The sequence below is a fragment of the Schistocerca serialis genome, chromosome 1, assembly GCF_023864345.2.
Source record: "Schistocerca serialis cubense isolate TAMUIC-IGC-003099 chromosome 1, iqSchSeri2.2, whole genome shotgun sequence".
NCBI classification, from domain to species: domain Eukaryota; kingdom Metazoa; phylum Arthropoda; class Insecta; order Orthoptera; family Acrididae; genus Schistocerca; species Schistocerca serialis.
In genome coordinates this window covers 622486916-622559004 of record NC_064638.1, presented here as the reverse complement: position 1 = coordinate 622559004, position 72089 = coordinate 622486916, and positions in this window count along the sequence as shown.

The following is a 72089-nucleotide window of genomic DNA, read 5'->3' as shown; positions in this document are numbered from 1 at the left end:
AATCTCGTCCGCATTAATCAGTAGTTTGCCACCAAATCTCCTGCTACTCACATATCTGCAAGAACACTGAAAATTCCGCATGGAGTTTTCGTCAGCAAAACTAAATCCGCCAATTCAAAACTCAGAAAGTACTCCTGCGCTAATTGCGCAAAACTGCCTGCCATTCAGCGTCCATCCGTAAGACTGGAAAAAAATGTTGGTCCAATGACGATTTGTGATGCTACATACTGCAGTCCAATCAACGCACTGATATTCTTCGCGTGCGGGAAACTGCGCATTCCACTGCGTCTACGTGACGTAAAAAAACGCCACAACACTCTCGGCCACCCAGTGTCCGGCCACCAGCGGTGTTTCCGCGAAATGTTTCCGCCGGTCAAGCTGATACCGATATTAGTGGAAACAGGAAATAATATTAGGGACCTGCCGCTCTCACATTCATATGCGACTCAGCGAAAGAGGTTGTGAGAACTGTTTTTCCTCTAGCTACATGGAAAACATGCCGTGGTCTGTGCTGCTGGCTCTCTGCTCACTGTGGCCAGTGACCCCTGTGGCTTGGACCGCGTCCTCTGTTGTGCAAAAGCACCGCCACAGCTGTCTTTCCCTTATCCTACGTGCCTCAATTTTCTCAGAACTGGTGCCATTAAGCCTCAACAGCTGCAGTCGTGGCTGCCCATCAAAACAAGCACTCATCTCCTCTAGCTACGGTTGAGTCCACCTTTACAGCCACTATCAGCCCTCTCTAATAATCTCATTGACCACAAAGCATGTGATTATCAGTTAGCCTTAGTAAATAACGTATAAGAAAGGCGGATCAATAATATAGAAGAAAGGCGGATCAGAGAGGACCTGCATTCTTTCACATATAGAAAAACAAGACGCATCACGAGTGATTATTGCATCTGAGCCGGTCTGGTGGGCGTCAAAGCTGTGCAAACTTTCCTTTTATTTGTAATTGAATGTGCCACTGTGAGATAAACAAGTGGGTGGATTTCACATTGGCAACTTGCGGCTCCGTGATGCCGACATGCCCTGCAGGTCGCAGCGAGGTGGTCGCTCTCTGACAGGGGGTAGTCCTCCACCGTATTGGAAAGAGCCGTCGCAGGGATCCTTGACTATCGTGCCTGGTGCGTTTCTCGGCTTGTGAGCTCTTCAAGGCACCTGCTGAAATGAAATTCGTCCATACGAAATCTAACAAGAGGGAGAAACTACGACGGTGTCCAAAATTAAAGCAAAAAACGAAAATATTGCATGGTTGCTTTTATTTTGCCACAAAACAGATAAACATATGATGTAAAGTAGAGACAATCCAAAGAATTCAGGACGTAAACAACTGCAACATGCATAACGGTAGACAAAAATTTTCTTCGTCTTTTCGAACTTAACGGGTTTGCACATACATTCCGACAATTGGTTAATGTGCTCAGTATGGGGTTTGGCCCCCTCTGGCAGCAGTACAGGCCTGACATAATGGGTCACGCTGTAAATGATGTCATCAGTTCCAATAACTCCCTTTCTTCATACAGGGCTGCTTGCAGTCTTGGAGAGTGGGTGATGGATGCTGACGTGATGCAAGCCATTTTCCTCGTGCATCCCAGACATGCTCAATGGGATTCAAAACGGGAGAGAGAGCAGGTCACAGCATGCATGCAATATATTTCGTTTCCAAGAAAACATCAAGCGTCCGTGCTCTATAAGGTCGAACATTATCGTCCATCAATACGAAGTCTCGCCCCATGGCACCTCGCAACTACCGCAAATGAGGTTCCAATATCTCGTCACGATACCTGGCAGCAGTTCAACCTCGCCGATTCACTCGTACAATTTCATAAGTAGGGGTTTGAGTGGTAAACATGATTTCTGTCCACGCCATTAAGGATCCTCCTCGATATCGGTCCACAAAGTTCCCTCCAGATATGAACCTATCTAGAATCACTCTCCAGACTAAATCGGGACTCATGTGTGAAAATAACATTGGCCCATTGTTCGACCGCCCAGGTGGAATGTTTATGACCCCACTCTAGACCTTCCCTTTTGTGAAGAAGCGTCAAAGGTAGACATTCAGCAGGTCTCCAACAATAGAGGCCACCCTAACGAAGCCTTCTGCATACTGTTTTCCTCGACACAACATGTCCAGTGGATGCTACGAGCTCACATGCCATTTGTCGTACTGTACTAAGGCGGTGCTGTCGTGCCCTTAAAGCCAAACGACGGTCCTCTCTTCTGAAATCAAATGTGGTCGGCCCTGCTCTGGTCTTCGAGGTACAGTTTCGGTCTCTATAAGCTGTCGGAACATCCGAGAAACAACAGAACGATTCACATAAAGCCATCGGCACACATCAATTTGCGACTGTTTTGCTTCCATTCTTTCTATGGCCCTCCACCGAAGAGAGTCTGGTAGGTATCTCCTCTGTTTCATATTGCACCATCTGTGACTGTGTACACAGCACTTGTATATGTTGGACTACCCAACAAACACTACCTCGTTTCATAGGTGCCGTGACATCATCGTTGGTGTGGTTGTCCGTTGACCGGAATGCCATCTTCCATGCAGAACAAGATTGTACGGACATCTGGTTGACAGTGTGTACGATTATATCATGAGACACAGGACTAGGATATAATGATTTGTTGCTATAATTGGGCACCAGTGTGCTTACTTTAAGTCTGATAAACTGTCTAACCTTTGCCTCACAGCTACAGTGGAACCGTACATGAGGTATTGTTAATTGATCTCTTGCACTTGTTTATCATTTACAAAGACCATTCTCATTGCAGCATAATATGAAACCAATCGGTCAGTTAATTTACAGCCTCTCATTGACAGACTAATTTCATATACTCTGACATTTTAAATGTCATACATATTTTTTGCAGAATCTGCCACATTATTAATCTGGAACTCGTCTAATAATGAGTTTAGGTTACCTCTAGGTTTTCTTTTTGCGCAGAGGTCTCATAAACTTTGCAGATCTAAGGCTGTTTGCAACTGATGTACAAAAGCTTGTTAGATGTTCTGTATTCTTAATTGTCCGGCGATGAACTGGATGAAATCCGCTGTTGATCTGCATTTCTTCCTCATGCCAACCTGTGCGTTAAAATAACCTAATAAGGTTTTCACACAATGTTTGGGGATCTTCCTGGTAATTTCCTGTAGTGTTTAGTCGCTAACTAAATCTAAAATCATTTTTCTTTCTGCAAAGGCGGTTCCAAGTGTTGATAAATCGCCTTTGAAGTTGGTTTACTTTTAAATATCCTGACTTTTTTTAAATTCGAAATGGTTTTCATCTTGCAAACGTGTTTCCTGGGTTGCTAGGACCTGAATGGCGAATTTGTCTTGAGTGTCAAGCAGCTGTTAAAGTTTGCCAGTTTTCACCAGGGTGTGGTTGTTAGTAGTGCTTAAGAAAAACCAGTTTTTGGTCGAAGAGATTTTAAGAAGCTCCGATTCTTCTCTGTACAATGTTTCCAATCCACCAGAATCCGATAATACGGAACAAGCGGACATGTGTCCTGTGCCTGGGATTGTTATGTTTGTTCCATCATGCCAATATTACAATTTGAAGTTATAAGTGTGGGTGAACTTTAGGATAAGACCACAAAATAACAACTAGATTGTTGAGATCGAGAAGCTCTTGTAGACTGTCTTCTCTGTGCGATACCAATGGAAATACTATCGATGACAGTGGTGCTAAAGCAGAGTTACAACACCGCCTTCCTATATTCCTTCACCAAAGAGACGAAGTAAATATTCCAGAATTCGAATCAAGAACAGGTACCAACACGAATAATTTTGAGATAGATATCCTTGAAGTAGTGAAGTCACTTAATGAAAGCAAGTCTTTCGGTCCAGACTGTGTACCAAATGGTTCAAATGGCTCTGAGCACTATGCGACTTAACATCTGAGGTCATCAGTCGCCTAGAACTGAGAAATAATTAAACCTAACTAACCTAAGGACATCACACACATCCATGCCCGAGGCAGGATTCGAACCTGCAGCCGTAGCGGTCGCTCGGCTCCAGACTGTAGCGCCTAGAACCGCACGGCCAATCCGGCCGGCACTGTGTACCAGTAATATCCCTTTCAGACTATGCTGATGCAAAAGCTCCATGCTTAACAATTGTACAGAACCACTCGCTCGACAAAAAATCCATATCCAAAGTCTGGAACGTTGCACAGGTCACACCTATATTCAAGAAAGGCAGTAGGAGTAATCCATTAAATTACAGGCCCATATCATTAACGTCGATTGCAGCAGGATTTTAGGACATATCATGTGTTCGAACATTATGAATTACCTCGAAGGGAACGGTATATTGACACATAGTCAACACGTATTTAGAAAACATCGTTCTTGTGAAACACAACTAACTCTTTACTCACACAAAGTGTTGAGTGCTATTGACGAGGGATTTCAAATTGATTCCGTATTTCTAGATTTCCAGAAAGCTTTTGACACTGTTCCTCACAAGCGGCTTTTAACCAAGTTGCGTGCTTATGGGATATCGTCTCTGTTATGCGACTAGATTCGTGATTTCTTGTCAAAGAGGATTCATCAAGTAAAACAGACGTGATTTCTGGCATTCCGCAGGGTAGTGTTACAGGCCCTCTGAGCAGTCGTCTTAGATTGTTTGCAGACGATGCTGTCGTTTATCATCAAGTAAACTCATTAGAAGATCAAAACCAATTGCAGAACGATTTAGATAAGGTATTTTTATGGTGAGAAAATTGGCAGTTGACCCTAAATAATGAAAATTGCGGTGTCATACTGCTAAAAGAAATCCGTTAAACTCCGGCCACACGAGAAATCAATCAAATTCCGTAAATTGGGCTAAACACCTAGGAATTACAATTGCGAACAACTTAAATTGGAAGGAACACGTAGAAAATGTTGTGCGGACTGCGTTTTACTGGCAGAACACTTTCAAGACACAACAGATCTGTTAACCCTAGGATGCATGGTGTCGAAAACACACATCAATGCATATGCAGGGCCTTCAAGACGCTGCCCTAATTTAAAATTTTCCTCTTTTCATATAATCATTCTTTGTAGTTAAATTTATTTCTGTCAAATTTATTGTCATATTGAAAGATTCCTAAGATACAGTAACAGGATATGATGGGCCTGATTAACATTTTATTAATTTTTTTAAAAAAACTCTAAGAGTGAATTTTTATTAGTTACATCCATTTACATACAACATATACAAATAATTTTATTAATTCACTTATAAGTTGCAGTTTACATTTTATAACATTTATTACAACCAATTTCTTCAATTAAAACACACTCATTATTCACAATATTGTGTATAATGGCAATATTTTGAGAAAAAGTTATTATCCATTGTTCACATAAAATTGCCTTTTTCTTAGTTTTCAACATGTGACAAACAAGAAGCACAAAGAACGCCGCTATGTTCCTTACAAATGTTGGTTTTACACTTAATGCACGTCATAGCACTTTTCCTGTGTTTATTATATGGACAATAATTGTATCTTCTTCTTTTTCCTGAAACAGGTAGTTGGTTCGGCAATATGACACCTTTTTGAACACCACATCTTTGCATGGCTTCAACGATTTTCTTTGGAAGATTAGGGATCTGAATACGAAGTTCCATTAGTGGTCTTACCATTTCCTCTGCTAAATCTCTTAGGAACAAACGCCTTTTATCACTTCTTCCACTATGGTATGTCAGATGTTGGACGGAAAATAAAATTTCACTGTTCATTGCTGCGACGTCCATCATATTCATCCATAATGCAAATGGCCATCTTCTTGTTTGTCTCTTGCGAGTGTAATAACGAATTTTCTGGTCCATTTGATCTACTCCATGCTTCGTAGAGTTATAGAACTTTATTATATCTGGTTTCTTTTTTGCATGAGTTTCGTCAATGTTTCTGTCATGAAGCATTGTGCTAATGAGAGCTACAGACTTTTTCTTTTTGGGAACATAACTCACCATTGTAATGGCACCTCTAAATGCAAACAAAGAGGAATGAATAGCTCTTGAGGCAGATGGTTTCATCTCATTAGGAATTTCTGGTTTATTTTGTTTGATTGTTCCCACCACTGTAATTTGCTTCTGAAGTATCTCTTCTGCCAGCTGCACTGTAGTAAAGAAGTTGTCAACAGTAATATTTTTTGATGATCCTTCAATGCTTTTAGCAAGATCTTTCACCACATTCAATCCAAGATTTTTCTGAATAGGTTCATGGTGCTACTGGATGAAGCTGCATCTTACACGGAATGGGACTACCTGTTCGTCAACTGTGAGCGAATCATTGGGAATCATTCTATTTCTACACTTGTCAAGAAATAGTTCACATACTTAGCGAGCAGCTGCAAGTTTGTCATCTGCTGATCGAGCTTCACGTGTACGCCTGTCATCAAATCTAATCATTCTCCTTATATCCTCGAATCTGTTTACTGACATGGTGGCCTTATATGTAGGATTTGCCTTTTCATCCAAGAATAATTCTCTAATAGGGACATCCCAACTCTTCTCAAGACCAGAAAGCAGTAAAAGACCAAGGAAACTCTCTATTTCAGCAAGCGAAACGTTTCTCCACGTTTTACCACGTAAAGCAGCCACTCTTCTGCCTTCAATATTTGTGCAGTTGATGATTTCCTCTAGTATTTCCTTGGAGATGAAATAGTCCCAGGCATCCTTAGGTTTACATGTTTTCAAATCACGGGCTGGACCAGGTGCCTTTTTTACGATATTATGGACAGGTGTACGAAAAGTTGCAGGAGGATCTAATTTCCAAATCGTTCCATTCCGACTAATGTTTGTGTGGTCTTCTATACCTTTTTGTGGTGGTTCTTCATTTTCAGACTCTGATGAGGTAATATTACCGGAAGGACTGTCATCTGCCTCAATATTCACATCTGCAGGTTCATTGGATGATTCTTCACTACTTGCATCTTCAAAAATATTTCCTTCCTCGCAAGAATCATCTTCTTCAAACCACTTAGCCACAACAATTTCAAAAGTAACTGCATTTGCACGTACTGACACTCTTGCTTTGCGTGTCGAAGCCATAGCAAAAGGCGTGTCTCTCGAACAGCAGCTTGAGCAGCACTAAACGAGTCATAGTCGTAACAATATGGGCCTTGCAGCAACAAACAAACTACAGTAACAATGAGGCTGACAAGAGCAGCACAGAATAAGAATACTATGCAATAATAAAACATTTGACAGCAAAAAGATCAATAATACACCGACATCGCCAATATGTGAAAGTAGTGTGTATCAGTTTTTAGTTATACTATCAATACTACAGCTACTGCTGCTGTTGGCACTGCTGTTGCTGGAAATACCACTACAGTTATTGTTGAATTAATAACTGCTCCCAAACAAATGTTGAAGACAATATAGGCGAAAGAACATTTATAAATGTGTAAGGGCTTTGAAGCCCTGCTTATGCATTCACGGTGTATGGGTAAACGTATTAATGATACAAAAAATTTAAAAAGGTATCTCGTTCAGACTTGATAGGAGGAATGTCACAGCGTTAGTGAAAGAGCACTGGAAAGCAGTTTGAAATCAAACAAGAAATTACAGAATTTTTTTTTAAAAATGAAGACATACAAGGGCCTCGGAGGCTCTGTATATGCATCCTAGGGTTAAAGAGACTGCCCACACGACGCTTGTCCTTCCTATTTTTGGAGTACTGTTGCGCGGTGTGGGATCCTTACCTGATAGGTTTAACGGAGTACACAGAGAAAGTTCAAAGAAGGCCAACACGTTTTATTTTATCGAAAAATAGATGAGAGTGTGTCACTGATACAATACGGGATTTGGGGTGGACATCATTAAAACAAAAGGCGTTTTTCCTTGCGGCGGAATCTTCTCACGAAATTCCAGTCACCAACTTTCTTCTTCGAATGCGGAAATATTTTGTTGACGCCAACCTACATAGGAAGAAACGATCGTCATAATAAAGTAAAGGAAATCAGAACTCGCATGGAAAGATTTAGATGTTCGTTTTCGCCGCGTACTGTTCGAGATTAGAATAATAGAGCATTGTTGTGAAGGTGATTCGATGAACCCTCTGCGAGGCACTGAAATGTGATTTGCAGAGTATCGATGTAGATGCAGATGTAGACGCTTGAGCCTTGCTGAGCAAAGCACTACAACCAGACAGTGGAGTGATTTCTCAGGTTTTCTTGGCATTATCGAGTCCAGGTTTTTCTGAGATGATGTTATCATTCTATGCACCTGAAGAGGACGACTGGGTCGGTCGTCGAAATATTGTGCATAAAATGGAAACAACAAATCGGCTGGACATCCAGAAGTACACCATTAAACATTGAAGTATCGTTAGCGTAGCAACGCTGTTTTATACCTGAATTCGACTCCCGTCACGCGCTATGACCTCCGACTCTCGTCACCCGCTATGACCCTACGCTTGGGATATCCAAACAAATTGAATGCCGGACGTCACGCCTTGTTTAAATTGAAACCTCCGACCTGGCTTATTATGTTTTCCAACATACACTGACGGAAAAAAAAATCGCTACACCAAGGAGGAGTTGTGCGACATAAACGAAAGTTGGTGGGCATCTTTCTACATCTGAAGGATTATGTCTGTTCCAGTTGCACGCCAGTCACACGTAGGGGTGGCGCCTCTGGTAGCGCCACTATGAGGATGCAAAACATGCTTTATTTACACACACGCTCTAACGCTCCTGAGCGTTAGTTACCTTTGAGATTGGACATGGTGTGTTGGTATTAGTTAAGAAGGCCTTTTAGGCGAGGTAACGAGAACGTACGTTTGCAAGAACACCGAGTTCCGCGCGGCCACATGGCACTACCGACAGGGAAGACCATGTGTTCGGCTTACGACTCTGCTGGATCGTACTGCATCTGCGGCAACAATATTAGCAGCAGTTGACATCACAGTGACACAGTAAACTGTTACAAATCGGTTACTTCAAAGGTAGCTCGGCGCTAGAAGTTCTGTGCCGTGCTTTCCACTGACCAAAAACTAGAGTCTTTTGCAACTTCATTGGTGTCAAGCGAGAACTCATTGAAGGCGGGGTGGAGGTTTGTTGTGTTTTCTCCTGAAAGCTGGTTTTGCCTCCGTGCCAGCGATGGCCGTGTGTTTGTTAGAAGGAGGCCAGTGGAGGGCCTGCAACCAATCTATTTAGACACACTGGACCTACACCTGGCTGGGGTGGGATTTCGTATGACAGCAGGAGCACTCTCGTGGTCATCCCCTGCACCATGACTGCAAATTTATACGCCAATCTGATGACTCGACCTGTTGTGCTGCGACTCATGAACAGCATTGTAGGGTTGTTTACCAGCTGGATAACGCTCGTCCACATACGACTGTTGTAACCCAACTTGCTCCACAGAGTGTGGACATGTTGACGTGGCCTGATCGATCACGAGATCTGTCTCCAGTGGAGCACCATACAGAACAACTTCGGACGACAACTCCAGCATCACCCACAAACGGCATTAACCGTTTCCATATTGACCAACCAAGTGCAACAGGCATGGAACTTCGTCTCACAGACTGACGCCGGCCGCTGTGGCCGGGCGGTTCTAGGCGCTTCAGTCCGGAACCGTGCTGCTGCTACGGTCGCAGGTTCGAATCCTGCCTTGGGCATGGATGTTTGTGATGTCCTTAGGTTAGTTAGGTTTAAGTAGTTCTAAGTCTACGGGACTGATGACCTCAGATGTTAAGTCCCATAGTCCCATAGCAATTGGAACCAGACTGACGTCCAGCATCTGTACGACACAATGCATTCACGTTTATATGTTTGCATTCAACATTCTGGCCGTTACACCCGTTATTAATGTACCAACATTTCGCATTTGCAGTTGTTTATCTCGCGCTCACATTAACCTGCGATGCAATGTTAATGGGTTAAATATGTTACCTAGACAACTGAATTCCCGAAATTTCAATACTGTACGTTAATTACTTTTTGGTCTTCCGTTTTTTTCCGTCAGTGTACCTTTTTAGACAGTTTCCTTCATTATTTCTATTATGAAACGAGATATATTTAAGTGACCGTCCTCCACACGAAAGCGGAATCGCTTGGATGAACATGGGAAATCCGAAAATACGCTGCCTGTTCTTCAGTGCCAGCGGCGTTAGCGCATCCTAGAGGCAAGTAATGAACGCGGGCATTTACTTCGTCCATCTGTATTGCTCTTCTTTGCAACTCTTGGAGAAAAATAATGTGTATTTCGAGAGGAGCGGGAATTACTCGGGAACACCGGTGTCCTTTGAAACCAGTATGAGGGAACAAAGACAGAAACGCGGCACTCTCTCGCCTTTGTGCCGACTCGCGTGCCCTACCGTCTCAGTGATAACGCGTTCTCGAGAAGAAGATTAGAGTTAAGGCGCGGCACAGCGATTTCCTGGAGTAAGCGAAAGCGGAAGCCGACACTGGGGCGACTGGCAGTGACGCAGGCTCCGGCCGCCGCCCCGGGCCCCGGCCACGGCCCCGCTTCATTACGCCTCCCCTTTCCCCGCTCTGCGCTATCGACCTGCAGCGCGGAGGCTGGGCGGGGACTGACTTCGCTGTCACCGCTCACTGGCTCACCCGCCCCGCTGCGCCTCCTGCACACCTGCTGCTCCCATTTACCGCGTGCGAAACACACTTTCTTTGTCCATTTCGCGTGCCGTCAACCCAGGCGCGCTTTGCACTCATACAGCAAAATAGAGATCAAAACAGATATCTTTGTCCTCGCACGAGCATTTGGAAAATGTGAGTACTTTTCCACGGTGTATTAGAGCCAGATATGAAACCTCGTCGTTTTCACTTTCGCCAGAGTCCCGTCTAGACAGTTCCACTTATCCATTATTTAAGACTGCCGACCAATCACCGGAAGGTATCTTATGCGGGAGCTTGTTTCCACAACGCTTTAAAGTCTATTACATTAACGTCACAGTGAGTAACGCAGAGAATCATTGTTTCCACAACGCTTTAAAGTCTATTACATAAACATCACAGTGAGTAACGCAGAGAATCATTGAAAGACTCGTCAGACTTCACGAAGGAAGTAGCTTAAAAAGCCGTCGTTCGACAATTACTTTAATATTGCCAGTCACTCGACTAATAGTTTAATGACGCTGTTTACTCTATGATCCACATCGGAGATGATTGATAGAGGAAGTAGAAAAGATCTAAAGAAGAGTAACGCGTTTCGTCACAGATTCGTTTCATAATTGCGAAATCGGTACGCAGTTGCCCATCCTACTACACTTGTACACGTTGCAAGAGAGGCGGATTGCATCACAGTGACGTTTACTATTTAAATTTCAAAAGGGTGCATTCCTAGAAGAGTCAACCAATATACTGCTTCTTCGTACATACGAAAGTCGTGGGATACCTCCTAGTATCGTGTCGGACCTCCTTTTATCCGGCGTAGTGCACGAACTCGGCGTGGCATGGGCTCAACAAGTCGTTGAAAGACCCGTACAGAAATAACGGGTCCTGCTGCCTCTTTTTTTAGCCGTCCGTAATGGCGAAAGTGTTGCCGGTGCAGGATTTTGTGCACTAACGACGTCCCGATTATGTCCCCTAATTGTTTGTTGTTGTTCATGTGGGGCATACTGAGTGGCCACACCAATCGCGAACAAATGTGGCCGGTGACATGGCACATTGTCCTCTATTAAAATTCTATCATTGTTTGGGAACATGAAGTACATGAACGGCTGCAAATAGTCTCCAAGTAGCCGAACACAACCACGTCCTGTCGGTGATCGTTTCAGTTGGACCAGAGGACCCAGTCCATTCACGTTATCACAACCATTATGGACCCACCACCAGCTTGCGTAGTACCTTGTTGACAATTTGAGTCCTTGGAGTCGGGACTCATCTAACCAGTCCACGATTTTCCGGTCGTTTAGAGTCGATCCGTTATGGTCACGAGCCCAGGAGGGGCACTGCAGACTATGCCGTGCTCTTAGCGAAGGCTGCCGTAGCCCATTAACGCCCAATTTCGCCGCACTGTCCTAACGGATACGATCGTCGTTACGTCCTACGTTAACTTCTGCGGTTATATCACGCAATATCGCTTATCAGCACTGTCAACTCTACGCAACCGCCCCTGTTCTAGGTCTGTGAGTGAAAGCCATCGGGCACTGCGTTGTCCATGGTGAGAGATAATGCCTGAAATTTGCTATTCTCGGCACATTCTTGATACTGTGGATCTCTGAATAATGAATTCCCTAACGATTTCCGAAATGGAATGTCCCATGCGTCTATCATTCCATTCTGCTAATTCCAATCGTGCGGCCATAATCACGTCGGAGACCTCTACACGTGAACCACCTGAGTACAAATGACAGCTCCTCCAATGCAGTGCTCTCTTATACCTTATGTTTTGATGTTAGCATCATGTGCATATCGTTGTCTCATGACTTTTGTCACCTCAATGTATTTCTCACGAAAATACCGTGAATATGAAAATTAAGGAGATCATGTTCACTCAGAGGCTTACCAACAACCCTTCTTTCCGCAGATAAGTGACACTAGTTCATAAAGCATCATACGCCAGACAGCATGAGACGGCTTGCGGAATGTAGATGTAGACGTAGATATAGCTGTAGATCACAGGTAAGTGCACGTCATTCGTATGCTACTTGCTTGAAACTGTTTACACGACTTGTGTTTCCCATACGAGCGCTTGTATAAAACATTGAAAAAATAGTTCGTACCGGAAGCTTTGTGATACCTAACAACTATTACAAAGGTTGCTCAAGTGGAAAAGGAAAAGAAAAGACAGTGTCTTATTTGGATGAAAGAGTAATTATTGAAGAAAAGATTGCGTTATCTGAAGTGATTCGAGCTTGAAACTCATTGTAGAAAGCGGATGTGTAATATTTTTCACACTTGCGTTATTCTGAGAGACGTTACCTTCCAAATCTATAGAGGAAATCGAATACAAGACGCTAGTGCGACCAGTGCTAGAATATTGTTCCTATGTTTGATATCCTTGTCAAGCAGTCGTTAGAAAAGACATGCAAGGGATTCTGAGATGTGCTGATAGGATAGTGACAAGTCGGTTAAGTCTATACGAAAATGTGAAGGAAATGCTTAGGAAACGTAAATAGGAATAATTGGCAGACAGGCGACGTAGCTCTCGCGAAACTTTGTTAGGTAAATTTGAAGAACCTGTAGTTGAAGAAGGGTGTGTCACCAGTTTGATGGCATCAACTTATTTTTCGGATAGGGATTATGCGGATAAGGTAATAGAGGTTAATGCACGTTCAGAGGTATATAAATTGTCTTTTTTCCATCTCTGCATCCGTGAAAATCGATAATATGGTAAGATGTACCCTCCGCCGTGCATAATACACTAGCTTGCAGAGTATATAATTATGTAGATGCTGATGTAAAGACTAGATAATTAAACTTTATTCTAGCTCTGGTCGATTATAGCTGCAGAGATTTCCAAGTATCACTAGCATTTCATTTATCGTTAACAAACGTAATGCAAGATAAATGTCAGGTTTCGAATGATTTGAAACATCTGAAATTCCGCATACTTAGTTCCCTCTCTCTAACATGTAGTCCCTAACCAGGGCGAATTGCAGGCACAGTCTTATTTTTCTTTTTCCCCCCAGTTGTTTAAGCTTTTGTCTAAGATTCTATTCACGTCAATTTCATCGATGTTCAAGCAAGTAGACTAGTTACATAACTGTTTAAGAACATTTCTGTAGAATGCCATAATACGTATTTCAATGTATCATTTCCTAATTAATTACTAATTCTTTGGGCATATTTTGGATTTGTACGTAAGTTCTGAGGGTTTTTCCGAAAGTTTAATAAACACCACAGATACACATACTAGGGACTTCATTAATCAATAATGCATTCTCCTTCACTATTTACAAGAGTCTAAAAATGGCTCTGAGCACTATGGGACTTAACTGCTGAGGTCATCAGTCCCCTAGAACTTAGAAGTACTTAAACCTAACTAACCTAAGGACATCACGCACATCCACGCCCGAGGCAGTATTCGAACCTGCGACCATAGCGGTCGCGGGGCTCCAGACGGAAGCGCCCTAAACCGCTCGGCCACTCCGGCCGGCTACAAGAGTCTACCAGCACTAGGGTAACTTTTCGATTTCGCGACTGTAGAAATCATCTGGTTTTCAGACGAAGAACTTGCCGAGCCATCTTCGGAGCGCATTTTCATCCGGAAAAGAAGTTCCTTGAACATTGTTCGATAGCGAGCGCTGAAGATAAAAATGTGAGCGCACAAGGTCAGATGAACAAGGAGGGCGCAGAAAGACTTTCCAACCCAACTCCTGTATAGTGCTTTTTGTCAGTATAGCAGAACGCGTTCGGGCGTTATCGTTGAGTACCATCATTTCACGCAGTCTTCCAAGTCGTTGTTCTTGGATTGCGTCGGCAAGATGTCTCAGTTGTTGGCAACAGATGTCAGCAGTGATGGTTACACAAAGAGAAGCAATTCGTAGTACACCACATCATCGCTGTCCACCTAAACCACTCCTTCCTTTCCCTACGTTAGCGCAAAGACACAATTTCTTGTCACCGGTAACGATATAGGATAGGAACGGTCTGTGCTGTTCACGAACCAGTTGATGACTAGCAGAGATGCACATATGGCCATCCGCTGATTTTTGTGATTTTGGCTTAGACCGTACGGTACGTGAAAACACCCGATTTTCTTCATTGTATTCAAATGTCGCACAGTGGTGTAATGATCACAGTTGATCGCATTTTCCAGTTCTCGAGCACACTAACATGAATCATTGTCGGTTAATGCATATAAACGATCTTCACTAAACCCCGAAGGTATTCATGAACGTGGAGAATCACTAGTGTGAAAACGATCCTTCTTAAAACGAGGAGCCCGCATCTCGTGGTCGTGCGGTAGCGTTCTCGCTTCCCACGCCCGGGTTCCCGGGTTCGATTCCCGGCGGGGTCAGGGATTTTCTCTGCCTCGTGATGGCTGGGTGTTGTGTGATGTCCTTAGGTTAGTTAGGTTTAAGTAGTTCTAAGTTCTAGGGGACTGATGACCTAAGATGTTAAGTTCCATAGTGCTCAGAGCCATTTGAATTTAAAACGAGGAAACCATTTCTCTGTTGTGCTCTGGCCATTGGCACTATCGCCATACACGGCTCAAACGTGTCTGGCTGCCTCCGCTGCCTCTCACTGTCAGTTGAACTCAAACAGGAGAATAGGTCAGAAATATTACGATTTCTCCGCCACTCCGTTTTATAGCGTCCACAGCTCCACTCACTATTTTCAAATGACAATATGTAAATTCAAATAGTAAGAGTGAACCACAAATAAAAAATTGTAATCGATAAATAAACCCATAGCAACCAGAATACCTACATGCAAAACAAAAATTATGTGAACTTATGCACCAACCTAGTAAATTTATGGCCTAATAATTTATGGCCTAGTTCTCTAGTAAAGTTCTTTTTTCCTATTTGTCGAGATTGTATAATAGTTAAATTCCTCTTTGATGTCTGTGAATACACATTCTGATTCTTTGTTGTCAGTTCTGTGGTAACAATCCTTATTCATCCGTTAAAAGTAACTGGGAACATGTTCATTCTGAATTAGCACTGTATTAGATGTCAAGCGATGGGAAAGATTGAGAGGATAAATTCACCTATTACACAATAGCGGTTCGTTGGTGGCAGAGATGTATTCAGCGTCGTCTTGTGATTACAAAATTGCCATGAAATGCAGACAGAATGACAGTCGCTCCCCAACGTGGGAAAATGTAATTTGAAACTCCTGAATGAGGAATGAGGTAGGTACTGTTCAGTCGCGGAGAAATTATTGAATCCAGACAACAGTCAAATATTTAGAAATATACAACCACGGCTATTTACTGGAACTGCTGCATAAATTAAGTATTGAAGAACATAGATGCGATGTTGTGTTCCATTGCAAGAATACTCAGAACAATCCGTCCAAGTACCTGTTCACTTACTAAGTTATCGTCTGGTAGATTTTTTCGTACCTTTCGTCAATCTTGGGACCTTTGAATTAACGAAAGAGTGAAGTCTAAGGGACACCCAACTTAACAATGTTTGACGACACTGGAAACTCTTCACGTAAAACACTTATTCTTAGAATTCCAAGAGTGTACTTTCCATGGTCATCAAAAATGTATTACTCTAGAGTCTCATCTTCCCTTTCCCCGACACACATCGGCACATCCTGCTTGATGATCAGGACTGTAAAATTAGAAGAAATTTAGGATTTTACTTGGGTCTGCCGACCACCTTTCTTCTCGCACAGTACGTGTGAATAGAACAGGAGAAAGAGAAGGGGCATATCATGCTGCACTAGATGTCTAGAGTCATACATCGCGTACAGATATTCACCACCACTTTTTTGCAAGAATGAAGATTGAATTTAACCGAAACGTTTTTAGTGACCCGCGGAAAGCCAAGTCCAGGTGGCTAGGTCGTGACTTGTAAGTGCCACGTCGTTCGTTCGGTCGACTGAATGGCATGTTTCGATACGCTTACGCCACAGATAGCAAAATCAGTACTTGTCAGATATTGTAATATTTACTCTACTTTCAATGCGTTACTGTACGATCTTCAGGTATATATTAATCACAGGCGATGTAGTTACATGACCTGCAATTTAAGAAGAGACTAGACAAATGTTTTGAAACACCTTGTTCACAGGTTCACGTTTCGTGTGTTATGATGTCTCATTGCGTTGTCTGCGGTGTTCCACATCTTGCCTCGGAGGTTATGAAACTGGTCGAGTTACGTTGAGAGAATTAGTAGTAATTGGCGGAATGTAGTTGCAAGAACTTTCTCAGCGGGAAAGAAGAGTGAGGTGCTGATGTTCAACGCGTGCCCTCTCGGTAGCTCTCAATTGCGATCCTCCTAGGGAACACAGTCAGTCCTTCAACTGCGATCCTCCTAAGGAACACGGTCAGTCCTGTTGGATCCAGCTTTAGGCCTTTGGCGCATTCTGGGCTATTAAGGACATACATTACAGTCGTTCAGTGCAATAATGTCAGGGCATCTTGAACGCCCATCGTGGAATGGTGGAGAACCGGGAATTTGGTTTAACCACCCGGAGCGCGAAGATACTCTGTGTACAGTGTTGCAGTGCCCTTCCAATAGCAATGTTTTGTACATACTCTGAATTATCATTGTCATTGGAGGTCGTCTGTTAGGATATCTTCGTGAGTATACCTCAGCTGTTCCCTACGCGTTCGAGAGAAAGTAAAGAAGTAGTATATCCAGTTTGTGCTAACTGTACGTAATACACAAACCTATGCGCTGTTTCAAACGGTGGCTTATAAACTGCGCCCAGTGAAATTGGTATCCGGAAAAGGTCGAGGAAAGGTACACTAATCTACCTGTTCGAGCTCCGCAACTTGCCAACTGGTAGAGGCCGACGGCTTTTTCTTTGTGTACCGATTGAGGTGACTGCAATTGTAAACAAGAACTGCAGTGCCAATTATTTTTTACTTACCACCAGCTCTTCAGAAACTGCAAAGGAAAACATATAAACGGAACTACAAACACAGAATTTAATGATCATCTCTCTTCTACCTTGCAAAGCATACTTTAAAATATATGTGTGCCAACAAGAAAAATATTTGTTTGTTTGAATAGGCTAATCTCCAAAACCACTTGACGAATTTTCATGAGGTTTTCACAGGTAACTTAAGCGTCGCTTGGGACAACGTGCAGACTTTATTCCATCAAAATCAGATCACGGAAAAAATACTTTTTTAAAAGTTTTATCTAAACCCGTCGTGTCCATCTGTCTGTTTGAACAAGCTAATCTCCAAAACAACCACACGAATTGTCGTGAGGATTTCACAGTTAACTTGAGTGTAGTTTGGGGCAACACATTGCTTTATTTAATCAGAATCGGACCACGAAAAAAAGATATTGTAATTTCAACGCGAAATAGGAAATATTTACTCTTCGAAAAAAAGTTTTCGCTATTTGACTTTTCAATTGTATCTTATTTGTGAAAATGCTTTTATTGATTGATGTCTTCTGCCTAATGGGTTTGAATGTAGTTCTACGTAATATGTTTTAATGTAATGAAAACAATGCTTATACAGTACTCAACGTGTTTAATCCATATTTAATATTATTAAATGCGAAAGGAACTCTGTTACGTTTCCCGACTAAACCGCTAAAATGTGAATGTCGTGTGACTAGAGCCTCCCGTCGGGTAGACCGTTCGCCGAATGCAAGTCTTTCGATTTGACGCCATTTCGGCGACTTGCGCGTCGATGGGGATGAAACGATGATGATTAGGACGACACAACACCCAGTCCCTGAGCGAAGAAAATCTCCGACCAGCCGGGAATCGAACCCGTGCCCTTAGGATTGACATTCTGTCGCGCTCACCACTTTTTTTTCCCGTTCGTTGTATCTGCTCGGGGTGGACGTCACAGGACACCCGTTTCAGTTCGTCGTTGATCCATGAACTAACCCTCTGATCGAACACGCTGAGTTACCGTGCCAGCAATATTGGGTCATTAAATACTACGATGGGAATGTCGTGTGACTAGGGACACCCGTCGGGTAGACGGTTCGCCGGGTGCAAGTCTTTCGATTTGACGGCCCACTCAGCTACCGTGGGCGGACGACTAAACTGCTCAAACAATTTCGATGAAATTGTGTATGGAGATAGCTTGAACCCTGAGGAAGAACATAGGCTACTTTGGATAGTAAAAATCGACTTCGAAGAGTGTAAAGTAGGGAATGGAACTACTTCTTGTTTTACACTATCGGTATGTCAAGAATTATTAAATTTGTTGCATAATGTCCACGTTGTATGATCTGTAGGTACTTCAGTGGCACGATGCATTGATGCGCGCTCGTGCTCACAGCCCTCCGCGCGCACCGCTCGTCCGGCAGCGACGCAGCTCATCGCCGCCCCGTACGTGGGGGTGGAGAGCGGCGGGGGAGGGCCGGACGGGAAGGGTCACATCACTGGCCGTGCTCACCGAACCAGGCAGGCGCGTGGCGGCAGCTTGCAACAGCTTACATACTCACTACCACTCATGATAAGCAAACCACTGATATGCGATCGTAGCTGGGTGCAACAGCTAGTATAAAATAAAACATGTCTCATACCTGTCGATCAGCATGAGGCACATGTAATGTACATAACATGAATTGTCGTCAATGCAAGTGAGCAACCCGGGGCACGGTAACGTGATCCCAGTTGCAAGTGGCCTATCTAATGGCTCCCAGGGGCGACAAAAACTCGATTTTTCAATATTTCATATGATTACTCACTCGATTCAAAAGATTAAAATCCTGTCATAGTCTTCTGATTAAGAGGTATAATCTTAGTTTATAGGTTTAACACAGTAACACAAGTATTACGGTTACAAACTGTGTATACATCATTACGCAGTGTAACTTGGCTCTGAACACTATGGGACTTAATTTCTGAGGTCATCAGTCCCCTAGAACTTAGTACTACTTAAACCTAACTAAGCGGAGGACATCACACACATCCATGCCCGAGGCAGGATTCGAACCTGCGACCGTAGCGGTCGCGCGGTTCCAGACTGTAGCGCCTAGACACGCAGTGTAACTGATGGCATGCAAATACCCGGGTTTTATTCACCCAATATTTGAGAATGAGAGCCCTTGGCGTCTTCTAAGAAACTTAACACATAGTTTCATACCTTTAAGAAACTTTTTCTCGCTGACATCCCCCACAAAGTGATAAAAGGAAAAACGTTTATCGCTTACTACATTTTCACAGCTGATGCACTCAAACTTTAATTTATTGCTTCTTTATTACTAATTCTTTTCGGAACCCATTTTGCGGACAGCATCCACATATACGATTCAATTTACCTGCAAAATTATTTCAGTGTATAACACGCAGTTCAGGGTATACGACGTCAGAAAGATTGCTATTCGTGAAAAACTAGTTCTGCTTTTAAAAAATGGTTCAAATGGCTCTAAGCACTATGGGACCTAACATTTGAGGTCATCAGTCCCCTAGACTTAGATCTACTTAAACCTAACTAACCTAAGGACATCACACACATTCATGCCCGAGACAGGATTCGAACCTGCGACCGTAGCAGCAGCGCGGTTCCAGACTGAAGCTCCTAGAACCGCTCGGCCACAGCGGACGGCAATTCTGCTTAAAACCGAGCACAAATGACCCAGACTTTGCAAATGACCCAGACTTTGAAACTTCTTGGGAGAAAATATCGAGACTCGAACTCGGGACCTTTGCCTTTCTCGGGCAAGTGGTCTAGCTACTGAGCTAACCACGCACAACTCACGACTCATGTCTCTGCAAAATTTGTCTGCCAGGAATAATAGTCATGCAAGTTTCTCGGGAGATCTTGTGTGAAGTTTGTAAGATAGGAGATGAGGTACTGGCGAAAGCAAAGCTGTGAGGACGGGTCGTGAGTGGTGCTTGGTTAGATCAGTCGGTAGAGCACTAGCCCACGAAGGGCAAAGGTCCCGTGTTTGAGTCTCGGCACGACACACAGTTGTAATCTGTGTCACGAATTTTCATACCAGCGCGCACTCCGCTGCAGAATGAAAATTTCATTCTGGTATTCCTACTATACTCATCCAATGTTTGATAATGAGAGCACTTAACGGCTTTCAACAAACTTGAAACATAATTTCAAACAGCTGTGCTCTTAGCCACTACGCTACCAACTAGCTTCATTTAATGCCGCGTGCACGAATTGATGAAGCAGCTTCAAAACTTTGACTGACACTCATTTTCTCGGAAACTATTGAGTGTCGGCACCTAAGACAAAACAGTTGCCCCTTTATTTTCACCCTTCTTTCGCCAAGAGAAATTTCGACTTTGTCGGAGAGCAACCTATGGCGGGTTCAGTATTACGAATTTGGAACTACGCGAAGGTAATCCAAGTGCTACAGAGAATGAATTAATTTATCATTGCCTCGCAGGTCAAGGCGAGACTGGCGAAGCTTATCTAAACTACTTCGTTAGTTACCAAGGCGAAAGGAGTTATCCGGTTCCGACAACAATTTTTTTCCGATAACGGTATAACTGCGTCGCGCTTTGAGAACGCAAGCTGCGTCACACCGGGCCTGCGATGATGATAGTATCGGGTGGAAGACTCCGCACCACTCCCCGAGTTAGGAAAATAAATGCCTAAACGCCCCGAAAATGTCTTCAGCTATACGGTTTTGGCGTTGTTAGCTGCTTAGGAACGATTTCAAAACGGGTCCACTTGCTGGAGCAATGATTTAGGTTTGATTTCAAAATGTGCAATTTATTTCAGAAATCTCATTTCATCTGCAGTCGCTGCCTTTCCAATGTTAAACTTTTTTAGTTATTCCACGGTGATATAAACAGTGAGGTGTCAAGTCTTCACATCTGTTTTTCTGGTTTTGCGATCCTCGAGCTTTTAGCGAAGCAGGAGGCGCTTGATCAATTGCATCAGTACACAAGTTGATGTGCACAGTATCTAACTTGACACCGTTATTAAACATTTCCTGTAGTCGCCAAGATGAAATGAAATTATATTTAGCGTTGTTCATTGAGTCAGAGTCGGCTACAAGTTCCGCAATATTTAACAGAGTAGTCGTGTTTTAATAATTACACTTCGGTAATTCTCATATTGACAAAGCACTACCAGCCGTTATATTGTAATTCTTACAGGTTAACAATACTTTTTGTCTCCTTGATTTTTATAGAATGAATGACAGTTTTACTTAGAAATGACATATTTCGAGACATTACTGTCGGCACTTTTTGCTCCTTGTTTCATATTTTCATCACAACGCGCTTCTCCTTTCATGTTATCAGAAGCTGGAATCAAACTCGCACTGCAAACTTCTTTGAGTTTTTTCGCGTTTTTTGTGTTATTATGTGTTAGAGGTGGTGTGAATTTAAAGCATTCACAAGCAAAACTGTTTTCAAGTGTGTCACACTAAAATGACTATTATTTACTCAAGAAGTTAATGTAACACATCTGGTAGTAACGAAAAAGCGAATCGCTTGTGGTAAATGAGTTTTCTAATTTGCCGTTTGCTTAAGGCAGAAAAATAAAAAAATAACACTTACTGAAGAGGAGAGCAGCTCAAATAATTTCTCCTGCTCTTTAATTATGATGTCCTAGTTGCAGTCGGTGCAGCTGGGTATTATTCATAACTACGCTTAGGATCCAAATCATAATTACAGAAATGCGGAAAAAACTCATTTCCCTATACTAGGTATTGCGCCACCGCATCTTTAATATTCGAAGCGCTTCCGCAGTGCTAGCCAACTCAAGCTACACGTCGGCCAAGCAAACGTATTCAGCTGTCGATAGTCTGTGGAGAATTGGCAACATTGTTGAATATGTGTGGCAGCTGTGTGACTGTCGATTTACTTCTTGGCTTGATGTAAATTTATCTTGGTAAATTAGCTTGGTATTTTTTGTCATTTAGATTAAATATTCTGAATGATTCTCATTCTCCGGAAAGGCTCAAAATCATGAAAAGTTCAATTTTTACTTTTTTGCGTTTTCTGAATCTGCAGACTATTACCTTTTAATAGATATATAATTTATTCAATTCCGAAGACTACAACTATTTTTAAATTTTTTTTGAAATGTGTTCTACATGGGCGTGACCCACTGTGGCGCTGTTAAACTGCTGTCAAATGGTGTTATTATTAACGTCCGTGTTCATCAGGTACATTTTAGTGATGTGAGATAAAGTATGTGTTGTGGCTAACCTGTGATGGTTCAATATATATCGCTGGTGTGATTGTCGATTGTTTCATGTTTATTTACTCTGTCGTTATCTCGAAAATATTCGTAATTAATTCTGTTTCTTGAGTCTCTGTTTTGTTGAAGTATAATAATGAGTAAAAGTAAAGTTATTAGAAATCCTCTGAAGGCTTTTAAGAAAAGGAGAAATGTTGGAAAGCCAAAGGTATGTGTTATTACTGTAAACAATAAAGACGATAACCAAGTGAGTGAACCTAACCTCTCAAGTACACCTGCCCATAGCAGTCAAAGTGGGAAAGAAAATACTTCACAGAAGAAGCTTGGTTCAATGAGTGAAAACTATGAATGTTTTATGGGCGAATCGGATGTGAATGAAATATTTGATATGTCGGTTCTCAAAGGAATTTTTTCAAACTGTGTAAGATGTATTCATTGTAGTGAAGTTGGTCTGGAACTCTCCATAATAAAGCACGTAGGACTTGCTAGTGAAATACAACTGAAATGTGATAAGTGTTCATACATGACCACCTTTTGGAACAGTGTTGCAGTAACTGCGACTGAAGAAAATGGTAGCAAAATCTCCGAACACAACAACGAGCGATGCTTGCTTTAGACAAGGAACGCCTTCGGGCTGCAGACAGGGCTGTAAAGAGTCTAGAAATACAAGCAAGAGTAAACAGGAGGAGGAACAAGAGGAAGCTGGAGGAGGAGTTTGCAGAGGATGAAGATAATCCATCCTATGGACCTGGAATGCACTAAAAAGTTAATCCAATCTTTGTCGCTCGATTCCCAAAACTTTTATTTTCTCATACTAATTACATGTTTTCTAAGGATCTTCCAAACATATTTGTTTCAAACTTTCAGTAAATGTTACACAGTACCTTCTGCATAATTTAACACAGCCTTTTTCCAAAAAACTGTATATTTTTGAATATATAAATAAAAAATTGCAAAAAATGTTGTGAATTTTCATTACAATTGAAAAAAGATCATCTTTAATAACTGAACTAAAATTTTGTAAAATCCCTGTGTTAAGTTGTAGCCCATATTCCAATAAATAATCTGTAAAAAGTTCAACTTCCTACCTCAAATACTTTGTGAGGAAAGATGTAATTTATAAGCGTTATTTTAACATTGCAAGTATAGGGCGTTCCGGAGCCCCTTAAGCAAATTAATGATTTTGAGTCCAGGAAACCCGTTCCAACAGAAATGCAGCTTACTTCGACACATACGTTGCGAATAACAAGTGAGTGATGCCTGCTGGAGCTGTATGGCAGCTTAGCGCTAAAGCGTTCACCCTTCAAAGGGGGAGGACTGCGTTAGTTCTTGGTTCTGATCTCGCAGGAGACAAGATTTCCACCACTTCGGTTTAAGAGCTAATAGCAGACAGTAAAGAAATCTTAAAACAACTCGTCAAGAATGCACTTTATCGCTACCGTGATTCTGTACGCTTTAGATCTAAAGCTGAAAAATTTGCAGATTTGTACACTAGTTAATGTCTGCTGTTTCTGCTCCTGGCAGTTGTGTTGCCTTTTTGTGGCACCGAATGATTTAGCAACTGAATTTATTTACGTATCTACCCCTATTGCTACATTTGTGCACCTTCGTGGCAGTCTTCCTCTGGCGCTACTTCGGTTTGACTCTGGTCTGAACATAGACACAGACCGTTTCAGAACCGAAAGTGTGAACTATGCTGCTAATGCGAGACAATTTGGGATACTTTCATGTATTGAAAACGCTTTTTTTAATAGCGGTATTATGACAACTTGTAAATCATTCTTATTTGTATAGTGTTTTTTCGTTGGTTTATTGAACACAACAGATAAACATAAGACTGAAGTTAATCAGCAGCAATATAGTCTCCCACGTTATCTAAAACAGTTTGACAGTACTGGGACAGTTTTTCGACGTAACTCCTGTAGAGAGTATGTTGGTAGCGCTTCGTCTCCTTGCATATTGTGCTGTGTTATGAGTCAATAAATCTGTGCAGTTGAGCATGACGATAAGGCGAGGGGTCTCACGGTTTGTGTCATTGACTGTACATTCAGTACTATTATAGAACCAAGGAGGAAAAAATTACAGCACAACATGACTAAAAGAGAGGGCCGGTTGATAGGAATCATCCTGAGCCATGAAGGAATTGTCAGTTTGCTGCTGGAACGCAGGATTGGGTATAAAAATTGTAGAGGGAGACCAAGACTTGAATACAGTGAACTGGTTTAAATGGATGTCGATTCCGCGAGTTATGCAGACTTTGCACAATATAGACTAGCGTGGAGAGTTGCACTACAGTAGCATATTCTCTATAGGTGGCTTAACATGAAAACAACTTTCTTTATAATTAGAATTCTGCATACGAGTGTCATTATTGCCAAATGGAAGATGAATGAGTATTAAAAACTGTAAAATAAAATAAGGTTTACTTTAAAGGGATAGAGTATTCGTCTTAAAACAACTTAACGTAATAAAAAACAAAAAAAATTAAAGTAAAAGTACATAATGATTTTTATATTAGTACGAAGTATTCATTATAAAATTAGATAACCTGAATTTAAACGTTAGGACAAGTAGAACCAGTGCTATATGCGTATTAAGAGGGAATATCATAGAACGCTATTCCACAAGATCTTGGAAACCCAGCTCACTCCGTTGGTCCGTGATGTCATTAGCCCCAATTTGATGATGTGTTCCTTGATTTCAAGAAGGCATTTAATACAGTCCCGCACTGACGTGCAGTGAACAACATACGAGCTTACGGGATATCGAATCAGTTTTGTGATCGGGTGCAGGACTTCTTTGTATATAGATCTCAACATGTCATTCATAACTAAACAAAATCGACAAAAGTAATGGCGATTGTGTGAGTGCAATAGGGCCGCTACTGTTTACAATTTCTATTAATGATCTAGCGTATAACGTTGGAGGCTTCGACTAGCGAAATGATCACGATGAGAAAATTAGATGACATGAAGAGATTTACCAACAACCATGTTATCTACGCTACATCTGTGAATGGTAGAGGCGGGAGGGGGGGGGGGAGGGGGTGGCATAGTGGAACCAGAAGTACCATCGGTTACACAGTGTACGGGGGCTTGCGGGATATAGACGTAGATGCTTACCACGGGGGCTTGTGGAATATAGACGTAGATGCTTACCATAGGTGCGCGCTTTTCTACCGGCAGAAATTGCTGATCATTTGCGTGGCGACGTGGACGCGGCTCGGACAGGGCGTGTATTCTTTAACAAAGCCTAAATTTCTGAAGAAAAACGTTCCAGAACAATCTAATAACTTATTATCCTTTTTAACCATTTATTTTCAACTATTAGTTAACATACGAATATCAGCTGCCGCTGCTAGTAAACACAGCGATTCATTTTCCACACACGACCTTCATAATACTGTCATCTGAAATGTTGGTCCTAGTGGTAATTCATTTAAGTTTCGAAAATGAAAGAGGACCTGTACCACAGGGCTTGCATTTATATGACCGAGAATACCTGGAAAATCAGCAGTACAACAGCTTGAAAATTTCGACAAAATGAGGTAAAATTCATATAAAAATATGTAAAGTGAGTTATAAGATTGACCAGAGTTTTGAAAAATTTATAGGAGGTTGAAAACCAAACTACATAAAGGGTAATTAATTTTTCGCAATGTTTTCTTTAAGAAATATAATTTTTTGGAGATGCACGAAACGTGTTGTATAACCATCATAGAGCCATTGCACTGTATAACAGTTAGCATTGAGAGGCTACCGAAAGTGAGGGAACCTCCGTTGTTGGACAAAGCGTGCTTGTAGCTGGAAAACCTTTCAACATTTGCTGAAACAGCTGGAGCGTGCACTTCTATATTTGACTTAAGTTAAAAAAAAAAAAATGCTTCACCCGGATATCAATATTTTGCAAATACTCGTTACATTTGGTACAATATCGATACAAAATATCGATATCTCTGTTTCGATTCTCATACTTGGCACCAGTTAATAACAGTAAGGTGCGCGACAATGACACTAAGCAAAATAATGAACCATCAATTAATTTTCGCCATTTACGAATACATTCTTAAGCAGGGATGTTGCGTGTTTTGCTAGAGACACGTCCATCGTTCGCTCTTAACAGCGTTAAAAGAATGAATTGTTGTGTCGTAAAAGGACGTTAAAACAAATATGTAAAAAATTAAGTAATATATTGCAAATGCCATCACCGTTGAAAAATGAAGTACAGTATAGCACCTACACAACGAAAAATGCAAAATTTACATTTTTCTAGCAAGAATGCACGGGATTTTAGTACTTGTGAACAATGTGGAGCTCATAAGGAAAGAAAGATTACATGTCGACAAACTCCAGACATTACTAATAAGCTGTAATAAAACGGAATGAAACTGCCGATCAGTTGAATGATGAAACTACTACATGTGTACAGGGTCCCATTAGGAAGGATATCCATTGGGAGCCTTCCGTCTCGGAAATATTACCTTCCTAGGGCACGAAAAAGTCACCTTCCTAGTTTCCACTTTACTAGGAACGTACATCTTCATAAATCTCAAATGGCTGTTGCCTATTGGCATTTACTTCTATACAGCACGCCAGGGCATGAGGTTGAGTGTTCTGGGACTGATCTATAAGGCATGATGGTGACTGATTAATCACTGGTGATAAGCGAGGTAATGAAGCCTTAGATGTGATCGGTTGAAATTGTAATGACTTGGAAATGATTAATTTCACTCGCTTAACAGCCACAAGGCCACTAGTGTTTCCAGGCTTCTTTCCTGTCATACGTCCTGAGTTTCCGTATGTCTGGGTTCGAGAAGTACGACGGAAAGGATAAAAATTGTTTCACAGCGTCTTGTGTCGCTGGAGGAAGGATGGAATGCCCGCTTTGCGGACAACTCAGCCAACATAATGAAGTACGGAGTGTGTAACGCTCGCCGCAAGACTATGTTCTCTAGCAGTTGCAGCTTCTGTATTGTCTGAAGCAGCATTGGTCCACTTGAGACACGCGTGCTCCAAAATGAGGCGATATCATTTGAAACAAGCATTCGAGTAACAACACTGTTGTTAGGTGCGTTCAGCGAAGCTTTCGCTGCTATGAAATTAAATTTGGCCATTTTTAGAGAGCTGAATGTAAGGACCTGTTTTTTTCCTGAACTGTTAATTTAAATCCAATTGTGTTCACATTTTGCACCTACTGACGTGAAAACGTGCGGGTGCCTCTGCATGGTCAGTACAAAAAACTACTCCCTGACATTTCTTCTCAGACTGCGGGAGACAGTCTTCGGAGGTAGAACGTCATCTGCTTGTTTGCCTCCGAATGTCTCCTGCAGTCAGAGACAGAACGTCAGGGAATAGTTTTATGTACGAACTATGGCCTATCAGCCCGGAAGTTTAACTGAGACACACACTAGCCGTGAAATCCTACAGTATATGACTGATTGAAATTGCTTGGTAAATGGCGTGTGTATGACGAGAGATGAGCGAGAGATCGATTGCAGGCGATATCGTCAACAATTTATCGCTCATGTAGCGATTTGCCTTTGATGTGTTGCGCCCTTACGTTTTTGTGTGCAGTCTTGTCAGAAAACCATAAATACAAATGAAGTTTAATAAATAAATCTGTCTTTTTTCCAGGTAAGTTTCTTCGGACCTTTCATCAGGCAGCAGCATTTCCAAAGGGCTGTGGTATGTAAACTCTGTTATTTTTACTTAAAACTCTGTCGAAAATTGTGTGTTGTTATCGGAATTTGTAGTTCTTGTGAGACTAGTAAAAAGGAAAATAATGTACGCCGTTGCATAAAAAAGCTATTGCATTTATTTCCCAATTGGTAAAGGATTTTCACGTTGGTTAATATTTTTTAATAACAACTCGTAAGTTTTGAACTACAAAACTTCCTCAACACAATGAGAGTTGTTGTGAGAAAAGGTTAGCTGCGGTAAATACTGTCGCCTATCATTAACACCTCGATAATGATGTCGGAAGCTCAACATTTAAGACAATAACTAAATTACTTTGGTCTCATTTAAAATTCAGACGAAACATCGGTGCGGAAAGACGGGAAAACCAGGCAAATCTAAGCGTAGTCATCACCGAAAGAATAGCTGCCTCGATGCGATACATGAATGATAAAGTGTTGTCACATTTGAAAGCGAAATAAGTGCAAGTCCGCGAAGATTTAATGTTGGGTTACGTAAAGTAACTTAATGTAATTAACTTGCCTAAGGAACCATTCCAGCATTTTCCTAGCTTAATTTATGGAAATTATGCAACAATACGGCAGAAGTACGGTTCTATTTACTGGAAACGAGGCTAGTCTTTCACTGCTCCGCTTATAGCTAGACGTTGAAAGAAAACATACCTCCTGTCGAGCAGACCTTTGTGATCGACGAAAAATGGGTGTGAGTCTATACTGAAACTGAAGCATTAAAGTTACATGTAAGAGAAAATTGATATTATTGACTTAGTATAATGAACGAAGAATCGTTCTTAGTGATAAGTTATTAATACATCAAAGTAAATTAATTTGCTAAACCACGAAAGATACGTGTGACTGAAATATTCGTTACAGCAAAAATATTCTTTATACCACAGGCATGGTATTGCAGTGTAGAACTGCACTAAGTTTCTAATATTTCAGTTTGATGTGAATCCTCCGCATGATACTACCCAAGTTTTGAAACGCCATGGCATGGAATCAGTGGTTCGATATGTTCCTGAGCAGTCTACCTCCATTCCGTTTGGTTGTTGTGTCCACAAAGTATCAACAATTAGTTGCAGATATCGTAGGAAAGAAATTGACGATCAACCATACCCCGAAGTATTCGGTAACAGGCTAGAATGCAGCCCAGGGACGCAGTGGTACCCACCATTATTCGAAAAAGCTTTGCACACACTATGACACTTGTGGCCCCAAATAGTATTACTGAAATGTGTAATGCGGAGCTACCTTAAGGAAAGCCAGTAATTTGGTCTCTAACACGTCCCTCATTCAGCAGTTACAGTTGAGATTGCCCTCAGTTGATAAGACTCATGAGTCGCGTGTTATGTCCAAAAAGCTCTCATACAATCACATTTCGCCGTTATCGGCTGTGCCGCTCAACGGCGCAGTCTGCCAGACTGCGATCACCACGCGGAATTCAGTGGCAGAACAACGTTCATCCGAGTCTGCTAACGCAAGTTGATATGGTAGTGTTCGACTCGAGACTAACCTTTCTGAACCCTGGTGATGGAAATAAATTTCAGTCAGTATGTTGCCGGCAAAATAACGAGATTTATTGGTATAAAGTTTCTGCGCTAGTGTCTTGGTTTGAATTCCTCTTCATTATCGTCAGCATCATTATAAGGTGTTCAGTCTGTTAGCGGGTTCCTGACACTATTGTTACCTGTATTTGATCCTTTTCTAGGCCTGTTGCTTCGTAATCTGGTTTCTTACTCTTTTCATTTCATCCACCGTTTTCCTTTTGTGTGTGTGTGTGTGTGTTTGGAACGGGCGCTCAATATCTAGCTCATCAGCGCCCTTACACTTACAAGAAAAAATAAAAATAAAAAAAAACCGAATGTGAAGATAAACTCTAAAATTGTTGCACACGCATGCACTCGAAGCGACCACACAGTCACTCCATCTCACATTTTCCTTCTCGTCTTCCTATTTTCTTGCTGCTGTCAAAATTCTTTTTTATCGCAGCGTGTCCTCCTAATACCCAAAGAAGCTTTAGCAGCATATTAATAAATTTCTCAGAAGTGTGTTAGATCAGTAAAATCAAAATGTTAAGTGGGTTTTTGAGTAGTTTTTGACGAAGAGTCTGAGACTACAGTTGAACATTAGCAGAACCTGGTGACCTACACAGTGTCAGCAGACCGCTGCCCATAAGATCATGTGAAATGTTACGGAAAGTCGCGCAGTAGAATGTAATGATCATCTGAATTTAAACGGGTGCGGCCCAGTTAAGCATGAAATATTGGTACCATAGGTCACATAGATTAATGAGAAAGGGTTTAATCGAACTACATGATGAAGCTAAAGGCCACAATGAAATCCTCTTTATTACTAAGTTGCATGGACTTTATTCCAGCCATTGAATACGCACTACAAATAATTAAAAGTGCAAATGAATTGCTCAACATATACGATAGTACCTTGGCACAGGTAGGTGGAATTGGATATGAAATGATGCAGTTAGCTACATCGACATGAACCGTCAATGTTGCTGAATTAGTTATCAGATTAAAGAAAAGATCCTGAAGATTGCACGTAAGCACCGTTTCCGTTGTCTAACCTGAATGCGTGAAATAATTCAGAAAAGCAAAACTATAACTTGAAACAGATGACTTGCCATCCCATCGTCACGATCTGTACAAACACGGCTCATGCTTACTACAGTTCTAAGACTCCGGTGCACAAGATGGCTGCAATGTTAGTTGAGAGTTATAAGTTAAGCTGTAGAGTGAAGCCCTCGCTCTCTGCAGTTCTGAAGCGAACCCATCTCTCCCTCTAGCGATCGTAGACGAAGTATCTATTTGCTCTCCTTCCCAAAATCTTGCTTGTTCTGGCAGCACCGTATTCTTGTTAACCCGTCACTGTAGACCATCCGAGTTCGAACCAATGAAAAATTTATAAAACAACAATCTCGCTTCTAAAGAATCTGCTGTGTTTAACCAGTAATTCATATTTCTCCCATAAAGTGGGGTAGAAAGCAGGCATTTTCTCCCACTATGGGAGTGGTTTCACGTTTCGGCCAATGAGAGCGACTGCACGTACGCACGACAACCAATTTAGGGCTTCCTTACCAAATTTAAACATCAATTACTTCTAGCCTCCTTTGGACCCAATAAAATCTTCTCGCTCTCAGTGCCTCCATTTTTCCCATTCCCTTGCAGATCTCTCTCTTTTTTAGAAAGCATTCTTTACGCTGCTTCTCACAGTGGAATTTTACAGCCTGCCGAATGCCACCGCCTGCCCCCTGCGAAGCTCTTCTTGGAACGTGGGACACCATCTCAGAACCCCTCCTTTCAGTAGGTACCTAGCTGGGGCTCTGCCTTTCAGTTTTACGACTTGCTTGCTGTTGTACCCTCCCGACTTCACACTTTCGCAGTCAGCCAGTGGACCCAGCTTACAGAAAAACTTCACATGTATTCTTCACAGTATTGAAATGATTTCCAATAGTGGTGTTTGTTTCAGTTACACCCGAACTTAAATGCGTCGCAAGTAATTTGAATTCGTTTGGTAGCCTAGTTTGAATAGTGGGTTATTGATTAGGGTACGGAGCAGTTTTGGAGAAAACTATACCGTGACAAGGGCTTAAATATGGAACGGGTATTTAAATGGACAATGAGTCTGAGTAGATACATACGCTCGCTGGTCTTAAAAAAATTCACTCTGTACATAAAGCCTATTTTTACTTTTATTATCAAAAACATTTATTAAATTGATGTCAAATGAGTAATTTAGCATATATTTCTTCCAAAATGAAATGACCGTATATTTTATCAAGATATTTAGCTTATCAAATTTTTGTTTTGTTTTGTAAATGTCGTACGCCAACTGCAAAGTATTAAAGGCGGTATAGCGGTCGTCACGAAAATAGGCACCTCAGGTCATCTCACCGTCTTACAGTAATGGCAGTTAGTGATAATTTCTGTTACTAAAATCCCGAAACAAACATGAGACATCTCTATTTTTAGCCTAGAATATGATAAAGTACTTTCCAAAAGAAAATTCTCGCCAGCTGCTACGAAAAAAATGAAAACTAACATTACAAGAAATTTTGAACAAAATTGTTTGACGTCGACCTGTTGAAAAGACAGAATCACTGACATACGTGGACTGAAAAAAATACATGAACATTCTGAAAGTTTATAGATGCATGCGATAAACATTTCCTCCTGAAAACATTGAGGTATTCCGAGATAAAAAATAAAATACTGTAACCTCCTCCGCTGTGTAGCGAGAAATGTCTTCGCTGTTGTACTTGCGTTTTGTTGTACCTTACAGAAACTTCCTACAAGAAAGATGTCAACCATGAAATTAATTTTGGCAACATTTGAATGTCATTATTATATTCTGAAACCTATGAACGCAGTTTATTTACGAGCGCGGCTCCCCCCGTCGAAGGTTCGAGTCCTCTCTCGGAGACCTCATAAGTTCGGTCCCATAAGATCGTACGACATTCTTTATTTAAGAAGCCCCGTGCGCGGCAGCGCGCGTGTACCTGCGTGCCACAGCTAGAATTTTTGTTCCGACGGCCAGCCTCCATCCGACCGAGAATACACTCTGCCTTCCGAAATTATTTTATTTGCATCTCTTACTGACCATTCGTCACTGCACTCACCATCAAAATCACCGTTATACGCTACATAAAAATAACTGTATGTACTTTCAGGCCAACATACCCTTTGAAGTCGAGGATAATTGTTGCTGTAATGTCTCTGCATTGCATTAAATATTTTCGTCCCTCATTACATTTTCTGCATCAAAAACCAAGTCAGAAGTCTCTCAGCCAGAATAATTAATTTTTTCACCGAGATCACCCTGCACTTTTCTAGCCGTCAACTACACTCTGTTGTTGTATTTAAGTTCTGTTCTACTTAAGCACTGTTCTACGCACGTTTTCTCTAAGTCGTCAAATTCCGAGTGAATCCGTATCAATGTATATCCGTTTTTTGGAGAATCAAAACACATGCTCACATGTAGAGATACTGCCGATGTTACTGCAGTGTTGATATGGAATACAGTCGATTCCGAAATATCACAAGGTTTTGTTGTCACTTTACAAACTTGTACAAAATTTATATTATTTCTAGTTTCTTCACTGTTGGCAGGATCAGTAAAAAAAAAGAAAAAAGAAAAAAAAAAACATGCATTTTGCCCACTACAGGTACAGCGTTCCACAGAAGACGGTATCACACGGGAGTCTGAACATTGAGCTGGTGCTGACCTACTGCATCTGTAACAATGTACACTGATCAACCAGAACGTTATGACCACCGACCCACGATCGATGTGAACCTGTCGAAGCTACAGCAGCATCACCTGGCGAGGAATGACCGTTAGTCAGACACAAGCACGGTGCATGTGGTATCAGTGAGACCGTTGTTCGTGTGTTGAATGGGGGAAGGCGCGCAATTTATCCGAGTTTGGCCGAAGGCAGATTGTGATGGCCCGGAGGCTAGGTACGAGCCTTTCTGAAACTGCACGACTTGTCGGGTGTTCGGGGAGTGCTGTTATGTGTATCTTCAACAATTGAAACTAAGGTCAAACCACGTCCAGACGTCGTGGGGCTGGGCGGCCACACCTCATTACAAATGTCGGACGTCGTAGGATGCGCAGGACAAGCAACGAATTGTGGCGGAACTAACATCAGTTTTAATGCTGGGCAGAGTACAAGTGTGTTTGAACACACAGTGCACTGAATGCTCTTAACGATGGGCCTCCGCAGACGCCGACCCAGGCATGTGCCAATGTTAACACCACGACATCGGCAATTACTACTGAAATGGGCACGTGTCCATCGGCGCTAGACGTTGGCGCAGTATCAGAGCGTTACAGGGTCTGATGAATCCCGATACGTTCTTCATCATGCTGATAGGGGGCGCGAATCCGTCGTCTTCCAGTTAAACAGCTCCTTGACACGTATACTATGGGATGGAAGCAAACTGGCTCTGGGAAACATTCGCGTGGGCATCCATTGGTCCAGTGGAGCTCGTGGAAGACACCTTGACGGCCAAGGAATATCTTACACTGGTTGCAGACCATGTACACCCCTTCATGATGATCATGTTTTCCGACAGCAGTGGCATTTTTCAGCAAGGTAATGCACCATGTCACAAGGCCAAGGGTGTGGTGGAGTGGATCGAGGAACACAGTGGCGATTTGCAGTTAAAGTGCTGCCCTCCCCAACTCACCAGATCTAAACCCTATTGAACACATCTGGGATGTGATTGAATATGGCGTCAGAGCTCATCGCTATGCCCCCCCCCCCCCCTGGAATTTGCAGGAATTGGCTGATGTGTGCAGATGTGGTGACAGCTCCCTCCAACGACCTAACAAGGCCTCATGGCTTCCATGCCACGATGCATCGCTACTGTTACCCGTGGACGTACCAGCTATCATGTAGGAGGTCATAACGTTCTGGCGTACAGGGTGGTCCATTGATAGTGACCGGGCCAAATATTTCACGAAATAAGCGTCAAACGAAAAAACTACAAAGAACGAAATTTGTCTAGCTTGAAGGGGGAAACCAGATGGCGCTATGGTTGGCCCGCTAGATGGCGCTACCATAGGTCAAACGGATATCAACTGCGTTTTTTAAAAATAGGAACCCCCATTTTTTATTACATATTCGTGTAGTACGTAAAGAAATATGAATGTTTTAGTTGGACCACTTTTTTCACTTTGTGATAGGTGGCTCTGTTATAGTCACAAACGTATAAGTACGTGGTATCACGTAACATTCCGCCAGTGCGGACGGTATTTGCTTCGTGATACATTACCCGTGTTAAAATGGACCCAATTGCGGAAAAGGTCGATATCGTGTTGATGTATGGCTATTGTGATCAAAATGCCCAACGGGCGTGTGCCATGTATGCTGTTCGGTAGCCTGGACGACATCATCCAAGTGTCTGGACCGTTCGCCGGATAGTTACGTTATTTAAGGAAACAGGAAGTAAGTGTTCAGCCACATGTGAAACGTCAACCATCACCTGCAACGAATGATGCAAGTAGGTGTTTTAGGTGCTGTCGCGGCTAATTCGCACATCAGTAGCAGACAAATTGCGCGAGAATCGGGAATCTCAAAAACGTCGGTGTTGAGAATGCTACATCACCATCGACTGCAGGCGTACCATATTTCTATGCACCAGGAATTGCATGGCGACGACTTTGAATGTCGTGTACAGTTCTGCCACTGGGCACAAGAGAAATTACGGGACGATGACAGGTTTTTTGCACGCGTTCTATTTAGCGACGAAGCGTCATTCACCAACAGCGATAACGTAAACCAGCATAATATGCACTATTGGGCAACGGAAAATCCACGATGGCTGCGACAAGTGGAACATCAGCGACCTTGGCAGGTTAATGTATGGTGCGGCATTGTGGGAGGAAGGATAATTGGCCCCCATTTTATCGATGGAAATTTAAATGTGTAATGTATGCTGATTTCCTACGTAATGTTCTACCGATGTTACCACAAGATGTTTCACTGCATGACAGAATGGCGATGTACTCCAACATGATAGATGTCCGGCACATAGCTCGCGTGCGGTTGAAGCGGGCCGACCGCGGTGGCCACGCGCTTTAGGCGCTGCAGTCCGGAACCGCGCGACTGCTGCGGTCGCAGGTTCGAATCCTGCCTCGGGCATGGATGTGTGTGATGTCCTTAGGTTAGTTAGGTTTAAGTAGTTCTAAGTTCTAGGGGACTCATGACCTTAGATGTTAAGTCCCATAGTGCTCAGAGCCATTTGAACCATTTTGAACCATTTGTTGAAGCGATATTGAATAGCATATTTCATGACAGGTGGATGGCCCGCTCGTTCACCGGATCTGACGTCCCCGGATTTCTTTCTGTGGGGAAAGTTGAAGGATATTTGCTATCGTGATCCACCGACAACGCCTGACAATATGCGTCAGTGCATTGTCAATGGATGTGCGAACGTTACGGAAGGCGAACTACTCGCTGTTGAGAGCCGGCCGGCGTGGCCGAGCGGTTCTAGGCGCTACAGTCCGGAACCGCGCGACCGCTACGGACATCAAAAGCTGTTGAGAGGAATGTCGTTAAACGTATTGCCAAATGCATTGAGGTTGACGGACATCATTTTGAGCATTTATTGCATTAATGTGGTATTTACAGGTAATAACGCTGTAACAGCATGCGTTCTCAGAAATGATAAGTTCGCAAAGGTACATGTATCACATTGGAACAACCGAAATAAAATGTTCAAACGTACCTACGTTCTGTATTTTAATTTTTAAAACCTACCTGTTACCAACTGTTGGTCTAAAACTGTGAGCCACATGTTTGTGACTATTATCACGATCAATGGACCATCCTGTATTGGCAACAAGGCTGTGAGGCGGGCGCTTAGCGCCTGTGGAGTGCAGGCTGCATGTATGACCTTGAGGTGTGACGCACACTCTAGTAAGAAAGTGTAAAAGAAACTTGAAATTTGTGAACGAAGTTTAAAGAACCGATATTAATGATATGTAACACTGAACACAATACAAAAGAGCATTAGCTTTTTCTCAAAATCGTGTTTATGCACCTCTGAAAAGTAATTGCACTGCATAGTAAAACAAAAATATGCTTAACTTGCTTGACCCATTGCTTTGGTTTTTTTGCTGCACCCACTCTTGTTACAACACGCACTATTTACTGCATTCATCACGACCAGATGATGCTGTCTCCTCCTCTTTGGTGTACCACCGTCATTACATCTGTTCCGTTTCCTCATATCCTTGTCACGGTTATCAGTCTTACTGGAAATATCATCCTCTTTTTTCCAAAAGTTCCTTGCCCAAACTATCTTGAAAACTACGAACTGCAGAATGTTGTTTCTGGGCTCATTTAATTTAATCTTGTCCACCCTAAATTCCACCCAGTTGTTCGCAATTCCTAAATGATGAAAATGAAAAAAAATTTTTACGGATTACTTTTTGTTCGACCGTTGACCCTGTAGTAGCTGATCACTCTGCCGATGAGGTCTATGCCTCCCACTTTGAAGTTGTTTAGAGATTCAAGTGATGGTCTTGGCACCTGGACTTTTTTTTATTTGCTTCTTTGTCGTCTATTTCATTTGTCCTTAGGACGCACACCTAGTTTAGTGGATCCCATACCATTTTATCACACACAAATAACTCTTACTTTACAGACTGATCGGAGGTCCCTCGGAGCATTTTGCTTGAAATTTTATCTCCTGTGAGATGTGATGCTGGTGGTACTTCAGATTTCATAAATGTTCCTAAACCTGCAGTGCCTTTTTCCGTTACAATTTACAATAGAGGCAATGAAGTAAAATACCTCTCAGAGAAGATTAGGAGTCTTTCCTAACTATTTCACATAGTCGCTGTGCTGTAGAAATAAGAAATGTTCCTTTTCGCTGGTACACCTGAAAATCCATACCTAACTCTGGAGGAAAAGGCAAAACAAAAAGCTTTAATCCTTCAGGATTGGGATCTCCTCGAACAAATTTCACAGCACAGACATATGTAAACGGAATAATCTTTCTGTCAATAGCCCAGGCGATTTCCATGTTGTGTAATTAATTTACCTGTAGCACCACCCGTGTTGATTTTAACCCAGTACATTCTTACTCTGGAGTAACAAAGACAAGACGTTAGCATGTTGGGTCCAAAAACAGATACATTTCGTTGATAATCAAATGCAGTGACTTGCCAGTAGTTTCAAATACCCCAAGTTAGTAAATTAATCGATTTTCCTTACATCATCAGCAGCAAACTACTGTGAAAAATAGTCTCTTTCTACAAGGAATGTGTCTTCGACTGTCGGAGACAGAATACTGATGGCACCAAACCTGAAATTAATTTGAAACCTATTATAACAAAAGCTGAAAATACTAACAAACAAATCTCATTCTATTCAAAACAAAGGGTGTATTTACTCCTAAAATCATACCTCTCGCATTTTATCCAAAATTACCTCCTAGCATTGCTTGTGTTTCCATCGGGAAGCTCGTCACCTATCCCATTAGTATCATCAGAATCATCACCATCTTCTTCTTCTTCTTCACCATCACTGTCATGACTTTAATGAGATGCATATTTTGTCTCTTGATATATTTCATCCACATCTGCTTGATGCTGATGACTATGGTCTATACGATCGTCCTCCTTGTCATAACTGAAGCCCCCCAGGCCAGAAAACCTCCACTATCAACAAATCTATTATATGTTCATCTGTAACTTCCCAGTGAAACAAATTACATGTCTTAAATACGGACATGCTCAAGAATTGCAGTGCTGTACCATATTTCGCACACTTGGTGCAATACAAATTGAAGAGGATTTAGGTTATGTGACGAAGTGTTTTGTTAACAATGAATGCCAGTGTCCATTAAAATGGACATTTACTTCTCTCAAAGACAAACGGTGGGAAATTGTATTCACTGATGTTAGTAAATTAATTACAATATCTACAAACTTTAAAAACTCTATTTCCAGTATTAATATTGACTAGTTACGTGTTTATAAAAAGTTTTTTGATGTAAACCTTGCACATTCACCTGCAATTTTTGCCTTCCAAAGACATACTAAAATAGAAGCTGATTTGTTCATGTAGTGAGCACAAACTCCAGCAGGTCAAATTACCAAACGGTCGACTTTCTTGGACAGTGAGTTATACTTGGCAAAGATTTGTATCTACAAAATGGCAGGCTAAAACCTACATGTTCATTTCAATGGAGGTGGGGGTCAGCAGGATATATCTCACCCAGTCTACTTTCCTTTCTCTTAATCAGATTTTGGGAACTTCTTTGTTACTTTACTCCTTTCCCTTTCAGAATATTAGAGGGTGAGGTGTTGTGACACAATAGAAGGAATGCAATGGTATATTACAAGGTGAGATGACGTGAAACAGTTGTAAGAATGCAGTGGCGATTTGGCACCAAATGTGTATGCCGCTCATGCTTTGAACTGTGGCAGGTGGTGACCAGAACAGGGCAGCAGGATGACATCATGCCCCTCCCCTCTTTCCTAAGCTACAGACCCTTTCTAGAAATTTTTATAGTTACAACAGAAATTCGTTATATATTTTAATAAATACTATTTTAATAAATGACTGAAGTGTGAACATTGACAAGTGTAGGGTAACCTGTAAGTTAGATCAGAAGCAGTGTCATACAGACGCTTTAGATGTGAAAAGTATGTAATTTTAGCACCCATTGTGTCTTGCACCAAGTGTGGTACAAGGTTAAAACTGTGCTCGTTGACAAGTGGGTTATACAGAGAACAAAGATGGGGCTTGGCTTTTTCATTTTAATGGCTGGTAAAATGCTAGGCTTCATTATTGTGCTGCAACAGGGTCGTAGCTGTTTGGCACCCCATTCACTGTCAGGGTAAAGTGACAGGTGATTTATTTCACATTTTGAAGTTCTGTGGACTAGTAGTGGAAGTTGGACGCATCTTTTTGCCACTGCGTGTTTTTAGTTCGTTAATAACATTGCATAAGGAAATGTTATGTCGAATATGTTTCGTACTTGTTTCCACATTTCATAGCGAATGCTGTATAATTTTCAACATTTTGCTGTCGGACGTCTGTGCATTTATGTCGGCTCTGTAGAACATGGTGTTTTTTGTGGTCTATACCTATCATTCTTGTTAGAACTTCCATAATAGATTGAATATTTGTTCGCTTAGAGGGGCTCCGATCGATCTATTCCCAAAAAGGGGTAGTAGCTTAGGAAAGGGGAGAGGCTTGATGACTATTTCTTGTTCCGCGGCCCACTCCTCCACCAGCCACATTTCGAAGAACGACTGTTGTGCATATTTGATTCTGAACTGTTATTGCATTCTTATTGATGGCTTCCATAGTATTACTCGAGGGACGCAGGCTATCGATAGCGATGGCTACGAAGAGGCTATAGCAAATCTTTATAAATTTAAATCTTACCATGAAATAGTCTTTTAACTATTTGGTCATTCATCTCGTTTTTCAATTACCCGTACCTTCACTGTGTGCATTCAACCCCTCCCCCATCTGATTTATCTCTCCTTGCCCCATTTCTTCTTTTCGTCTTTTGCTGACACTGGTACCTGCCTGAGCCTGTATAATTACCTAATGATTATCCTCTTCACTGTTTTTACTTTTACTATAACTGTTACCGTCATTACTCCTTTGAAATATCAGGCTCTATATAAATTGTCAGAAGTTTTGTAACCATGAGTTAATCAATCGACATGTTGTTGTCGTCTTCAGTCCTGAGACTGGTTTGATGCAGCTCTCCATGCTACTCTATCCTGTGCAAGCTTCTTCATCTCCCAGTACTTACTGCAACCTGCATCCTTCTGAATCTGCTTAGTGTATTCATCTCTTGGTCTCCCTCTACGATTTTTACCCTCCACGCTGCCCTCCAATGCTAAATTTGTGATCCCTTGATGCCTCAGAACATGTCCTACCAACCGGTCCCTTCTTCTTGTCAAGTTGTGCCACAAACTCCTCTTCTCCCCAATTCTATTCAATACCTCCTCATTAGTTATGTGATCTACCTATTTAATCTTCAGCATTCTTCTGTAGCACCACATTTCGAAAGCTTCTATTCTCTTCTTGTCCAAACTATTTATCGTCCATGTTTCACTTCCATACATGGCTACACTCCATACAAATATTTTCAGAAACGACTTCCTGACACTTAAATCTATACTCGATGTTAACAAATTCCTCTTCTTCAGAAACGCTTTCTTTGCCATTGTCAGTCTACATTTTATATCCTCTCTACTTCGACCATCATCAGTTATTTTGCTCCCCAAATAGCAAAATTCCTTTACTACTTTAAGTGTCTCATTTCCTAATCTAATTCCCTCAGCATCACCCGACTTAGTTCGACTACATTCCATTATCCTCGTTTTGCTTTTGTTGATGTTCATCTTATGCCCTCCTCTCAAGACACTGTCCATTCCGTTCAACAGCTGTTCCAAGTCTTTTGCTGTCTCTGACAGAATTACAATGTCATCGGCGAACCTCAATGTTTTTATTTCTTCTCCATGGACTTTAATACCTACTCCGAATTTTTCTTTTGTTTCCTCTACTGCTTGCTCAATATACAGATTGAATAACATCGGGGACAGGCTAAAACCCTGTCTCACTCCCTTCCCAACCGCTGCTTCCCTTTCATGCCCCTCGACTTTTATAACTGCCATCTGGTTTCTGTACAAATTGTAAATAGCCTTTCGCTCCCTGTATTTTACCCCTGCCACCATCAGAATTTGAAAGAGAATATTCCAGTCAACATTGCCAAAAGCTTTCTCTAGGTCTACAAATGTTAGAAATGTAGATTTTCATTTGCTTAATCTATTTTCTAAGATAAGTTGTAGGGTCAGTATTGCCTCACGTGTTCCAACATTTCTGCGGAATCCAAACTGATCTTCTCCGAGGTCGACTTCTACCAGTGTTTCCATTCGTCTGTAAAGAATTCGCGTTAGTATTTTGCAGCTGTGACCTATTAAACTGATAGTTCGGTAATTTTCACATCTGTCAACACCTGCTTTCTTTGGGATTGGAATTATTATATTCTTCTTGAAGTCTGAGGGTATTTCGCCTGTCTCATACATCTTGCTCACCAGATGGTAGAGTTTTTTGAGGGCTGGCTCTCCCAAGGCCGTCAGTAGTTCTAATGGAATGTTGTCTACTCCCGGTGCCTTGTTTCGACTCAGGTCTTTCAGCGCTCTGTCAAACTCTTCACGCAGTTTCGTATCTCCCATTTCATCTTCATCTACATCCTCTTCCATTTCCATAATATTGTCCTCAAGTACATCGCCCTTGTATAGACCCTCTATATACTCCTTCCACCTTTCTGCTTTCCCTTCTTTGCTCAGAACTGGGTTTCCATCTGAGCTCTTGATATTCATACAAGCGGCCCTCTTTTCTCCAAAGGTGTCTTTAATTTTCCTGTAAGCAGTATCTATCTTACCCCTAGTGAGATAAGCCTCTACATCCTTACATTTGTCCTCTAGCCATCCCTGCTTAGCCATTTTGCACTTCCTGTCGATCTCATTTTTGAGACGTTTGTATTCCTTTTTGCCTGCTTCATTTACTGCGTTTTTGTATTTTCTCCTTTCATCAATTAAATTCAATATTTCTTCTGTTACCCAAGGATTTCTACTAGCCCTCGTCTTTTTACCTACTTGATCCTCTGCTGCCTTCACTACTTCATCCCTCAGAGCTACCCATTCTTCTTCTACTGTATTTCTTTCCCCCATTCCTGTCAATTGTTCCCTTATGCTCTCCCTGAAACTCTGTACAACCTCTGGTTCTTTCAGTTTATCCAGGCCCCATCTCCTTAAATTCCCACCTTTTTGCAGTTTCTTCAGTTTTAATCTACAGTTCATAACCAATAGATTGTGGTCAGAGTCCACATCTGCCCCTGGAAATGTCTTACAGTTTAAAACCTGGTTCCTAAATCTCTGTCTTACCATTATATAATGTATCTGATACCTTCTAGTATCTCCAGGATTCTTCCATGTGTACAACCTTCTTTTACGATTCTTGAACCAAGTGTTAGCTATGATTAAGTTATGCTCTGTGCAAAATTCTACCAGACGGCTTCCTCTTTCATTTCTCTCCCCCAATCCATATTCACCCACTATGTTTCCTTCTCTCCCTTTTCCTACTCTCGAATTCCAGTCACCCATGACTATTAAATTTTCGTCTCCCTTCACTACCTGAATAATTTCTTTTATCTCATCATACATTTCATCAATTTCTTCATCATCTGCAGAGCTAGTTGGCATATAAACTTGTACTACTGTAGTAGGCGTGGGGTTCGTGTCTTGGCCACAATAATGCGTTCGCTATGCTGTTTGTAGTAGCTTACCCGCACTCCTATTTTTTTATTCATTATTAAACCTACTCCTGCATTACCCCTATTTGATTTTGTATTTATAACCCTGTATTCACCTGACCAAAAGTTGTTGCTCCTGCCACCGAACTTCACTAATTCCCACTATATCTAACTTCAACCTATCCATTTCCCTTTTTATATTTTCTAACCTACCTGCCCGATTAAGGGATCCGACATTCCACGCTCCGATCCGTAGAACGCCAGTTTTCTTTCTCTTGGTAACGACGTCCTCTTGGGTAGTCCCCGCCCGGAGATCATTTAACCATACAGTAAAGCTGCATGCCCTCGGGAAAAATTACGGCTGTAGTTTCCCCTTGCTTTCAGCCGTTCGCAGTACCAGCACAGCAAGGCCGTTTTGGTTAGTGTTGCAAGGCGAGATCAGTGAATCATCAATCGACATACGAGCAAGTAATCATTAAAAGCTGAAATATCAATCAACATAATTCGGCATAAGTGAACAGGTTGGCTATCGTTATTGGAAAGGGGGGGGGGGGGGGAGGAAGGAGCGAAGGGTCATCAATGAAGGTCCTGCAGTTGTTCGCATTTTTTGTTATCAATGGTACGATGAAATTTCTTTGTTAGAAAAACATGTTTCCAGCACAAGACAGTGTTTCTAGCCGCTCTAGCTGCCTCCCCTATGGTTGTAGATTAGCGTAATCCAGGTATGGTAATCGCCAGATCTAAACAGTGGCCGCACCTGCGACCTGAAAACGCTGCGGCCAGTTCACACAGCTGGTGAGAGCGGGTGGGTCGCTGCCAGCGGCAGTAAATTTCGCGGCCCTGCGGGCCACAGAGGCGAGCGGAGCAGTCTCCGTGTGGCTCCCATTAGCTGGAAGCACGCGGCATAAGTAATGGTGCGCGTTACTCCCAGCAGCAGCTTAATGCATGCGGGCTTTAGGGCCACGAGAAAGTGAAATAGCTCAACAACCGGATTTATAATATCAATGTGAAGTCTAATATTTTTGTTCCACAAATATTCTTATACTCCTCCAACGTTCTTTATTGTTAGCAAAAATTTTACTTGTTACAGCTATATTTGTCTTGTTAGCAAGTAAGGGAAATGAAGTAGCGAACGCCTTTATCGACTGGGAATCCAAGAGGCAGTTTCTGCACAGACAGTACCTTTCCTTCGCAGAGTGTGAGACTTGCTTCTTAAATACCTTTTTTTATTAGTGCCGTGTTTTTCACAATGAGAGAGGAAGAGAGGATAAATTCGGTTCCGGCAAACAGCTTGTTCTGATCGGCTACCACCAAGGAGGCTGACGAGCTTGAAAGAATTTCGTCCTCTAGACGTAAACTTTCCTTTAAACTTCCCACCCACATTACGCATCCACACTATCATTGCGTTTTTAGCTTTGTCGCTGTCTGCGCACCAGCAGTCTCGGGCAGAGTGAGTCCGCGTGTAACTTCTGCGGATGGACAGCCGCAGCATGAAGCGCCGTGGCTTTACTATTAACACTCCAGTGGTCGCATGTGATCTCTCAGAAACAAAGCTACGTATACTCGTACTAGGGGGCCCGCGCGTGTGCGGGCCAAGCTCCCCATCTCCTGTTCCTCTACCTAGTTGCGGGACGACTGCCAGTCGTGCGGTGACCTTGTCCGCCTCAGTTTGATGGGTGTGAGGCCGTTTTGTGTCGCAGAGATACCACGCAACGTTGGTCCTGTACCTCGCAGATACAACGCGACCTCCAATGTTCCTCCTAGTGACGCGATCAGTGGAGTGTTAAATTAAAATAAGATTTTAATGTGTCTGTAACACTGTAAAAGCATGCTACTTATTTTAGAAAAGTGCACCCTGCTCAACAAACACTGAACTCTGAAATATTTTTGTAATGTGATCATTCATATTCGTATATGTGTAATCAATTGCCTCAGGACTGAATTAGAGACATGCGATTTTGGTAACAAAAACGAATCTCGTGTAACTATGCGGAAAATACGGATCTTCTAACTACAGTAATGGTCTGCCAGTACTCTACCGTAACCACTAATACATCAATGTGTATGGAACTGCGTGAAGTGTAACTTTGGATGACGCACTTTCGGAATATATGCAAGTGTGTTTGTAACGTAAGGATCTTTATTTGGCATGTCATTCACCTGTTCGATATAGTGCAATCGCAGTTATTTTACGGAAGCAGCATGCGGTATGGCACAACTGTGAATCAGCGTGAAGGGGAGTGACTTTAACGAAATGTGTTCGAGAGACGCCCGCATAAGGTTTAATCTCACAGCCTACCTGTCAGTACCAGTTTTCCATTGTACCAGCAGGGATAGAAAATTGAACCAGACATGTCTGTAATTGATCAGGGCGCATATTATAAACAGTTCTTTTTTATTAGTAAAGCAATCTAGATTGCTAAATCTTTATGGTTTTCATTTATTATGATGTCCGCCACTGGTAGCTGATTGGTCAGTGCGACGGAATGTCATACCTAATGGCCCGGGTTCGATTCCCGGCTGGGTCGGAGATTTTCTCCGCTCATGGACTGTGAGCCGTGCTGCGGTTCGAGTTGGTGCTGTCTGTAGGTTTCCGCCCCCGTTGGAGGTCAGACCGTATCCTTTAGTTGGCATGGTTGCTGTTGTTTGTCTTCTTCTCGTCTTCACTGGCGCCACTCGTTTCGCAAGAGTTCCCTGTCCACCAGTGGCAGCAGCGATGGTTATCGATATGTAGTAACTGTTGCCCTATCATTGGGGCGACGACGTTGTTTTTCCGGTCGTGTGAGTGTGGCAGTTCGGTTGGGGACTCAGGAGGGGCCAGGTCCGCGCAGTGCGGGAACACGCCAGGACCGCTGGCGTCGCGCATGGACTGCCGGATGGAAGGGCTGTGGTCACGAGGGTGTACGACCTCGTCGTAAACCAGATCCTGCAGGCTTTAAGATGAGTGCATTTCAATTTTAGTAGAGAAACCTCCACCATTGTGAGATCTCGCGGTCCTCCAGTGACTTGGGTTCGTGTTGCTGCTCCTAGTGTCGCCGAGGCAAAGAGCAGCGAGTGGAGTGCTTGGGGAAAGCGGATTTAATTAGCTTTCCTCGACTTCTTATTACTATTTAATGCGTTCAGCGTGTTACAATTTGTTAAGTTCCTCCACTGAGGATAACACGGTGGTCGGATGGTCCCAGTAGGCCACTCTTGGCCTGAAGACGGAGTGCTTTTTATCGACCAGCGGTATTTTTTCCTGCCTGGTTGCCAATAACGCCCCAATTACCTGCCCTGGGGGTTAGAGTATGTAACGGCAGTGTACGTTTCGTTGCCTTGCCGCTGCTGTCCTGTAAGGCGTGTATTTTTGACAGCTTTCTTGATCGTGTGATTCTTCTACTGTGGTGGTAGTGATTCCTTTCTCGTTCAGGGCACTCTAAGAGCAGTATTCTGGGGGCGTTGTGCAGTCCGCTGGTTCCAGCTTTGATGTGTCGTTCGAGTCCTGCATTTGGTTTATTGGACGTCAGGTAGCTTCAGCAAGATTGTGATTAGTCATTCGTTAGACTGCCACTAGTCTGAGTTACCTCCTTGTGAAGTGAAGTCCGCAGCTCGTGGTCGTGCGGTAGCGTTCTCGCTTCCCACGCCCGGGCTCCCAGGTTCGATTCCCGGCGGGGTCAGGGATTTTCTCTGCCTCGTGATGACTGGGTGTTGTGTGATGTCCTTAGGTTAGTTAGGTTTAGGTAGTTCTAAGTTCTGGGGGACTGATGATGATAGATGTTTAGTCCCATAGTGCTCAGAGCCATTTGAACCATTTGTGAAGTGAATGCAACTCTTGGCTGCCTGTCTCATCGCTCGCGAAAGTGGTTGTTGCCGGACCTTCTCATAGATCGATTCCAGGAGCACCGTCTGTGACTGGTCCTTGTTTTTTGTTATAGTATTATTTATTAGCATACCTTGTAATGCCTACATTAAAGGTAATGTATGTCTAGTTAATAGTTCCGGTCGTCTTCTGGAATAAATCTAGCTGAGTAAGGGTTATGTTGCAGGGTTACCATCATCTTATTTCACCCATTTGGTGGTCAGTTGCCTGTTTCTTTTAATTAACCTTTGCTTGTATTTGCTGTTTTACAGCAGGTTTCTAATGTTTTATATAACTGCCGTTCCTGGCTTGTAAGGCCCTCAGCCGTGATCACAGTGGCTTATTTTTTTTTTTTTTAAAACGTTATCGCCGGCCGGTGTGGCCGAGCGGTTCTAGGCGCTGTAGTCTGGAACCGCGCGATCGCTACGGTCGCAGGTTCGAATCCTGCCTCGGGCATGGATGTGTGTGATGTCCTTAGGTTAGTTAGGTTTAAGTAGTTCTAAGTTCTAGGGAACTGATGACCTCAGCAGTTAAGTCCCATAGTGCTCAGCGCCATTTGAACCATTTTTTTTTTTTTTTTTTTTTTTTTTTTTTGCAACTGTAAAAGGCAACCAGTAGTAACTGATTAAGGTTCAAATGGCTCTGAGCACTATGGGACTCAACTGCTGTGGTCATTGGTCCCCTAGAACTTAGAACTACTTAAACCTAACTAACCTAAGGACCTCACAAACATCCATGCCCGAGGCAGGATTCGAACCTGCGACCGTAGCAGTCGCACGGTTCCGGACTGCGCGCCTAGAACCGCGAGACCACCGCGGCCGGCAACTGATTAAGGCCCCGTCCACAATCGTAACCGAATCCTCCCTTCCCTTGGCTATCAGGTCACAGACTGGGTGTTGTGGTGTCCTTATCCTCGTCAGTTCATCCCCATCGACACGCAAGTCGCCGAAGTGGCGTCAACTCGATAGACTTGCACCCGGCGAACGGTCTACCGGACGGGAGGCTCTAGCCACATGGCATTTCCATTTATAATGATGTTTTGTCGTCTGCCATCAACAAATCAAAACGTCTTTATAAATAATGATTGCAGTTTCATTCAAGGAATTTATTTCCTTTATTACGTACCGGAAACAGTGTCAGATGTCCTTCCACCGTTAGACACAGCAGAGAGGGACTAAGAATTTAATTACAATAATACGAAGTCTAGTCATCAAAAACTTTATAGGACTAACTTTGCTTCCTTCGTCGGCCAGATATTAACCTTGAGTCAGATTAGTTACGCTCTGTTATTGACTGGTTAAGTTAGTTCAGAAATGGAAATGGAAATGTCGTGTGGCTAGGGCCTCCCGTCGGGTAGACCGTTCGCCTGGTGCAGGTCTTTCGATTTGACGCCACTTCGGCGACCTGCGCGTCGATGGGGATGAAATGATGATGATTAGGACAACATAACGCCCAGTCCCTGAGCGGAGAAAATTTACGACCCAGCCGGGAATCGAACCCGGGCCCTTAGGATTGACAGTCTGTCACGCTGACCACTCAGTTACCGGGACGGACTAGTTAGTTCAGAGACTGGAGGAAGGCAAGTGCATAACACCAGCAATACGACCATGCTCAGTAAAGCACTGTGGTGTTCAAATCAGCCTTCAGGTTGATGATAGCTTTATGTTTGTCTTAGGGTCCAAGCGCATTGGGACACTACGGCAGCTCTGCTGGCAGAGACGCCAGAGAACGCATGCGAAGCAGTGGAGCCTCCCGCACTTGGCATTTACCTGTCAGCAGAGTTTCCGCCGCAAGGTCCTGCTTGCAATTCTGCCAGTAGGTCTGCCAGCCCAGTAGCCCCGCCCTTGGAACGCAGGACGTCTTGCGGCCGGTTTCACACCAGGATGCCAGCAGAACTACTAAGTGCTTCCTGCTGCTCACTCGTACGTAGTTTTCTCCGCTCACGCGAGCACTATGGGTAGTTTTGACAAAGAATCTTCCATCTGCGAGATTCATACGAGATTAGCAATTTGACTGTTCAAACCATGAACTGAAGAAAAAGGGCTGGGAATCATGAACGTCATTAAGGGAAGCCCAGTTCGAACAATACACCCCTCCACGTCAAAATCACATTAAAACTGCATACAAATAACGCACTTTTCGGAGATAAGTCATTTGGAGAATGTGGAAATTATAGACAATCAGTTTGCTCACACCGTGTTCCTGATGCTCCACTCGAATCCCAAGAGTTTCACAACCCGTTCCTATAAGGGAGATAGAAGGTTTCCTCAAAACCTACTTCCAGACTGAGAGAGCACAGCTACATCTCCTGCTGCAGCAGGTGATGCTAATGTCCGAGACGTCAGGTGCGGATGAATTATTTCAAGAAATGAGATATAAATCAATGAAACTGGTATCCTGCTTTTTATGCAAAATATTTATTTTCTATATTGAATTTGATCTTACAATAACGTAATTTTCAAATATAAGCCTCTGAAAAATCACTTCTACACTATGTGATCAAATGTATCTGGACACTCCCAAAAACATACGTTTCTTATACACTACAGGCCATTAAAATTGCTACACCAAGAAGAAATGCAGATGATAAACGGATATTCATTGGACAAATATATTATACTAGAACTGACATGTGATTACATTTTCACGCAATTTGGGTGCATAGATCCTGAGAAATCAATATCGAGAACAACCACCTCTGGCCGTAATAACGGCCTTGATACGCCTGGGCATTGAGTCAAACAGAGCTTGGATGGCGTGTACAGGTACAGTTGACCATGCAGCTTCAACACGATACCACAGTTCATCAAGAGTAGTGACTGGCGTATTGTGACGAGCCAGTTGCTTGGCCACCATTGACCAGACGTTTCCAGTTGGTGAGAGATCTGGAGAATGTGCTGGCCAGGGCAGCAGTCGAACATTTTCTGTATCCAGAAAGGCCCGTACAGGACCTGCAACAAGCGGTCGTGCATTATCCTGCTGAAATGTAGGTTTCGCAGGGATCGAATGAAGAGTAGAGCCACGCGTCGCAACACATCTGAAATGTAACGTCCACTGTTCAAAGTGCCGTCAATGCGAACAAGAGGTGACCGAGACGTATAACCAATGGCACCCCATACCACCGCGCTGGGTGATACGCCAGTATGGAGATGACGAATACACGCTTCCGATGTGCGTTCACCGCGGTGTCGTCAAACATGGATGCGAACATCATGATGTTGTAAACAGAACCTGGATTCATAAAAAAAAATGACGTTTTGCCATTCTTCACCCAGGTTCGTCGTTGAGTATCCCATCGCAGGCGCTCCTGTCTGTGATGCAGCGTCAAGGGTAACCGCAGCCATGGTCTCCGAGCTGATAGTCCATGCTGCTGCAAACGTCGTCGAACTGTTCGTGCAGATGGTTGTTGTCTTGCAAACGTCCCCATCTGTTGACTCAGGGATCGAGAAGTGGCTGTACGATCCGTTACAGCTATGCGGATAAGATGCCTGTCATCTCGACTGCTAGTGATACGAGGCTGTTGGGATCCAGCACGGCGTTCCGTAACACTCTCCCGAACCCACCGATTCCATATTCTGCTAACAGTCATTGGATCTCGTCCAACGCGAGCAGCAATGTCGCGATACGATAAACCGCAATCGCCATACGCTACAATCCGACCTTTATCAAAGTCGAAAACGTGATGTTACGCATTTCTCCTCCTTACACGAGGCATCACAACAACGTTTCACCAGGCAACGCCGGTCAACTGCTGTTTGTGTATGAGAAATCGGTTGAAAACTTTCCTCATGTAAGCACCTTGTAGGTGTCGCCACCGGCGCCAACCTTGTGTGAATGCTCTGAAAAGCTAATCATTTGCATATCACAGCATCTTCTTCTTGTCGGTTAAATTTCGCGTCTGTAGCACGTCATCTTCGTGGTGTAGCAATTTTAATGTCCAGTAGTGTATTAGGTGCATTGTGCTGCCACCTACTGCCAGGTACTCCATATCAGCGACCTCATTAGTCATTAGTCATCGTGAGAGAGCAGAATGGGGCGCTTCGCGGAACTCAAGGACTTCGAACGTGGCCAAGTGATTTGGTGTCAAAATGGTTCATATGGCTCTGAGCACTATGGGACTTAACATCTGTGGTCATCAGCCCCTAGAACTTAGAACTACTTAAACCTAACTAACCTAAGGACATCACACACATCCATGCCCGAGGCAGGATTAGAACCTGCGACCGTAGTGGTCGCGCGGTTCCAGACTGAAGCGCCTAGAACCGTTCGGCCACAGCGGCCGGCTTTGTTTAGCATTTTCACACATTTAACGAAATGGAAACGTCTCTGTTGGGGAGTTGTAACTAAGTATCACTATCAATTCTACTCAAAGATGGACGGTAACCGAAAATTGAGTTCCTGTTACCGTTCTTTATAAGGTGGCAATATATGCCCGCTAACAAATATCTCACATAAACTGCCCTGACACGGTGGCAGTAGAACATAAAGGTGGCAACGTAGTTAAAAACCATAAATGTCATTACTAACATTGAACGTTTGCAATAACCGTTCATAACTTTCATAGTAGTTTGACGTGCGGCATCGGAGTGCTATACCTAATACAACTTAATCTAAATAACTTTACCGACACTTGGCAGTTTATGTGTTCGTCACTTCGACTGCCATCACGTTTCAGACAAGCGTAGGTATCTGTTCCTAATTCTCCGTAATTAGCGACTGCTAATTTCGAACAGAAGAGTGTTGAAATTAGGTGAACTGATAAGGCAACGAATGAGGAGGTTGTCCACAGAATCGGCGAAGAAAGGAATACGTGGCAAACACTGATAACAAGAAGGGACAGTATGACAGAATATGTGTTAAGACATCAGGAAATAACTTCCATGGTGTTAAAGTGAGCTGTAGCGGGTAAAAACCGTAGAGGAAGACAGAGATTGGGGCACATCCATCAAACAGAGGATTAGATTGCAAATGCTACTCTGAGATGAAAAGATAGGCACAGGAGAGGAATTTGTGGCGGGCCGCGTTAAAGCAGTCAGAAGATTGAGTCGGAACTTTCTCCTTTGTAGAAATTCTTTCATTGTATGTAGAAGAGACGGAACTATAGTCCCTTGTCAACGGAACTGCCGTAGCTGTGCTCCGTGGTGTAACTGCACGAACTGTGATGGAATGAGCGAGTGCTGGCTGCGCGTCCGCTTTCGTCCCTGTCGGCGGGAGGATATCCCTCAGCGCCCGTATTTCGTAGTCCATGGTTGACGCGCGCTCTGTGGCAGCTGGCAACGATATTGACAGATGCATATGACTTAATGGTGGAAGTGGTCCGTAAGTAGCAGATAGTCCCGACACGCGAGCGCCATCTGGAGGCGGCCAATCTAACTGGGAGACCCCTGGCGAGTGATGTGCCTGCGCGGTGGCGGCCTCTCGTGGTATTGCTGTGTACGTCTATAGCAATGAAACGTCCTGGCAGATTAAAACTGTGTTCCGGACCGAGACTCGAACTCGGGACGTTTGCCTTTCGCGGGCAAGTGCTCTACCAACTGAGCTACCCAAGCACGACTCACAGCCCTACTTCCGCCAGTACCTCGTCTCCTACCTTCCAAACTTTACAGAAGCTCTCCTACGAACCTTGCAGAACTAGCACTCCTGAAAGAAAGGATATTGCGGAGACATGGCTTAGTCACAGCCTGGGGGATGTTTCTAGAATGAAATTTTCACTCTACAGCGGACTGTGCGCTGATATGAAACTTCCTGGCAGATTAAAACTGTGTGCTGGACCGAGACTCGAACTCGGGACCTTTGCCTTTCGCGGGCAAGTCTCTACCAACTGAGCTATCCAAGCACGACTTACGCCCCGCCCTTGCAGCCCTACTTCTGGCAGTACCTCGTCTCCTACCTTCCAAACTTAACAGAAGCTCTCCTACGAACCTTGCAGAACGAAGTTTCATATCAGCGCACACTCCGCTGTAGAGTGAAAATTTCATTCTAGAAACATCCCCCAGGCCATGTCTCCGCAATATCCTTTCTTTCAGGAGTGCTAGTTCCGGCACACAGTTTTAATCTTCCAGGAAGTTTCATATCAGCGCACACTCCGCTGCAGAGTGAAAATTTCATTCTCTGTAGCAATGTACACAGGAGACTGCCTCTCAAGACTGATTGGAAACAACCACCGAAAGGGAAGGTTCCGGATTCGAGACCCCGTCTAGTGCACAATTTTAACGTTCCAGGATGTTTCAAAACAGCGCGCACACTAACGCACAATTCGTTCTAGAAACAAAATATTGTTCTTTCCGTTTTCAGATATAGTGCCAGATCTTCTCTACCTCTTCTTCTGATTTGTTTTTTGAAAGCTTCCAGCAATTCTCAGGGTTAGTTTACTGAAATCTATTACCCACTTAACAGATCAGCATACGTAACCTTAAGTTAACACTGTGAAACCGAAACTGAGTATTTTAGAGAAGACGTATCTGTCACGACAGTATGACAATTGTATAAAAATGATCTTCTTCTATGAATGTTGTAAATCACTAAAAAGCTGTCCTAGTATGGTAAATTTTTTGTAGGACAAATTTCGTGCGCGATGCAAGGAGCAGCAGCGAACATCGGCAGCGCAGCCAACTTCTTCAGCGATGTAAATCTTCTGCTTGTAGACATTGTACTTTCACTAGCGGCCATTCAGTGGTTTGCGGCAACGCCACATCCTGGGCACTGCTTCGTAGTTTTAAATCGATAGCCAAGGAAGCGGTGGAAGGAAATACAACTTGCAGATAACGTAAACACTCGGATCTAGGGATCGTCTTTTGACGATTCGTGGCATTCACTTCTGCTAAGAAAGGGTTTAACGACCCATCAACAACGAATCATTAGAGACGGAGCACGAATTAGGTTTTGGGGAGGGTGGGGATGGAAACTGCGTTCTTTTAAATGAAATTATCCTACATTTTCCGTAAACAATTTAGAGAAACCACAGCACGGCCAGATGAAGAACTGCACCATTGATATCTGGAGGCCGGCCTGTGTGGCCGAGCGGTTCTAGGCGCTTAAGTCTGAAACTGCGCGACTACGGTCGCCGGTTCGAATCCTGCCTCGGGCAGGGATGTGTGTGATGTCCTTAGGGTAGTTAGGTTTAGGTAGTTCTAAGTTCTAGGGGACTGATGACCTCAGATGTTAAGTCCCATAGTGCTCAGAGCAATTTGAACCCTTTTTTTATATCTAGAGTGCGAGTGCAGTGTCTGAACCACAACGCCACTTCTACCGCTATTACAAATGTCTCATCTTCACTCTCGCAGGATCCGACAAGTGGCTACATATATCGCCATTCGCTCATTTCGTCTTTGACACATTCATTATTATGCCACATTAGTTCAACTGTGAGTATGCCACTGCTGTCACAAATGTGGTGCATTTCACAGTAACCTATACAGTCGTATCGAGAAATAAATAACTAAAATTTACACTCAAAGGTCAATCACTATTCCGTCTAAAAAATCTGCTAGGATTTCACACTCATTGTGGCCGAGCGGTTCTAGGCGCTTCAGTCTGGAACCGCTCGACCGCTACGGTCGCAGGTTCGAATCCTGCCTCGGGCATGGATGTGTGTGATGTCCTTAGGTTAGTTAGGTTTAAGTAGCTCTAAGTTCTAGGCGACTGAAGACCTCAGATGTGCTCAGAGCCATTTCACACCAAATATCGGAATTCATGACGAGCAGGCCCCGTGCTTGAAAACTAATTAAACATTCAGTTGTGGTAAAGCTTCAAGACTCACAAGAAACTGTGCGTCGTGCCTGCACTTTACTTAAAGGTTTTTAATTTTGGTTATTTTTTACATAAAATAATGCAATGTTTTGCACAATGGTGCCTGTCTGAATGGCGTGTTGGGATCTCCAGTCGTTATGCGTTCTTCGCGATAACCCTGAATATCAGAGACTGAGAAGTTACCTAAAGTATACTTAGAGAAAGCTTGCGTAGGATATAACTTACAGTACTCGAAAACAGCCAAATGACGTCACTTTTTGTGCAATAAGAGACTTATTCACTGAAGTGCAAAAGAAACTGGTACATGCATGCGTATTCAAATACGGAGATATGTAAACAGACAGAATATAGGGCTGCGGTCGGCATCGCTTTATATAAGACAACAAATAACTGGCGCAGTTGTTAGATCGGTTGCTGCTGTTACAGTGGCAGGTTATCAAGATTTAAGTGAGTTTGAACGTGGTGTTATAGTCGACGCACGAGCGACGTGACACAGCATTTCCGAGGTAGCGATGACTGGGGATTCTCCCGCATGACTACTTCACGAGTGTACTGAGAATGCCAGAAATGCGGTAAAACATCAAATCTCCGACATCGCTGCAAGAACGGGACCAACGACGAATGAAGAGAATTGTTCAGCGTGACAGAAGTGCGGCTCGTTCGCAAATTGCTGCAGATTTTAATGCGGTGCCATCACAATAGTCAGCGTGAGAACCATCATCGATATCGGCTTTAGGAGCCAAAGGCCCACTCGTGTACCCTCCGTGAATGCATGACACAAAGCTTTACGCCTCGCCTGGGCTCGTCAGCACCGATATCCGACTGTTAATGACTTTAAACATGTTGCTTGGTCGGACGTGTCTCGTTTCAAATTGTATCGAGCGGATGGACGTGTGCTGGTATGAACTCATAAATCCATGGATCCTGCATGTCAGCAGGGGACTGTTGAATCTGGTGGAGGCTCTGTAATGGTGTGGGGCGTATGCAGTTGGAGTGATAGAGGACCCCTGATACGTCTAGATACGTCTGTGACAGATTACACCTACGTAAGCGTCCTGTCTGACCACCTGCATCCCTTCAGGCCCATTGTGCATTGCGACGGACTTGGGAAATTCCAGCAGGACAGTGCGACACCCCACATGTCCAGAATTACTAGAGAGTGACCCCAGGAACACTTTTCTGAGTTTAAACACTTCCGCCGGCCACCAAACACGCCAGACGTGAACATTATTGAGCATATCTGGGATGCCTTGCAACTTAGTGTTCAGAAGAGATCTCCGGCCCCTCGTACTCTTACGGATTTGTGGAGAGCCCTGCAGGATTCATGTTGTCAGTTCCCTCCAGCACTACTTCAGACATTAGTCGAGTCCATTCCACGTCGTGTTGCGACAACCCTGCGTCCTCACGGCGGCCCTACACGATATTAAGCGGGTATAGCGGTTTCTTTGGCTCTTCAATGTATAAATTACATAATAATTCCATAGATACAACCAGGATTTTTTTAAGGAACGAGTAAATCGCATTAGCATCTTGTAATGCATTAACAGAGATGGGAGGAGTTTGCAATATTTAACATATTGAAAACTTTTAAACACCGATAAAAGATATTTAAGGTCGGGTGTGAAACAGTGCGTCAGTTGGAAACATTCTGAGATATTTATGTATTTATATGGGAAAAAATTACCACGTTGTAACATATGCGCGCAGATTCAGTGTCAAATTTTATTTGCTCTTTGTGCATTTATTTTACACGATAACCGTCGTGTTACGGAACCTCTTACATCCAACCAAGTAATGTTTACTGTTATAACATCAAATGACAGACTGTACAATTACAATATAATCATCCAGTGATTTGTACTGATATTGATAAAAGGAACAGCAGTAATAAAAACAAAGAGAGTAATAAATGTTTTAGAAACTTAAGGAATGGAAATAATATTAGTAGCAACATTAACAGCATAGTTGTAAGTGCAATACTGAATTGCAGGCTGTGGCATCAGTGAGTATAAAGAAACAGGTGAAACAAAAGCGTACATGACAGGAGGAAAGAAAGCAAATTGCTTGAATTATGGTGGATAACAGTCTTCTCAAATGCATTATAGTACATACGTAAACTGTCTCAAAGTTAACAATGCTTTCGTCACTAGCAATTGAAGTTAACGTAAGGACTTTATTCCTCTTTGTAACAGTACGACGTCCGATAATGCGGGTACTCATTTAGAGTTTCTGTTGGGGAGAGGGGGGGAGGGGAGCGTGCAAAAGCTTGCGTTTGGCAAAACGTGTTTCATGACCTATCGAGCTTCTAGGTCTAGGAGTATTTGTTAACGATGAATGAAACATCAATTCTTCAAATGGCGATATAGTCAAATTTCCAAAGAAAGGTGTTGCCACTAGATGCTTTGTTACAGAGATCGGACAAGTTTGCTGAAACTTGGAGTGGCGTACCACCGCCTTGTAGGCAGTATTGCAGTTGTGTGTCCTATTGTATTGTAAACAGATTCCTTAAAGAATTGTAAACCTTTTGTGTGTCCTATTATATTGTAAACAGATTCCTTAAAGAATTGAAAACCCACGTATAAAACAGCTTAAAAGATCTGTAAAATACCTTAAAATTTCTGATTGCTTTACAGATGAGTGAGTGTGTTAAATTTTCCTTGAAGCATGTAAGCGAGAAAAAGCTTAGGGAAATTTTGAAATTATGAAATACTCTGTAATTTGCGCTCCATCTTAAGCAACAGCTGGTTTTTCACAGATATAAATGTTTATGACGTCACATCTCCTGAACTCTGTGTCGTACAGTGACATTATTTTGCAGGTATATTGAGTGATGTATTTAGATAGCGGTTGCAAAGTGTATTGAGGCAATGGTTAGTAAAAAAGAAGTAATAAATCGAGTATAATTCTGCAGGTACGTTCAGTGGCACATGTGGATACTCTCTGCTGACTGTGTGAATAATAGTCAGTTGTAAAGACGTAGTAAAATAAAACGTCATGTGTGATGTTGAAGTTTTACTGCATAAACAGGTAAATTGTAGGAAGTGATAAACTTTTTTTTTTTCATCATTCAAGACACAGTTAGAAATTGTGATATTAGTGTTATTGTTTGAATTTTTAACATAAGAGTATACCTCTCAATGAGTAGGTTATGGCATCATTTTATATTTTTAAATTAGACCAATAATTACGCGAAACATTCAGAAATAAATTTTTGTTGCCCCTGGTAGCTGTTGGGTGGGCCACATACAACTTGTACCAAGTTCTGCGATAGCGGTGCAGTAATGTAGATGTCATGATCACTAAACGATCGGTGCTATGGAAGAATAAACGGTATGTAGCGTTTTCAATCATCATCGTATTTGTTGCTAAGTAAGTGAAGTAATAGTCACCCCGGAGGTTGTTTTGAACACCACAGGCGTGGTCCTACTAGAAGATGTATGCCATTGCCTTCCTCCAACCTTCGAGCTGACTTTACCCAGAGGGGAACCTACAGTTTAATGCGGACTGTCAAACCACGGTGCAACTCCGCATTTGTCCCATAGTTTACTTTGTAAAATAGCTGATTAGATCATTCCTACAATCACAACAGAACGTAGCAACGGAAACGTTAACATTTAGCTGTAGCTCACCTACTGAAACTTGCGTTTTTAAGCTACTGTGCACAACACTAAGACCATTTCCGATAATGTGAATTCCAAATAGTTCAACCTCTCTTTTAATACAGGACCCAACAGTCACAACCGCTTTGTGGAACATATAGGTTTAGCTTAACTGACACAGTGATTTGGCGTCCGAGAGGAGAAAGGATCAAATTCCTGTCCAACAATCACCAATTACGTTTCCCGTAATTTTCCTGAATGGCATCAGGAGGATGTCGTTGTATTCCATAAACAGACCAAAAGCTTTTCTTTTTGCCACTGTTAAAACTGAGCTATTGCTCCATATCTAATGAGCTCCACCTCGGCGTGTCGGAACTTTAAACTCTTAATTTCCTACTTGCACCGAAAGAAAGAAATAGAGGTGGGGGGGGGGGGGGGGGGGGAGCGCTGGTGACATTGCAGCTTCCCGAACCTTGCATAGAAATACTGCCGTCGCAATTGTATTCAGCCAAAGAGCGTGCATTAGAAGGCCGCTTAAAACAGCGCGAAGAACACGGCGCTTTTATTGCAGCGTATTAAGGCAAGGCACAGGTTTACAGTAACAGCTCGTCGAGAGTAGGGTGCGGCTGCTACCCGGGCTCACACGAGTTTAGGAGCGGCTGGTGTGCACCTGGCGGTATACTCCAGGCCGCTCCTGCCCTCGCAGCTTCGGCCTCCACGTGTTGCACACATGTGTGTGGCTCTGTCGCGCTAGCTCGGCTGTGAGTTTCCAGTACTGTTTTCATTACTTGCGATTGTAACCCAGTCATTACCTCATGTGATTTTAGAAAGTAATTCATGCGTCGGCGATAAGCAACTCTTAACGCGCGTTGTCCAAGCTGTACTTACGGCAGACGCTGCAGAATAGTTACGAAATATCGACCAGATTAAACATACATCCATCGGTGATGGACACGGTCATGGACATGTCCTACAGCTCGACCATATTTTCTGATCGTCAATGACCGCTTCATATGGGAGCTGTTCTTTTAAATATCTCCGCAGTTTTCTTCGCCAGTACGAGTGAACGCCATTACTGTCCTTCTGTAAGTGCATACCTCTTGTTGATACGAGGTATCGAAGCCAGGTCCTGCTTATGGCAGTTATGCACGGAAGTTGTTCAGAAACTAGCATAGCAGCTTCCAAAATTTTTAAATTTGTAGGACTCAATAATACATTCATTACCTCAGAGCACTCATTTTTCTGTCTTATAAGTAGTAATAACAGTCGATATCTAGCATTTTCGTTGTTGTAAGCATTTCTACTTTACCCAAGCAGTTTACTGCTCTTTTATCGCTTGGTTTCTGAAAAAGACTTTTGAATACTAAGCTTTAAACCGAGAACACAGAACGTTTTTCTGCTCTCCAGGCAATAGATGACCATCTGAAATGAAATTAATTGTTCTGCCTTGCAGAATTAATTTTAGCGAAATCCGACGTTGTAAGCAAGTATTTTCGTGATCGCTACACTTATGTAACAGTGATGTTTCCTCTACTCCGTATTCAATCCGTGTAATATTTGGTTTTGTTTGCCTCTTGGTGATATAAAGGTCTGATGCTTCCGATTCTTACTCCCAATATACAGAGCGGTAGTAACAATAGAGGGTGCAAAAGTGTACCAAAAGCGTATTTTTTGTCGTTTCTTTACTGTCTCAGTATCGTTTACCTAGGCGTCCTCTTCCTGTTTTTCTCTCAATTCACACAGAAATGGCGTGGGGCGGACGTCTGGCGTCGGCGAGTATGGGACATGGCGTGGGCGGGACGTGAGCAGTTCATACTGAAGTGGTGCTGTCAGAGGGATGCGGGACGGGCGCGCTACGAATGGATCACAATATGTCGTCTTCATCAGCCGAAGATACTGATTCCTGGATCCCTTGTAACTCGTAAATGTTGAGGAGCGATGAAGATTTTGGGTACATCCGTTATGCTTGAACGAAGGGAAGAAATATGGCACATTCGACGTAATGGGAGAACTGAACGTGTATCACTAACTTTTCCAGTATTTTTGCAAAATGTTTGGAAAGTGTTTCTCTATTGCGTTAGACGAAGTAAAGGACACCATACTGAGAAAAGCAACGAAACTTTAATGTTTTAATCGTAATGTCTGCTTTTCATATGAGATTCGTTGAACGTAAGCCTAGATATTGGCAATTTTGTGAGAGATGATCAAAATATTAGGACACATTTCCAAAATCTGATTATGTTTCTCTGCTATAGAAGAGATATTCTTCGTCCACGCGGACTGGCCGTGTTGTTTGAGGCGCTGTAACGGACTGCGCGGTTCCTCCCGCCGGAGGTTCAAGTCCTCCTTCGGGCATAGGTGTGTATGTAGTTCTTAGTATAAGTTAGTTTAAAGTAGTGTGTAAGTCTAGGGACCGACGACCTAAGCAGTTTGGTCCCTTAGGACTTCACACACTTTTGAACATTTGATTTGAGATATTCTTCGTCGCAGAGCATAGTTTCGTACTATGTGATAGACATTCCGCCCTTACAGAGAGGAAGGAAATATCCTTCACCCAGACGGCTGGATCCCAGTCATTGCCCTCGCCATGGACAACGGATTTCGTCTATACAGGGCTATTACAAATGATCGAAGCGATTTCATAAATTCACTGTAGCTCCATTCATTGACATATGGTCACGACACACTGCAGATACGTAGAAAAACTCATAAAGTTTTGTTCGGCTGAAGCCGCACTTCAGGTTTCTGCTGCCAGAGCGCTCGAGAGCGCAGTGAGACAAAATGGCGACAGAAGGCGAGAAAGCGTATGTCGTGCTTGAAATGCACTCACATCAGTCAGTCATAACAGTGCAACGACACTTCAGGACGAAGTTCAACAAAGATCCATCAACTGCTAACTCCATTTGGCGACGGTATGCGCAGTTTAAAGCTTCTGGATGTCTCTGTAAGGGGAAATCAACGGGTCGGCCTGCAGTGAGCGAAGAAACGGTTGAACGTGTGCGGGCAAGTTTCACGCGTAGACCGCGGAAGTCGACGAATAAAGCAAGCAGGGAGCTAAACGTACCACAGCCGATGGTTTGGAAAATCTTACGAAAAAGGCTAAAGCAGAAGCCTTACCGTTTACAATTGCTACAAGCCCTGACACCCGATGACAAAGTCAAACGCTTTGAATTTTCGGCGCGGTTGCAACAGATCATGGAAGAGGATGCGTTGAGTGCGAAACTTGTTTTCAGTGATGAAGCAACATTTTTTCTTAATGGTGAAGTGAACAGACACAATGTGCCAGAACTGCGAGCTCGCATCAACGATGCTTTCGAACTCATTGATGGGGACATGCTGCGCCGAGTGTGGGAGGAACTTGATTATCAGCTTGATGTCTGCCGAATCACTAAAGGGGCACATATCGAACATTTGTGAATGCCTAAAAAAACTTTTTGAGTTTTTGTATGTGTGTGCAAAGCATTGTGAAAATATCTCAAATAATAAAGTTATTGTAGAGCTGTGAAATCGCTTAAATCATTTGTAATAACCCTGTACAAGATGGAACCGGAGCATTTCGGGAATCTTAGCGCACGCTCGAAGTCACTGAGTGTCGACCACAATTTCATTTGACTCCCCTGCTACAATGAGGGTAAGAGCTGCTGCTAGATAACATTATAGTTTTCCCTATTTTGTGTGATAAAATTCTGTAAGTAAAAAGTTCCAAAAAGAAACCTTACTTAACATGTGGCAGCGTATCCCAGCTGAAAAAACGGAATTTCTATGAGCAAGTGTCAAGTGAATAGTGAATTTGCACGTCTATCTGACAAACCGCGTTGACTGAAGACAAAAAATGTAATGCTGAGTGTACATGTTTAATGTATATGCAACAGGAATAGTGTTAAATTTTCCCGCAACTTGTGCTGCTGATTGTGCAGATTTGTATTGCAGTAAACATTATGTGTTTTGACCTTTATTGCTGCATTTCCTCAAAATTTCGGCTGTAAGTATCACAGAAAGAACAGAGTATTTCAGCAGCACAACGTTGTAATTGCACTTGTTCAACGTTGTTTGTCCAGGAAAATAAAAAAGTAGTACTATTTTTCACAGATAACATAAGTAATTACATAATAACTGTTACAAAAAACTGAAAAATAGCCTTTCACCCCATACACACTTTCTGTATTAAGCAAGCCAAAATATGTGAGTATGAAGTAGGTAAGCAAATAGGTAAGTGTAAAACATCCAGAACAGAGAATACTTCAGTTACCGGTATATCAATTACAAACTCCCTTTTCTCATTCTTTACTCGCAGGAACACACGCCAATTGTTCAACGATATGTGAACCGAAATAGTTATTGAATGTTTTATGAATGAAATTGTTAGTGTGGGCAAGAAATATTTACGCATACAGTATATAGGCAACTCTACCGCTGGATCTAGGTTGTCTACAATTTTAAAATGACAATAACTTTTAATGCAATATGAACGTAAAATGTGATTGTAACTGACTTTAAAAACCACATGCGAAACAGAAACACGCGCCACAAATCCGCATAGCACGCGGCTATAACGTCCAGTGTTGCGCGTCGTAGCTCGTCACGCCCAAACATCAAAATATATCACTTATTTACTAGGTACTGGAAAGAGGTATCGCTCTCCTTCCACCGTTAAAAACAATTACTGTATGTTAGCGCTATTTCGCACGCAACAACCAAGGTCCTACAACTGACCAAACTTCAACTGGCTAGCGACTATATTCTTCAGTGCTCAGTTCACTCACTATCAAGCTGTAATGTCAGACTATAAAATGTCGAGAAGTCAATTTCTTTTTATAACGAATAGTTACCTCAAAATCAAATGAGATGGACTGCATAGCGGAGGAACACGTACTAATCCCAAAACAGTGGTTTTCATTTTTTACGCTCAGTGCAAAGGTTTTACTGAGAAACTAACTACAGAAACGGATGTAGCTTTGCTTCATTTACATCAAACACTTTTTTTTTAGGAACTTCAAATTAATGGAAACAGCAGCGCACCACTTGTATCCGCCACTCGTCCCTTCGGTGCGTCACTCATGGCGATAGCCGGACGTGGCGCGTACCATGAAGCAACGCGTCTCCGCCACGCCATTTGTATTTAAATTGATTTATTTGTTAACATGGAGATGGCGACAAACAGCGCGACGTCCGCGCCACGCCATTTCTGTGCTAATTGGGCCTTACGATTAGAGGCTTATGGCAAGATTACTGTTATCTGCTATTCATATCTTGTGGTTGTACATAAACTGCCTGTATCTTTGGATTTTGAAAAGTCGATTAATTTGGATGTCCGAGTCACAAGGTACACCACAACTTAATTTAAGTATAGAGTATAGGCGTTCTCTGCGGGAGATTATTTCAGTAAAATTCTTCTGAGTGTGTGATAAAACTACCTATTTTCGTTTGTATGATTATTCATACCAGTATTTTAACCTTCTGTAGCTGTGTGTTAATGGCTATTCTTCGAATCAAGTCAAACGCCGCAATCGTCATTTTTTATCGTAATAGTGCGCAGTGTACAGCCCGCTAGTTCTTTTCAGTGCTCGTTCATTTTCATTTTTGTAACAAAACATATATAATATAAGGAGGACAGAAACTTATCTCAAAGTGTGTCTGGAATACAAGTGTCTGAAATTCAGATTTTCACCTTGCCGTGGAGATCTCTACATTTAAACAAGTACAACGTAAGCAGTAGAAGTAAGGTTCTTTGTTGTTCCAAAGGTTATGGTTCAGTTTTCTTTTCATCAAATTTAGACTGTCATCTTGGAACGGCAAGTTAACCTCGTTAAATTAGAAAAAAACAAATATGTTAGGTACGCAATGTCTGGTTTCCACTTGATTAGATTTTCTTTTAAAATTGGACCTTTAGCATCCAAAAACTCTAAAGAAAAAGTCTCAAAAAATGAGAAAACCTTATGAGACGTAAGCCTTTTAGCAGCCTGCGTACTTCAGTGTAAAGGAGTAACCGATAAAACTTCTCGTCATTTTATTCGCATAACTGCGCAGATAACCTAGAATTCAAGGCGTTGCTTCAAATTTTGTTTACTACGTAAATGACAGATTGAAGAGATGACGCACTGTACCACTCAGAGTTTTTGCCACTAAATGTTGCCAATGAATGACCAGTATACTCCGAGCTCACTGGGTACATTTTGTTTTAAATGGCGTATAAAACCGCGACAGTGACCTCTCATGGCAGGTGCTCCAGCTACTGCCGCCGATACTGTATTAATTTGACTAGCGGCCCATCTCGGCTTCGCACGGGTACCATTATCTGCGACCAGACTACTTGACTGGCGTAGTGCATTTTGAATGGAGGTCCACGAATAACACTACGAAATGCCACAGGTAGTCTGAGAGAGCAGAAATAAAGTCTGAAAATATGCTCATACTTCAAAAAACGTCCCTGAACCAAATGTTGAAATATTTCGAAATTTTGTGCACGAGTATTCATCCACAATAAATTTCTGAATTCCAATCAAGAAAATCGAGCAAGTGTCTTTATATTCTTTGAAATCTGGAAGCCTGAAGTTGAGTCATTTGGTGCGCTGCTGCAAAACTTGCTTTATATAAACGATGTAGAGCTGCATCCCATGCTGCTTTTTACTCTGTGCATAAATAATTGAAAAGCACAGGTTTTGGACTCACATGTTTCTTCATAAGGGAATTGTTCTGAAAGGATGGCAATCAACTGGATGTCACTTAGGCGACTTGCACGTCCCTAACAGTTATCAGAAAGCGGAGTTTCAGTGTAACGACAAATTCGATCCACGTTTCGTTTCTGGCAAATTTCCACGTCATTGAGAGGTGAATGCTAATAGGTTAAAAGGCAGAGTGAAAAGAACTGACCCAGCCAGAATTCGATCCTGCAACCTTTCGAGTTACGGGTGCTGCTCGGTAGGTGGCAGTGGCATCGTTTCCACAACTAAACTTTAATTCATCGTAATTCAGAAACTTTGTACGAAATGTTTACATATTTGTACAGAAACATTCCCCGAGCATCGGTGTATCTATTAGTGAAAACCGGATCAAAATATCCTATAACGATTCCTGAGATTACGCTGCACATACAACGGGCAGTAGGAGGTCATTTCAGGTTATAGGGTGAATCACCCAAAACTTGCATCGCAAATTATTTCCCCCCTATTCTGTGTCATCTGTTTCCTTCTGTTATGTTGTCTATGTGTTAAGCTACTACTTTCGCGTAATTGGTTGAAGAGGTTGATAAATAATTGCCGAGATAGTTGACGTCTATAGGGAGTCTTGCCGCATACACCATACGAAAAGGAACTGCATTCTTCCTACACTTACCATACGCCATGAATATGTCGGCTTTTTCTCCATTGGTAAATCCTGTCGTCCACTCACCATCTTCTGCTTGGATTGTCAAACATTAACTGACCAGCAAGTGGCAGTGCACTCAGGGAACTAACAAGTAACAGAAGGAAACAACTAACATAACGGCATTGTACCTAGCAACTACGCAGGTTGAATGGCACAAACAATTGCCGGTGTAAGATTTTCAAAATACGATATCTCGTAAATGACTCGCACTAGAATCCTGCAACAAATACCCTACTTTTAGTCTGTTAATGTTAATAGGCATTGTTTCATTTAAAAAAGTGCATTTATGCACAAAAAATGTACTTTCTAAGTGTTATTACAATTTGTTGATTGACGAACAATACGAGCCCATGGCTACCAATCCACTCTGTGAAGATGGCCGGGGTGGCCGAGCGGTTCTAGGCGCTACAGTCTGGAACCGCGCGACCGCTACGGTCGCAGGTTCGAATCCTGCCTCGGACATGGATGTGTGTGATGTCCTTAGGTTAGTTAGGTTTAAGTAGTTCTAAGTTCTAGGGGACTGATGACCTCAGAAGTTAAGTCCCATGGTGCTCAGAGCCATTTGAACCACTCTGTGAAAACCGCACATTAACAACACTTTCCACTTCCGCTATATCTCCTGTGCAAGTTTTAGTTGATTCACCTTGTATATTAGGTTGGTGCATACATACGGAACAGAGAGTTTTGTCGTCAATAATACACTCTGTTTCACTATTTACAGCAGTCTGCCAACGCTGGAGTGACTTTTCTTTTCGATTCCGCGACTGCAGAAATCACGGGCTTTTGAAGCGAAGAACTCGTTTAGTCATGTTCGCAACATGTGGTCTAGCGGTTAGCATAGCTGCCCCTGGACCGGGGGGGGGGGGGGTCCTGATTTCGATTCTCGGTCGGTCGGGGATTTTCTCCGCTAGGGGATTGGGTGTATATGTTGTCATCATCGTTCAGGACATTGCGAGACAGGACAGTGATAAGATTGGGAATTTGTATGGGCGCTGATAACCACACCGTTGAGCGCCCCACAAACCAAAATCATCATTTCATGGTCATCGTCGACTCATCGTCGAGCTATCTTCAGAGCGCATTTTCTTCCGGAAAGGAAGTTCCTTGAAGGTTGTTTGATAGCGTCAAAGGTGAAAATCTCTGTGCGCAAGATCAGTTTAATAAGGTGGGTGCAGAATGACTTCCAATCCAGCACCTGTATAATGTTTTTTGTCTGTCTAACAGAATGCGGGCGACCGTAATCAGGAGTATCATCACTTCGCCCAGGCTTACTGGTAGTTGTTCTTGTATTGTGTCTACAAGGCGTCTGATTTGCTGACACTAAATGACAGCAGTGGTTACGTAACGGTGAAGCAATTCTTAGTACATCATACCATCGCTGTTCCACCAGATGCATAACATTATCTTTTGCGCGCGCGCGCACGTCTTTGTACGGGGAGTTGATTCTTTGTTTGGGCTCATCCAGTCCTTTCTTTTGTTGGCATAGGGAGAGTATTTCTCTTAACGATACACGATAGGAATGATCGGTGTTGTTTACGAGCCAATTGATGACGAACAATCAGAGATGCAATACGACCACCGCTGAGTTTTGTGATTTTGGCTTAGAGCATGCGCTACCTATACACCCGGTATTTGAACCTTCCCTATTGCATGCAAATGTCACACGATGAAATGATAACATTTCATCACATATGCCAGTTCTAGAGTACAATGACGTGGATCATTGTGGATTAGTGCGTTGATCAAACCCCAAACGTCTCCCTTAACTTGAGAGTCATTAATGTCAAAACGATCGTCCTTAATACGCGAAAATCGTTTTATTGCCGTTCTCTGCCTAGTGGCATTATCCCCAAGCACGGCGCAAATATTTCTCGCTGTCTGCACTTTTGCCACCCCTCTATTGAACTCAAACAGAAGAATATGTCAGAAATGTTCAAATTTCTCCAGTTGGCGCTCCATTTTCTAGCCTGTACAGCTCTACTCACTGTCTCTAAATGACAATGATAAAATGATAGGATGTAAACTCAAATAGCAACAGTGCACTACGAATAAAAAATGACAATCGATAAACAAACTAATAGCAACCAGAATACCACCAACATGCAAAGCAAAACGCTATGAACTTACGCACCACGCACGGATTTATTGGTCCATAACAAAACGAACATACACCAGTAATAAGGCTTCATTATCCGTTAAAGTTGACTCGTCCAGTTATAAGGAAAAAGTGTAGTTTGCAAATAATTAGATGATTTCAATACCAACTCTATTCATCAGTACGGTTTTCAAATGTATTTTTCTACAATGGAACTACTTAGAGTGTGTCATAAAGAGGTTTGCGTAGAAACGGTTTTTAAAACTTGTTTCAAGGCTGACATGATTAACCGTTCCCCGATAGTATGAGGTTTACCGTATTTCACTGTAAGTAGCGATACGATGTAAGACGCCCACAAACTATCATCATCTCTTTGTGACGTTGAAGCGAACTTACTGTCCACCGTGAGTCTGTTTCGAAGTTTTCCTTTAAGTGTTTGAAAGTATTTCAAATCTTTACCTCTTTATCCGGATGACACCTTCGACGATTCGCCAGCTAGGATGGTTTCATAGAGTCATTGCTTAATACTTTGTTTCGATCTGCCTAAAAGCACCCACAATTTTTGTTTTCGCTGACCTGGACCTCTGCTGGTTGGAGTTGACCTCTGAGCATCGATATACACCATTTCTGGAATCAGTGGATTAGATAAACCTCCTATAGAGCTGTTGCACTTACACAGTGGTAATTTCAGCGGGAATGGAGTGAAGAAGTGTCGAAATAGTGCTTACCGTAATAAAATACTTCATCATTAATGGAACACTTTATAAGGATCCAGGCTTTCTTATTGCATGGTAACCAAAGGACAGGTAAGGTCCTGAGCAGCAGCCCTCCCCTTGCCATTGCGTAGCACAGACAGCTAAAAATCATGTAATGTCTGTGGCGCACATATAGTTCGCTGTAAGGCGCAGTGAAGTTTACATAATAAACTGTGTTGCATCAAAAGCCAGAAAAAAATGCTTAGGGCAGCTGCAAATCTAGATTATATCTCCAATAGTCAGTTAAGCCGCCCAGGCGCACGAGAATATTTTATCATACAGTAAAACACGCCACTTGAGTTCCTCTACAGGAGTTTTTAAGGTACACCTCCATTTTTCTCGTAATACTACCGCACATTTAATTTGAATGCAGTCGTGTCTTCCAAGGGGAGACAACTTATGAGCAGATCAGACCCTGCAGAATGATGAAACCATGTGCCTGCCGCCGGCTACTTTTCTATGACTAACTGCCGCACAAAATTAATAACCAGTGGTGACTCTGCAATAAAAGATGATGTCCAGGGTCTTAGTTTATTAATCATCAAACAACAGAAGACAAGGATACTCTGCAGTAATATATGACGTCCATTGACTCAGTTTATTAATCTTCAAACAATAAAACTACCTTAACTACGCCCGTCTAATTCACACTGACGTAATTTACAACTCAGACTCGTTTATTCCAGAGAAGCCCAGTTTATTCATGTTGGTTCAGTACGATACGAAGTATCGTAAGGTCGGCTGTAAGTTATTTCGATATCCACACGATCAGTTGACATTGACACGAACTGTGGAAGTTGGTATCTAATCACATAAAATTCTTTCTGCTCAACGGGAAGGATTACCCAGTTTATATCTTCTAACTAACATTTATGTATTAAAAAATATACAGCTCTGTATACTTGGCTTAAGCACTTCCCAAGCTAACGCTCCCCCATCAATCCATGTCCCGCGACTCTATGAATAGATATTAACGTAGCCGGTCTCAACTTGTAACTCGAAACCACGCTACGAAAAGGAGTGGAAGGGATCGTCACTACCTAACAGAAGTGGAATATATACACAGAAACATATCACACTCTATTTATAAGGCAATAAATAGTACATTTTTCCTTTATCAGTTGCCTCTTGTTTTCTTTCTTTGTGCCAAGTAACATAAAAAACAACTCTTCTCCTTCAATAGAATGACTTTTCCACGATTATAAAAATAATTTTTTATCAATGGGCCAAGATGGAAATTTTTTTTGTCTGTAAGTAAAGGCTCGTATGTGTTAAATTTGAATAAAATAGACCGAACTATGAGAAATTGTATAAATAACATGAGGCAACATTGTTACCTCTTTATTATTGTTACATTACTGCAAGGTGACACCGATTATTAAAATAACTGTTTGGACAGCTCCATTTTAGGAAGATTTTTCATAGGTAAGTTTTGAATAACTTTGAAAATTAATATTTTTTTACTTACATATAGACTCTTAGCTACATTTGGATTTAATTTATTTGTCATTGTCACTTCATATTATTCCTCACATTCGAACTTTAATTATCATGGTTTAAGTGTCCCATTCCATCACAGAGAAAGTGGATTTTTTTTCTATTATATTGAAGCAATTAACATTTATTCAAAGCTGCTTTGTATGATAAGTGAACGTTAAATGATAAATATACAGCAGCAAATTAACCTCAAATAACTCAAAACCATAACACCGGAGAAAGCTTTTAACTTTCCCTTACCGTCACAGTCCAGTATATGTGGATCACAAAGGTCAACATAGCTTCTTTTTCCAGTTGTCCGCTGTGTATGAGAAGAAGGGTAAAACAGCAGCAGAAAGACAGAGCGAGGGGAGAGAATGTTTGAAAGAAAATATTGAAAAATATCAGAGGTACAAAGACAAGGACAGGCGAAGGAAGTACGCTAAGCCAACAGAAAACCCCCGCTAAACGTGAAATACGAGTTTTAAGGGAGAAGGAGAGAATTTGAAAGAGAGGGTATAGGAAGAAACTAAAAGAGAAGAAATAGAGCCTGCCGGACTTCATTTACCTTCTCATGTTGCACATGCTTATCCCACCCCTCAAACTAAAGTAAAAGCCGTCAAAAAGGCATTGAAGTAGCTTCTTGTAAGTCCAAGGAAGATTCGCTGCGTGATTACACAATTCGCCAATTCAGTCAAGCAATTTTATCAAAGGGATGATATACACTGTAAGTTCCAGGGAAGAAGGATGTTGTGACAATAAGAGCGAATGAGGCAAAAAAATTTCAGAAGAGATTTACGTACACCGCCATTTCAGAAGCATATCGAATATTTCAAAACGAAAACCCTGATAAGAAAGTGGGGAAATCAAAACTCTTTTCACTGCGACCAAAATTTATCCTTCCATTCAAGCTACTTGTGTCGCTTTCATGAGAACATCAATTTACTCTTGACTGTTTTATGCAAATGTAAGAAGGATATTCCTGAAGCGTCATCGGATCTAACCTCTACGTTAGCATGCATTAGTTAATATGTCAAGCATATGTGATAGTTGTAGCAGCAGAAATCCGCTCAGTCATCTTAGGTCCTTAACAGATGATACAGATGACATAGCGTGGTTTGTTTGGAAAACTGTTGATGGAAAAGTTGAAAATGTTCCGAAGGAAATCACTACCTCTGAAGCAGAAGTTCTTCAGAAGTTTTCGTTTTGGATCTGTCCCTTTCCATCGTACTAATAGTCAAAAATGGCTCTGAGCATTATGGGACTTAACTTCTGAGGTCATCAGTCCCCTAGAACTTAGAACTACTTAAACCTAACCAACCTAAGGACATCACACACATCCATGCCCGAGGCAGGATTCGAGCCTGCGACCCTAGCAGTCGCGCGGTTCCAGACTATAGCACCTAGAACCACTCGGCCACCCCGGCCGGCACTAATAGTCCCTTTCCGTCACATAAGTAACAAGTGATAATTAGAAAAACAGTGATATCCATATACAGGGTGTTACAAAAAGGTACGGCCAAACTTTCAGGAAACATTCCTCACACACAAATAAAGAAAAGATGTTATGTGGACATGTGTCCGGAAACGCTTAATTTCCATGCTAGAGCTCATTTTAGTTTCGTCAGTATGTACTGTACTTCCTCGATTCACCGCCAGTTGGCCCAATTGAAGGAAGGTAACGTTGACTTCGGTGCTTGTGTTGACATGCGACTCATCGCTCTACAGTACTAGCATCAAGCACATCAGTACGTAGCATCAACAGGTTAGTGTTCATCACGAACGTGGTTTTGCAGTCAGTGCAATGTTTACAAATGCGGATTTGGAAGATGCCCATTTGATGTATGGATTAGCACGGGGCAATAGCCGTGGCGCGGTACGTTTGTATCGAGACAGTTTTCCAGAACGAAGGTGACCCGACAGGAAGACGTTCGAAGCAATTGATAGGCGTCTTAGGGAGCACGGAACATTCCAGCCTATGACTTCCAGGTAGGGACAGAGCATCGAGTGACATTATACT